The 72089-nt window shown below is 37.1% G+C and overlaps 1 protein-coding gene and 1 non-coding gene across 2 annotated transcripts; one reads left to right on the top strand and one right to left on the bottom strand.

Moving 5' to 3' along the window:
- The first annotated feature begins 27429 nt into the window (after window positions 1-27429).
- LOC110146367 (uncharacterized) lies at window positions 27430-45021 on the top strand. The gene is made up of 3 exons (XR_011485880.1): window positions 27430-27619; window positions 28974-29018; window positions 44981-45021. It is a non-coding gene; the product is annotated as an uncharacterized protein (transcript).
- Window positions 30516-58420, bottom strand: SLC6A14 (solute carrier family 6 member 14). Its single transcript, XM_020907185.2, has 14 exons — window positions 58087-58420; window positions 56774-56939; window positions 53668-53799; window positions 52105-52269; window positions 51138-51276; window positions 49570-49702; window positions 46483-46623; window positions 40913-41141; window positions 39029-39154; window positions 37322-37440; window positions 36702-36801; window positions 36332-36441; window positions 33010-33177; window positions 30516-31887 (listed from the first exon to the last, which is right to left on the bottom strand). Exons 1-14 carry the CDS (start codon window positions 58132-58134, stop codon window positions 31741-31743), a joined length of 1923 nt encoding a protein of 640 aa, XP_020762844.1. The 5' UTR covers window positions 58135-58420; the 3' UTR covers window positions 30516-31740.
- Between the last annotated feature and the right edge of the window lie 13669 nt (window positions 58421-72089).

The following is a 72089-nucleotide window of genomic DNA, read 5'->3' as shown; positions in this document are numbered from 1 at the left end:
TCGATTTTACTGGCAGTATGAAATCTAATTAAGCTTTTGAGCTTTTGTTTTTTCTCAGTCACATTTCTTTTTTGTTGTTATAAACCTCTGCCTCTGCATTAGGCTTTGGCTATTCTGTGGAGTTTTCCTTCCCCCCACCCCTTTTTTCTTGCTTCTTCTGCTTTTTTTTTTCTTCTTCTTTTCTCTTTTTTATAATTTTAATTTTTTTAAAAACCTATTTTTTTCTACATTTATTCCTTTGTTTGCCTTTCCTACTGTTCTTTTCCCCTTGCAGTTAATCTTTAATGTATATAAATCTTCATTTACCTCTATTTAACTTTGCATATCTATTCTTTCTTTCTTTCTTTCTTTCCTTTCCTCTCAACATATTTGTTAGTTTTGTTTTCATTGCTTTATTCCCCACTTGGCACCTTGTTTAGTTTTGTTTTCCAGCCTGTGCTTTAGTTAGTTTTGTTCTTAACTGGTAAATATAACTTTTTATTTCCTTTGTTTGCCAGGTCAATCTACTGTACTTTACTTTGTTGGACTGTTTTGACTTTGCTCATGGATGTATATGTATATGTGTATATTCCATTATTTTAATTATTATTTGCCTGATTTTGTAACTGCCATTTGTCTGGGGTTCATCTTTGGTTTCTCATTTTTGGATATTTGTTTTAATCTCACTTAATGCCATAACAAACCACTTGTGGAATCTTCGTTCCTGACCAGAGATCAAGCCCTGAGCCTTTGGAGTGGGAGCACTGACTCCAAGACCCTAGACTACCAGAGAACTAACCCTAGGGAGTATCAAATAGTGAGAACTCACACAAAGGAAACCACTTGAATACAAGACCCAGCATCACCCAACCACCAGTAGCACCCTGTGCAGGATGCCTCATCTAAACAACAAACAAAACAAAAATACAAACCCAATCATCAGCAGACAGGATTACCACCTCACTCAGCCTTGCCCATCAGAGGAAAAACAACAAACAAAAACTCAGCACAAATCTCACTCTATACGAAGCTTACACAAACCACTGGACCAAACTTAGGAGGGCAGAAACCAAAAGGAAGAAAGAATTCAACCTTGAAGCCTGGGAAAAGGAGACCTCAAACACAATAAGTTAAAAAAAATAATGAAAAGGCAGAGAAATACTACACAAATGAAGGAACAAACTAGAAACACAGAAGTCCAAATAAATGAAGAGGAAATAGGCAAACTACCTGAAAAAGAATTCAGAATAATGATAGTAAAGATGATCAAAAACTTTGAAAACAAAATGGAAAAATGCAAGAATCAATTAACAAAGACCTAGAAGAACTAAAGAATAAACATACAGAGACAAACAACATGATTACTGAAATTAAAAATACTCTAGAAGGAATCAATAGCAGAATATCTGAAGCAGAAGAACAAATCAGTGAGCTGGAAGATAAAATGGTGGAAATAACTTCTGAAGAGCAGAATAAAGTAAAAAGAATGAAAAGAACTGAGGATAGTCTCAGAGACCTCTGGGACAATATCAAATGCACCAACATTCGAATTATAGGGGTCCCAGAAGAAGAAGAGAAAAAGAAAGGGTATGAGAAAATTTTTGAAGAGATTATAGTTGAAAATTTCCCCAACATGGAAAAGGAAATAGTCAATCAAGTCCAAGAGGCACAAAGAGTCCCATACAGGATAAACCCAAGGAGAAACATGCCAAGACACATACTAATCAAACTAACAAAGACTAAACACAAAGAAGAACATTAAAAGCAGCAAGGGAGAAGCAGCAAGTAACATACAAGGGAAACCCCATTTGCTCATCTTTCAGCAGAAACTCTGCAGGCCAGAAGGGAATGGCAGGATATATTTAAAGTACTGAAAGGGAAAAATCTACAACCAAGATTACTGTACCTGGCAAGGATCTCATTCAAAATTGATGGAAAATAAAAAGCTTTTCAGACAAGCAAAAATTAAGAGAATTCAGTACCACCAAACCAGCTTTACAACAAATGTTAAAGGACTTATATAGTCAAGAAATACAAGAGAAGAAAAAGATCTACAAAATCAACCCCAAACAATTAAGAAAATGGCAATAGGAACATATATATCAATAATTACTTTAAATGTAAATGGATTAAATGCTCCAACCAAAAGACACAGACTGGCTGAATGGATACAAAAACAAGACCCATATATATGCTGTCTACAAGAAACCCACTTCAGATCTCAAGACGCATATAGACGCATATAGTGAGAGGATGGAAAAATATATTCCATGCAAATGGGAAGCAAAAGAAAGCTGGAATAGCAATCCTCATATCAGACAAAATAGACCTTAAAATAAAGAATATTACAAGAGATAAGGAAGGACACTACATAATGATCAAGGGATCAATCCAAGAGGAAGACATAACAATTGTAAATATCTATGCACCCAACATAGGAGCACCTCAATACATAAGACAAACACTAACAGACATAAAAGGAGAAATTGACAGTAACACAATAATAGTAGGAGACTTTAACACCCCACTCACACCAATGGACAGATCATCAAAACAGAAAATTAATAAGGAAACAAGTCTTAAATGATACATTAGATGAGATGGATCTCATTGATATCTTCAGGACATTCCATCCAAATGCAGAAGAATACACCTTCTTCTTTGCACATGGAACATTCTCCAGGATAGAACACATTTTGCATCACAAATCAAGCCTCAATAAATTTAAGAGACTTGAAATTGTATCAACCATCTTCTCTGACGACAATGCTATGAGACAAGATATCAATTACAAAAAAAAAAAAAAAACTAAAAAACACAAACACATGGAGATTAAACAATATGTTTCTAAATAACCAACAGGTTACTGAAGAAATCAAAAAGGAAATCAAAAAATTTCTAGAAACAAATGACAATGAAAACACGACAACTCCCAAATCTATGGGATGCAGCAAAAGCAGTTCTAAGAGGGAAGTTTATAGCAATACAATCCTACCTTAAGAAACAAGAAAAACATCAAATAGACAACCTAACTTTACACCTAAAACAACTAGAAAAAGAAGAACAAAAAAACCCAAAATTAGTAGAAGGAAAGAAATCATAAAGATCAAAGCAGAAATAAATGAAAAAGAAATGAAAAAAAATAGTAAAGATTAATAAAACTAAAAGCTGGTTCTTTGAAAAGATAAACAAAATTGACAAGCCTTTAGCCAGACTCATCAAGAAAAAAGAGAGAAGAATCAAATCAACAAAATTAGAAATGAAAAAGGAGAGGTTACAACAGACAATGCAGAAATACAAAGGATTATAAGAGACTATTATGAACAACTATATGGCAATAAAATGGATAACCTGGAAAAAATGGACAGATTCTTAGAAAAGTTCAATCTTCCAAGGCTGAACCAGGAAGTAATAGAAATTATGAATAATCGAATTACAAGCACTGAAGTTGAAGCTGTTATCAAAAACCTCCCCCAAAACAAAAGCCTAGGACCAGATGGCCACACAGGAGAATTCTATCAAACATTTAGAGAAGAGCTAATGCCTATCCTCCTAAAACTCTTTCAAAAAATTGCAGAAGGAACACTTCCAAACTCATTCTACAAAGCCACCATCACCCTGATACCAAAACCAGACAAAGACAACACACAAAAAGAAAACTACAGGCCAATATCACTGATGAACATAGATGCAAAAATCCTCAACAAAATTTTAGCAAACAGAATTCAGCAACACATCAAAAAGCTCATACACCATGATCAAGTTGGGTTTATTCCAGGGATGCAAGGATTCTTCAATATATGCAAATCAATCAATGTGATACACCATATTAACAAATTGAAAGATAAAAACCATATGATAATCTCAATAGATGCAGAAAAAGCCTTTGACAAAATTCAGCACCCATTTATGATTAAAACTCTTCAAAAAATGGGCATAGAAGGAACCTACCTCAACATAGTAAAGGCCATATATGATAAGCCTACAGCAAACATTATTTTTTTTTCCCATTTATTTTTATTAGTTGGAGGCTAATTACTTTACAACATTGCAGTGGTTTTTGTCATACATTGAAATGAATTAGCCATGGATTTACATGTATTCCCCATCCCGGTCCCCCCTCCCACCTCCCTCTCCACCCCATCCCTCTGGGTCTTCCCAGTGCACCAGGCCCGAGCACTTGTCTCATGTACCCAACCTGGGCTGGTGATCTGTTTCACCCTAGAAAATATACATGTTTCGATGCTGTTCTCTTGAAACATCCCACCCTCGCCTTCTCCCAGAGTCCACAAGTCTGTTCTGATACATCTGAGTCTCTTTTTCTGTTTTGCATATAGGGTTATTGTTACCATCTTTCTAAATTCCATATATATGTGTTAGTATACTGTATTGGTCTTTATCTTTCTGGCTTACTTCACTCTGCATAATGGGCTCCAGTTTCATCCATCTCATTAGAACTGATTCAAATGAATTCTTTTTAATGGCTGAGTAATATTCCATGGTGTATATGTACCACAGCTTCCTCATCCATTCGTCTGATAATGGGCATCTAGGTTACTTACATGTCCTGGCTATTATAAACAGTGCTGCGATGAACAATGGGGTGCACGTGTCTCTTTCAGATCTGGTTTCCTTGGTGTGTATGCCTAGAAGTGGGATTGCTGGGTCATATGGCAGTTGTTTCCAGCTTTTTAAGAAATCTCCACACTGTTTTCCATAGTGGCTGTACTAATTTGCATTCCCACCAACAGTGTAAGAGGGTTCCCTTTTCTCCACACCCTCTCCAGCATTTATTGCTTGTAGACTTTTGGATAGCAGCCATCCTGACTGGCGTGTAATGGTACCTCATTGTGGTTTTGATTTGCATTTCTCTGATAATGAGTGACGTTGAGCATCTTTTCATGTGTTTTTTTGCCATCTGTATGTCTTCCTTGGAGAAATGTCTGTTTAGTTCTTTGGCCCATTTTTTGATTGGGTCATTTATTTTTCTGGAGTTGAGCTGGAGGAGTTGCTTGTATATTTTTGAGATTAACCCTTTGTCTGTTGCTGCGTTTACTATTATTTTCTCCCAATCTGAGGGCTGTCTTTTCACCTTGCTTATAGTTTCCTTTGTTGTGCAAAAGCTTTTAAGTTTCATTAGGTCCCATTTGTTTATTTTTGCTTTTGTTTCTAAAATTCTGGGATGTGGGTCATAGAAAATCCTGCTGTGTTTTATGTCGGAGAGTGTTTTGCCTATGTTCTCCTCTAGGAGTTTGATAGTTTCTGGTCTTACATTTAGATCTTTAATCCATTTTGAGTTTATTTTTTGTGTATGGTGTTAGAAAGTGTTCTAGTTTCATTCTTTTACAGGTGGTTGACCAGTTTTCCCAGCACCACTTGTTAAAGAGGTTGTCTTTTTTCCATTGTATATCCTTGCCTCCTTTGTCGAAGATAAGGTGACCATAGGTTCGTGGATTTATCTCTGGGCTTTCTATTCTGTTCCATTGATCTATATTTCTGTCTTTGTGCCAGTACCATACTGTCTTGATGACTGTGGCTTTGGAGTATAGTCTGAAGTCAGGCAGGTTGATTTCTCCAGTTCCATTCTTCTTTCTCAAGGTTACTTTGGCTATTCGAGGTTTTTTGTATTTCCATACAAATTGTGAAATTATTTGTTCTAGTTCTGTGAAAAATACCGTTGGTAGTTTGATAGGGATTGCATTGAATCTATAGATTGCTTTGGGTAGTATAGCCATTTTGACAATACTGATTCTTCCAATCCATGAACACGGTATATTTCTCCATCTGTTTGTGTCCTCTTTGATTTCTTTCATCAGTGTTTTATAGTTTTCTATGTATAGGTCTTTTGTTTCTTTAGGTAGATATACTCCTAAGTATTTTATTCTTTTTGTTGCAATGGTGAATGGTATTGTTTCCTTAATTTCTCTTTCTGTTTTCTCATTGTTAGTGTATAGGAATGCAAGAGATTTCTGTGTGTTAATTTTATATCCTGCAACTTGACTGTATTCGTTGATTAGCTCTAGTAATTTTCTGGTAGAGTCTTTAGGGTTTTCTATGTAGAGGATCATGTCATCTGCAAACAGAGAGAGTTTCACTTCTTCTTTTCCTATCTGGATTCCTTTTACTTCTTTTTTTGCCCTGATTGCTGTGGCCAACACTTCCAAAACTATGTTGAATAGTAGTGGTGAGAGTGGGCACCCTTGTCTTGTTCCTGATTTCAGGGGAAATGCTTTCAATTTTTCACCATTGAGGGTGATGCTTGCTGTGGGCTTGTCATATATAGCTTTTATTATGTTGAGGTATGTTCCTTCTATTCCTGCTTTCTGGAGAGTTTTAATCATAACTGGATGTTGAATTTTGTCAAAGGCTTTTTCTGCATCTATTGAGATAATCATATGGTTTTTATCTTTCAATTTGTTAATGTGGTGTATTACATTGATTGATTTGCAGATATTAAAGAATCCTTGCATTCCTGGGATAAAGCCCACTTTGTCATGGTGTATGATTTTTTTAATATGTTGTTGAATTCTGTTTGCTAGAATTTTGTTAAGGATTTTTGCATCTATGTTCATCAGTGATATTGGCCTGTAGTTTTCTTTTTTTGTGGCATCTTTGTGTGGTTTTGGAATTAGGGTGATGGTGGCCTCATAGAATGAGTTTGGAAGTTTACCTTCTTCTGCAATTTTCTGGAAGAGTTTGAGTAAGATAGGTGTTAGCTCTTCTCTAAATTTTTGGTAGAATTCAGCTGTGAAGCCATCTGGTCCTGGGCTTTTGTTTGCTGGAAGATTTCTGATTACAGTTTCGATTTCCTTGCTTGTGATGGTTTTGTTAAGATCTTCTATTTCTTCCTGGTTCAGTTTTGGAAAGTTATACTTCTCTAAGAACTTGTCCAAAATGGTGGAATATTTTTAAGTGTTTGTTCCATTTGTGTCAAATTGTTAGTCATCTTGTCCTCCCTTCTAATGAGTTGTAATCTCAGTGGCTGAGAGATTGAATCTGAACTTGTTCTGGAGACAAGCTAAGAAGGCCTGCTGAGAGACTTCAGTTCTGTGTATCATTTAGATGTTTGAGGTATAATATCAAAATAAATTGCTTCCCAAAAGAAAAATATCAAATGCATACTAAAAAACTCTTGCCGCCTGCCTGCCATTCCCATCAAACTCGAAGCAATGCTGCAATAAAAGTGACTGATCTGTGTTCTCTCACATTATCTTGCTTATTCTCCCTCTCACTCAGACCATCTGTGGGTTTCTGCAGATAATACCCTGCCCAGTTACTGTTGGGGAAGGATCAATTATCAGTTTCTTTTTCTCTTTCAATTGAAGACGGGATTGCTCTGTTCCATTGAGGAAATCTTCCAGTGGACTATGTTGTAGCTTCCATTACATTCAACTTCAGTAAGATATAAGCTCAAACATCTCAGCTTTCCTCATTCAATTCTGTCCTCATTCCATTTGTTCCCCTTATATACTGCTGTGCAATACTTCTTCAGCATTGTAGGTGCTTTATTTCTTCTGTCTAGAAACACTAAACTATGAGTTAACATTTTATCACAAATTTCTATCTTTCCTTTCAAGCAATAACTACAAGAGATTCCTCCTCACCTCCGCCCACACATACCAAGCTCTGTCAGAGTTTTTAAGTACATGGGTGGTTAAGGAAGGTCTTAATGACATAGTACACTAACCCAACACTCTTTTTTTAAAAATTTAAATTATTTCTAATTGGAGGATAATTGCTTTATAATATTGCATTGGTTTCTGCCATCGTCAACATCAATCAGCCATAGGTATACATATATCCACTCCCTCTTGAACCTCCCTCCCACCTCCTACCCCATCTCATCCTTCTGGGTTGTCACAGAGCACTGGACTTGAGCTTACTGCATCATAGAGCAAATTTCCACCGGCTATCTGACAGAATCTTATATCGTGTTCTGAATGGTATTCTCTTTGTTCATGATGAGAATGAGTGCTTTGTTTTGTTTTGGCTTTTTTTTTTTTTGGCTGCACTGGGTCTTTGTGGCTGCACGTGGGCTTTTCTCTAGTTGCAGTGAGTGAGGGCTACTCTTCGTTGTAGTGCACAGGCTTTTCACTACTGTGGTTTCTCTTGTTGCAGAGCACCAGCTCTAGAGTGCGGGCTCAGTAGTTGCAGTGCATGGGCTTAGTTGCTCTGCAGCATGTGGGATCTTCCCAGACTAGGGATAGAACCTGTGTCCCCTGTTTTGGCAGGTAGATTCCTAACCTCTGGACACCAGAGAAGCCCCAAGAATGAGTGTTTAACCAACTTGGTTTATTAAATTCCAGCTGTGAGTCTGTGCCTGTGGACTGACCAGAGAAAATGGGTTCTCCAATGGCTGCCTTTGCTCTAGGGGCTGAATTTCAAGAGACAGTTCTACCCTGAACATTACAGCAGAGGGAAGAAATTGAATGACTGGGAAACTTGGAGATGGTCCTGATATTTTTTCAAAAGAAAGCTTGCTATTTCACAGCTAAATGTTTTTATCCCAGCCTGAACTGCTGCTCTCCAACTTGACTTTAAGAAGAAAGGAATCTATGCTTATGAGTATGAACTTTTCCTTTAGGATGATGAAGTTCTAGAAATATCAATAGACAGTAGTGATGGTTACACAACACTGTGACTGTACTAAATACCATTGAATTGCACACCTTGAAATGATGAATTTCATGTTGTATATTTCACAACATTAAGGAAAAAAAGAAAGGTATCTAGAAAAAAAGAACAGGACAAAAATCACAGAGAAGACCAAGTCATCTTTGGTTGACCCACAATTGTTCTTTCCAACTCATCTACCAACTTCCGGTCCACCTCTCCCTAATGTGTAGGGATTCTTGCTATGCTCTACCCAGAGCTACATTTTTCTGCCTCTTTTAAGTCTGGCTTCTCTGAGTCAGTGCTGCACATCATACTCAAATGATACCTACACTACCTCCTCAATCTTGCCAATAATCACATAAGTTCTCATTCTGTTTACAGTGTAGGAACATACCCACCCTTTGGATGAAAATGTTTCTGCTGAAATTGTTCTGTGTTTCCCAGAAAGATAACAGTTTAGAACACTGCAGTGGAAATAAGCAGAATTAGGGCACAGTATGTTAGAAAGAAGCACGGAGTTTAGATGAATGGATAAAGATAGATACATATATATCATATATATATACACATACATATATGCAAGTATGTATGACACATATATGTATGATATATATATATATACATACATATATATGTGCCTTTATATTTATAGAAAATAGGTCTTTCTAAGACCTGTACCACATGATTCACTTATATGTGGATTCTAAAAAACAAAACAGAATGAAAACAGACTCATAGATACAGAGAACAAAAAGGTAGTCACCAGAAAGGAGAGGGTAGGGGGGTAAAATAGGTGAAGGAGTTGAGAGGTACAAACCTCCAGTTATAAAATAAATAAGCTACAGGGATGTAATATACAGCATAAGGAATATGGTCAATAATATTGTAATAATTTTGTATAGGGACAAATTGTTACTAAATTTACTGTGGTCATCATTTCATAATGTGTGTAAATATCAAGTCACTATATAGTACACCTAAAACTAATGTTACATTGTATCAATACATCAACTATATTTCAAATATATTTTCAAGTATATATTCAAGTAAATTCAAGTGAATTTACAAAATTCACACAGAATCATATGCTATAATTTTGAATTATAAAAACAAGTCTATTGTACACATATTTTTCTTACAATAAGCAAACACTCAGAGAGATGGAACTTCTAAAATGCTTGGAATTTTTCTTGTTCAAGTAAGCATACATAACCTCATTTAGAGAGCCTTTCATCAAAACTGGTTTACTCAAGTTTTATACCACTAGCTGAGAGGAAATGCACAATTTTACCATTATATTTTATGAATTATTTGGGATAAAAATATGTTCAGTTACAATTAAATCTTTTTATGTAAATATTTTTGTACCAGTAATATATAGTACTAATGTTAATGAGTTACTGAAAAGTTCATTTTTCCTGTCTACTCAACCACTTATGTAGAAAAACTGAATCAACAAAAAAATGTACTGAGTTTTTATGATTTTCTGGGTATTGTGGTTCCTTGCCTTCATGGATTTAGTCGTCTAATAGGACACATAGATATTAATCAAATGCCATGCAGATTAACATAAAACTGCACTTTAAGATATACTAAAAGTAAAGGTACAAGGTGCTATGAAACTGTGCAATAGAACATTAGCATAAAGTCATGGGTGTCAGGAAATGCTTATTGTTAGCTTATCTCTTTATAGTGACCCATAGAAGAACTTTGCTTAATTTTTGATATTCTAAGTTGGATAAATGGCACGCCTGTCTATTCAGTCACCTAAACTTGAATTTCACAATCATCATTGCTCTAACCTTCTTTTTGGACTTCTTTTACCCTCATTCAGTTACTATATCCTATCCTTCTTCAGAGCAAATTCTCACACATATTGTTGCTGCCCACAGTTCTGGGCTATTGCCTCACAGCTGAACAATTACCTCTGTGTTCAATTTTTGATCCTACCTATGCCCTTTCCACTCTCCAATCCTTCCTAATCATTGAGGCCAGAGCAATCTTTCTTAAATTACCTCAGTATCTACCTTTGCAATATGTCTCTAATGCAGTGATATCCAAACAGTGGGCCTTGGATCACCTGGAAGACTTTTTCCAATAGAAAACTTTCTGGCATCCCCATCCCAGGCCTCTTGAATCAAACCTTAGGATGGGGTCCAGGAATTTGATATGACCAAAAGCTCTCCAGAATATTTTTATGTGTAGAGTGGTTTGAAAACCATCTTCTCAACACACCTTTCCAGCCCTGTCTTTCTCTGCTGCCCTGCACATAAGCAGGACTATAGCAATTCCTTCAATACAATCTGTTTTTCCTGTTTATTTATACTGTTTTCTCTGCTTAGAATGCCCTCATCTCACACGTCTGCCAATTACAACCCTTATTTTTGAAGGTTTCATTCCAAGGCCACTTCTTCCACTGAGCTTTGGGATTTCTCCTTAGCTGGAATCAATTTCTTACTCTCTTGTGAGCTCTTAGCTGTTATACATTGTATTAGGATGCCTTGTCTCCCCTACCAGACCATAATCATCTATTCTTTTTCTAAGACAATCTGTACCTACCATAATGTTTAGCTTAGTTCTTTGGGTAAAGTAAGTGATAGAGGATATATTTGCTGAAAAAATGAAACAAGCTTTACTCTTCTACAAAGAGCAAGATTTCCTGTGAATATACTGCTATCAGAACATCTCCTTAACTACAAAAGCTATTAAAGTATACTGCTGTTTTCCATAAATATAAATATAGCTTATGGGGATTAGAGGAGAAGAAGGGGTGACAGAGGATGAGATGGTTGGATGGCATCATCAACTCAGTGGACATGAGTTTGAGCAAACTCCAGGAGATAGTGAAGGACAGGGAAGCCTGGTGTGCTGCAGTCCATGGGTCGCAAAGAGTTGGACACAACTTAGTGATGGAATAACAACAAATAGGTGTTAGACATATGGATATATGAACTCATATGGTTTCAATATACAGGATTTTCATTAATAAAAAATCTCAACTCCTTTTTGTCATTCACTCAATTTTACTTCACACTCTGACTTCTAATTCATCCATTTTCACATAACAAACTAGATGATATGCCTTCTCCAGAAGCAATGCTGATGATGCCATGCTGTGAATCACTGAGAAAATAGCACTGGAGCAGCAAATTCTTGGCATTTCAAGTAGACTTTCCAGAGGTCACTTCCAAAGTTTGGTTATTTTAAACTTGTTCTCATACAATGAATCAGTTCACATTGTGGACCAAAATTCAAAAAAGAAAAAAAGAAGGCCCTGCTATACAATGCGTGAAATGATTATTAAAACCTCAGAAAGATTTACACAAAGATATATGTCTCATTGACTGGATGAAGTCAAGTCCCTTTACATAAGTGGGCTCAAAGTCAATAGCTTTTCAGGAATAAGGCTTTTAGAGTAGAATATGTCCTAGATTTGTTAACCAAAGTGATCAGGCATTTTATGCTTTGTCAGATGGACGTGAACTAACATGTAAATTTGCTCATGGTTCCAAGGCCTCTAGGATGTTTTACTAGCCTAGAAGAAATTGTTCTTTTTAATTGATAAAAGTTTTAAATAAAACTGAAACTTGCCCCTGTAGCACCAAAGCACTCTCTCTCTATTGTTCTCACTCTGTTTAGTTTTCTCTTTTTTCCTCCAGATTATCAATTTTCTTTGTCATCAAAGATGGGTGGCTCAGACCACACTGCACCCCGTCCTGGGGTGGAACCTGCAGTTCAGTTAGCCCAGAGACCTGCTGGTGGGGAGCGGGCAGGACCCCCCGAAAGGTCACAGACCTCAGGAAGGCAGGCCGTGGCGAGGTGGAGGCCCTGCCCCACTCCTCTGGCCGCATAGGCAGGGCCTGGCCCCAGGGACGTCTGCCTCTGGTTCTGATGCACCCCTCTCCTGCCCGCACCCCTCTTCTGCCCGGCGAATCCTCCCCACCCCTCTCCCGCCGATGCCTCATTGAGCGACCTCGGACTGAACTGAGCGCCTCTTAGCAATACAGGGGGAGGGTCCCAGGGCCTGCACAGCCGGGCTCCGGAGGCCGGTGCTGGCGGCCCTTGGCGTGGGTTGCGAGCTCTCGGGCCGAGAGCCTTATCTACTTAGTGCAAAAACTGTAAAAGTGTACAGACTCTCCACAGATTTTTATCTGAACTGCAAGTCTGATGATTTTTGTAAATGTTCTTGGTGTTTGACTGTAATGTAACTATTTCACCCAATGGTTGTACATAGTCCTTCAGTCCTGGTGCTGCCGAGGGCTGCCCGGGCCCGCTGCTCTCCGACGGTTTTTTATTTTATTTTTAATCTAGAGGACAGTATTGGGCAGGAGGCACAGGTCCGGGGTCTGGAGGTTGGGGTTTTGCAGCGTGCTGTCTGGGTGGCCAGGGAACGCGCGCCCCCTCCTGGGTCACCCTGAACCTGCATCCCCGAGGGAGGGGTGGGAGCGCGGGGGTCCTGAGCCCAGCCGCCCTGCCGCCAGAGAAGGCTCTCCCCCCGGCCCTCTCCTGCCAACAGAGAGGCCTGACTCTTTCCGCCTAAATTTGATGTTTAGGGTGAAGGAAACTGCCAAACTTCCTATAAGTGAAGACTCTTTCCAACCGCCCAGAATTGGGGTGGGGAACCCAGGACAGAGCTCCAGGCGTCCCCCCCACCCTGCAGAGCATTTGCCCCAGCGAACTCCTCCCACCCCCTCCCACCCCATCCGTCTGCGTAAGGCAGACCCCAGGGAAACAGCCCCTCTTTTTCTACACACTCCCCCAGTCCCCCAGCCCCACTACTCCACTTCCGCCCCGCCTTTTGTAAGTATGTGAAAAGGAAAAAAATGCAAACGTTGGAGTCTTGGCCAGAGCGCCTCCCTCCAGCTGCGACTCTAACTATGTAATAATGTACAGAGAAGGTTGTTGGTGTTCTAAGACTGTGTGGCTGTGCAATTTCTGTACATTTGCAATTAGAAATATTAAAGATTTATTTAGCTATTAAAAAAAAAGATATATTGCCCTAGGAGTTGGGAAATAGGCTGCATGTCCCTTCTGGAACCTTCTTTCTGCCCCCTCTCATTGATCTTTGTCTTCCTGCTATTATCTGAAAGTACACGCCCTCTACTGTAGTGATTCTCTTCTCTCCTGCCCAGACTTGAACTACTTTCCCATATTATTCAGATAAGTTCTTCTCAAACTTTAATGTGCATGTGACCCACCGGTCTCTGGTTAAAATGCTTATTCTCATACAGTAGGGCTGGGTTGGGGCCTGTATTTCTAATGAGCTCCTTGGTGACAACCACGTCTTCTACTTTGGAGACAGCACTCTGAATATTAAGGTTTTAGGGGACAGAAAAAACTTTTCATCAACTTATTACTACCAAATAATGGCATCAAAATTTTACCTTGTTCAGAAAAATGTGCATTCCTTCAATAACTCTTAAGCAAATACAATATGGGAATCTTAAATACTACAGCCATATCAATGGAAGAACTATTTAGGGATAATTATCATTGGATCCCTTAAATCATGTGACAAAGTATAAAGATGTTTTGCTTATAAAAATGGCCAGGCCTACTAATTGGAGGACTCTGTAGGCAAAAGTTAAAACTCCCCCACTTTATGGATGTGGAAATTGAGTTCTAGTGAAATCAAATAACTGTCCTGAGGTCATAAAAATTGGATTGGAGACAAAGAGGATTTAAAACAATTTTTCTGACTGGAAAAAAATCAGTGCTGTTTCTACAATGTAACTGTTCCCACCTGGTAACTAGAGAAATGTATAGTCACAAACAGGCTGAAAAATCCTTCAGGGGGCTTAAGATTTTTTAAATTTAACTATCAGGTCAATGCAACTAGATTCTAGGGGAAGGGAAAGGGGCATTTGTTATTTCATTTTGTAATAATGTATACACATGTGCACATAATATTACTAAAAGCAAAAACTTTAGATTACATATTCAAAGATATCTCCAAACCTTGGTAAAGTTGATTCAAAAAAGGTAACAACATTCAAAACTCATAGATGAATTTAAGCAATAACCTTCTTAAAAGGATAGTTTTGTTACTATCTTTGGAGGTTTATTGATTTTTGTCCAGCATTCAATCTCACCATATTTTCTTATCAATTTGTAGAATTTCATTCACTACTTCTTTAAAGCTTGACTACTCTTTTTTAGTACAATTTTAGTACACTTTCTACTGAATTATTGCAATATAATTTAAAGTCAGGGAACAATAATAACAGTAGGATTTCAAGTCCAACGTACTGTAGACTGATCTTAAAATAGTCTGGAATAATAGTTCTCTTTATCAGCTTCAGGACTGAAAGAAACCAAGAAATAAATAAGATGTAATGGGAAGGGAAAAAATCTAGTTCATTTCAAGGTGCAGTTCCTATTTCTTTGAATACAGTCAGCCACAGTTATTTCTTGAAGCTGAATAAATAAAGCAAAACATAACAACTAGCATCTAAAAACACACAAAATTTAGTAATAATCATAAGCAGGAATATTTTTTCAATTGAAATGACTTCAATTCAGTTGAAATAGTTTTTCTCCTAAGTCAGAAATACCCATATTTTAAAACAATTTTCAGTCAGTCTATCTTTCAATAGTTACCAGCCTAAGTTAATGTGGAGACTAGGGGACAGGAGTTCCTTTCAAATTTATGTAGCTCAGGTCAGGACCTTCACCGTTGGATCCACCTTAACCTCTTCCTTCCAGAGCAGGCTTTCATGGAAAAAATAGTTGTACCAATCCTATAGAATGTATATGTCTAAAGCATCATCTGACATTTTGTAGAGACTGCACTTTCCAGACAATAGAAACAGTGGGTTCTAAATTCCATATATATGTGTTAGTATGCTGTAATGTTCTTTATCTTTATGGCTTACTTCACTCTGTATAATGGGCTCCAGTTTCATCCATCTCATTAGAACTGATTCAAATGAATTCTTTTTAATGGCTCAGTAATATTCCATGGTGTATATGTACCACAGCTTCCTTATCCATTCGTCTGCTGATGGGCATTGAGAGGGAGGTGGGAGGGGGGATCGGGATGGGGAATACATGTAAATCCATGGTTGATTCATGTCAATGTATGGCAAAACCCACTGCAATATTGTGAAGTAATTAGCCTCCAACTAATAAAAATAAATGAAAAACAAAAAAGAAAGAGTGGGTTCTGCTCCTCATCTTGGAATCTAACTGTAAATCCATTGCTGATTCGTATCAATGTATGGCAAAAACCACTACAATATTATAAAGTTATTAGCCTCCATCTAATATAAATAAAAGAAAATAAATAAATAAAATTACTTGAATAAAAAAAAAAAAGAAGCTAACTGAAGATTGCTTGGGGCAGTTTTGGTTCCATCTCAGCCATAATTCCCAGTCTTTTGATGAGCTAATGACTTATAGTCAATCTTTTTTGTCTTCTGCTTGTGACCTGCTCTGGTCTTTCTTCCCAGTTTCTCCTTACATTTGCTCACTTTGATTTTTCTAACTTGCAAGTGTGCTTGGTATGACACATCAGTCATTTAGATTTCCAGGCTACTCAGTGGAGGTGAACATGTCAACCCAATCTCCTTCCCCCTTGGTGTCCAGACAATCATTCTCTACATCTGTGTCTCTTTCTGCTTTGCAAATAGGTTCATTTATACCATTTTTTCCAGATTCCATGTATACATACATGTGTTAATATATGATATTTGTTTTTCTCTTTCTGACTTACTTCACTCTGTATGACAGTCTCTAGGTCCATCCATGTCTCTGCAAATGTCTACTTGCTTTAATGATCATTATATTTAAAGATATGTTAGTTTTACATTTCTCACAGGAAAAAGAGCCTATTCTGACTCAGTCTCAAACATACAAACATATGGAGGCATGTTAAAATACAAAACTTTGGCTTTGGAGGATCATACTCATGCTACTATAGGGCATATTTGATTACAGTCCTCATATTATTTTTGCATAATGAATACATGTCACATAGCATGTGTATCTTTGGTTGAAATAACCTGTGATTTGCTTTGTATAATTTCCCAATTTGGGGTAATTTATTTTCCTTGTGTGGATGTTATTTAGTTAAAATTAGGTTTTTAACTAAAACGTTATGATTTCTGAGGTTGTTAATTTTAAAAACTGCTCCCCATGTGTGAAATCCCTGATGCCCTTACCGGAAACAAATGGAAAACTTATTTTTTAGATGTATCTTCAAAAAACCAGGATGCCTAGGATTCCCACAGAGGAATATGAATGCACACACTCAAACAATAAACATGCAATGCAAATCATACAAATTTGTGATCTATCCCTAAGAAGTTCTGCAGCTACAAGAAATGGTAATCCAGAAATAAAAGAACAATACCAACTCCCTCCCCCAAACCAAACCCTAAAGATATATATAATGTGATTTAGGACACTAAAGGGAATAGAAGTCACAAGAAGAAAAATAAAGAAAATGACTACAATAATCATAAAACTTCAAGAAATAAAAATAGGGTCACTAAATTTAAAAACTAAGTTGATTCAGAATTGAGATAGAAAATATTACAGAGTGATTAAGAGACATAGAAGTGTGAATGACACACCTGACAAGCATTCCAAAAGAAGAGAATAGAAAATATAAAGAAATAATATGAAAATAAGGAAGGATTTTCCAGAATTTAAGGAAGACATGAATACTCAGATTGAAAGAGTAAAGTGCCAATCAAGATAAACTGATGGGTGAAAACAAGATTAGTTGTTGTCCAATTAGCAATCAAAGAAATAAAAGTTAAAATGAGGTGTATATATTTAGTTAACATTTTAAAGCTACAAAACCACAATGATGATAATGTGGATACTCATTCTTCTTTATCCATTCATCCATCAGTGGGCTCTTAGGTTATTTTCCTATCTTGACTATTGTATACAATGCTGCAATAAACACTGAAACCATAATCACAGAAAACTAGCCAATCTAATCACATGGACCACAGTCTTGTCTAACTCAATGAAACTAAGCCATGCCATGTGGGGCCACCCAAGACAGTCGGGTCATGGTGGAGAGGTCTGACAGAATGTGGCCCACTGGAGAAGGGAATGGCAAACCACTTCAGTATTCTTGCCTTGAGAACCCCATGAACAGTATGAGAAGGCAAAATGATAGGATACTGAAAGAGGAACTCCCCAGGTCGGTAGGTGCCCAATATGCTACTGGAGATCAGTGGAGAAATAACTCCAGAAAGAATGAAGGGATGGAGCCAAAGCAAAAACAATACCAAGTGGTGGATGTGACTGGTGATAGAAGCAAGGTCCGATGCTGTAAAGAGCAATATTGCATAGGAACCTGGAATGTTAGATCCATGAATCAAGGCAAATTGGAAGTGGTCAAACAGGAGATGGCAAGAGTGAATGTCGACATTCTAGGAATCAGTGAACTAAAATGGACTGGAATGGGTGAATTTAATTCAGATGACCATTATATCTATTACTGTGGGCAGGAATCCCTTAGAAGAAATGGAGTAGCCATCATGGTCAACAAAAGAGTCCAAAATGCAGTACTTGGATGCAATCTCAAAAATGACAGAATGATCTCTGTTCGTTTCCAAGGCAAACCATTCAATATCATGGTAACCCAAGCCTATGCCCAACCAGTAATGCTGAATAAGCTGAAGTTGAATGGTTCTATGAAGAACTACAAAACCTTTTAGAACTAACACCACCCCCCAAAAAAAACACATCCTTTTCATTATAGGGGACTGGAACACAAAAGTAGGAAGTCAAGAAACATCTGGAGTGGGACTTCCCTGCTGGCCCAGTGGTTAAGACTCTGAGCTCCCAATGCAGGGGGCCCAGGTTCGATCCCTGGTCAGGGAACTAGATCCCACATGCTGCAACTAAGACCTGGTGCAGCCAAATAAATGAATAAATATTAAAAAAAAAAAAAAAAAAGAAACACCTGAAGTAACAGGCACGTTTGGCCTTGGAGTACGGAATGAAGCAGGGCAAAGGCTAATAGAGTTTTGCCAAGAGAACACACTGGTCATAGCAAACACCCTCTTCCAACAACACAAGAGAAGACTCTACACATGGACATCACCAGATGGTCAACACCAAAATCAGACTGATTATATTCTTTGCAGCCAAAGATGGAGAACCTCTATACAGGCAGCAAAAACAAGACCGGAGCTGACTGTGGCTCAGATCATGAACTCCTTATTGCCAAATTCAGACTTAAATTGAAGAAAGTAAGGAAAATCACTAGACCATTCAGGTATGACCTAAATCAAATCCCTTATGAATATACAGTGGAAGTGAGAAATAGATTTAAAGGACTAGATCTGATAGACAGAGTGCCTGATGAACTATGGACGGAGGTTTGTGACATTGTACAGGAGGCAGGGATCAAGACCATCCCCATGGAAAAGAAATGCAAAAAGACAAAATGGTTGTCTGAGGAGGCCTTACAAATAGCTGTGAAATGAAGAGAAGCGAAAAGCAAAGGAGAAAAGGAAAGATATTCCCATTTGAATGCAGAGTTCCAAAGAATAGCAAGGAGAGATAAGAAAGCCTTCCTCAGTGATCAATGCAAAGAAATAGAGGAAAACAACAGAATGGGAAAGACTAGAGATCTCTTCAAGAAAATTAGAGATATCAAGGGAACATTTCATGCAAAGATGGGTTTGATAAAGGACAGAAATGGTATGGACCTAACGGAAGCAGAAGATATTAAGAAGAGGTGGCAAGAATACACAGAAGAACTGTACAGAAAAGATCTTCATGACCCAGATAATCACGATGGTGTGATTACTCACCTAGAGCTAGACATCCTGGAATGTGAAGTCAAGTGGGCCTTAGAAAGCATCACTATGAACAAAGCTAGTGGATATGATGGAATTCCAGTTGAACTATTTGAAATCCTGAAAGATGATGCTGTGAAAGTACTGCACTCAATATGTCAGCAAATTTGGAAAACTCAGCAGTGGCCACAGGACTGGAAAAGGTCAGTTTTCATTCCAATCCCAAAGAAAGGCAATCCCAAAGAATGCTCAAACTACCACACAATTGCACTCATCTCACACACTAGTAAAGTAATGCTCAAAATTCTCCAAGCCAGGCTTCAGCAATACATGAACCATGAACTTCCAGATGTTCAAGCTGGTTTTAGAAAAGGCAGAGGAACCAGAGATCAAATTGCCAACATCCATTGGATCATCATCAACAAAAGCAAGAGAGTTCCAGAAAAACATCTATTTCTGCTTTATTGACTATGCCAAAGCCTTTGACTGTGTGGATCACAATAAACTGTGGAAAGTTCTTCAAGAGATGGGAATACCAGACCACCTGATCCATCTCTTGAGAAACCTGTATGCAGGCCAGGAAGCAACAGTTAGAACTGGACATGGAACAACAGACTGGTTCCAAATAGGAAAAGGAGTATGTCAAGACTGTATACTGTCACCCTGCTTATTTAACTTATATGCAGAGTACATCATGAGAAACGCTGGGCTGGAAGAAGCACAAGCTGGAATCAAGATTGCTGGGAGAAATATCAATAACCTCAGAGATGCAGATGACACCACCCTTATGGCAGAAAGTGAAGAGGAACTAAAAAGCCTCTTGATGAAAGTGAAAGAGGAGAGTGAAAAAGTTGGCTTAAAGCTCAACATTCAGAAAACTAAGATCATGGCATCTGGTCCCATCACTTCATGGCAAATAGATGGAGGAAACAGTGGAAGCAGTGTCAGACTTTATTTTTTTGGACTCCAAAATCACTGCAGATGGTGATTGCAGCCATGAAATTAAAAGACGCTTACTCCTTGGAAGGAAAGTTATGACCAACCTAGACAGCATATTAAAAAGCAGATTCTACTTTGCCAACAAAGGTCTGTCTGGTCAAGGCTATGGTTTTTCCAGTGGTCATGTATGGATGTGAGAGTTGGACTGTGAAGAAAGCTGAGCACCGAAAAATTGATGCTTTTGAACTGTGGTGTTGGAGAAGACTCTTGAGAGTCCCTTGGACTGCAAGGAGATCCAACCAGTCCATCCTAAAGGAGATCAGTCCTGGGTGTTCATTGGAAGGACTTATGCTGAAGCTGAAACTCCAATACTTTGGCCACCTCATGTGAAGAGTTGACTCATTGGAAAAGACCCTGATGCTGGGAGGGATTGGGGGCAGGAGGAGAAGGGGATGACAGAGGATGAGATAGCTGGATGGCATCACTGACTCGATGGACATGAGTTTGAGTAAACTCCGGGAGTTGGTGATGGACAGGGAGGCCTGGCGTGCTGCGATTCATGGGGTCGCAAAGAGTCAGACAGGACTGAGTGACTGAACTGAACTGAACTGTGCTGGGATAAGTTGCTTCAGTAGTGCTCAACTTTTTGCAACTCCATGGACCATAGTCTAACAGACTCCTCTGTCCATGGGGATTCTCCAGGCAACAGTATTGGAGTGGGCTGCCATGCCCTCCTCCAGGGGGTCTTCCTGACCCAGGGATCGAACCCATATCTCTTATGTCTCCTGCATTGGCAGGCGGGCTCTTTACCTGTAGTGCCACCATATTGCAAATCAAAAGTACAATGAGCTATCTCCTCACAGTTGTCAAAATGTCTATTATAAAAAAGACAACAAATAACAAATACTGGTGAGAATGTAGAGAAAAGGGAACCCTCAAGCACTGTTAATAAGAATGTAAATTGATGCAGACAGTATGGAAAAGTGTGATGGGTTCTCAAAAAAATTAAGAATAGATGTACTATATGATTCTTTTGGATACTTATTGACTATTCATATTCTTCCTCTGTGAATTTCTTGTCCATATTCTTTGACCATCTTTTATTGATAACAGTGAAAAAAAAATACAAAGGAGTTCTTTATGGATTCTTGACCCCTCAACTGGTTTTGGTTATACCTGTTGGCATTGTCTTCTCCCAGTCATATCTCCTAATTTTACCTTGTCTTTTGTCATATGGAAAGATTTAAATTGTTGCTTCTTGGAAGTGGAAGTCCCACTTTGTTTTTAAACTCCTCCAAAGTATTCATCATAGTATGAGTTTTAATAGCAATGCCTAATAAACTTTGGTCACACGTATGTCCACTTCTTTGCTCACCATCTTTTGCCTTTCCATGACTTCAAGATCCAGCCTCTTTCTCATTTCAGTATAATCTTTAGGAGAAAGAAATGGCAACCCATTCCAGTATTCTTGCCTGGAAAATTCCCATGGACAGAGGAGCCTGTGGGCTACAGTCCATGGAGTCACAAAGAATCAGACATGACTGAGTGACTGAGCACAGCCCACAGCATTATTATTATCATAATTTTTATCAATTGTTTTGCTTCATTTTGAATGTTCTTACCAATTTTCTACCAGAGCATTCATCTTTGTTCTGTTTTCCAATTTCTTTCCACATCCACATATTCCTGTTCTAACACCACATTGTTTTAAAAAGTGTTTCTTTAATGCATTTTTATATAAGCAAGTATTTTCTCTTTATTTTTTTCTTCAAAAATTTCTAGGCTGTCTCATATTTTAAAATTTCCAGATGAATGTTAAAATCACTTAAGTTTCAAAAATCCTCTTGGGATTTTGATCTAAATTACAGGTAAATTACATCTGAATTTTTGAAAACTTGGCATGTTTATATTGTTTAGTCTTCCTATCCAGGAACATGTTCTTCTTCTACATTTACATAAATCTTGTATCTTTCCTAGTGAAGTTTTGTAATTTTCTTCAGCCAATTTTTAGTTTTTTGTTTCTGGGTATTTTGTATATTATGTTGTCATTGTAAGTGGTCTCATTTTCCAGCTATGTTTTCTAACTAGCTATTATCAGTACAGGACTTACCTGGTGGCTCAGACTGTAAAGAATCTGCCTGCAATGTGGGAGACCCAGGTTCGATCCCTTGGTCGGGAAGATCCCCTGGAGGAAGAGAATGCTACCCACTCCAATATTCTTGCCTGGAAAATTCCATGGACAGAGGAGCCTGGAGGGCTACAGTCCATGGGGTCACAAAGAGTCAGACACGACTGAGCGACTAACACTTTCACTTTTTTCCCCACTTATTATAGGTATATAAGAAAGCTCTTTAATCTGTTCACTGACTTTGCTTCCTGGCACTTTACTAAAGTCATTAGTTCTAAGATTTTTTATTTAGAATCTTTTAGATTTTCTATGCAGATATTTCTTACTGCATTCACTAGAATTTCTATACCACTATTAAATAATTATAGTGATGCAACACACATGTCTTGTTCTTGATTTTGACTATGTCCCCAATATGTTGTTGTTACAGATGTTGGTTATTGTTTTCTTCTCGATATCATAATATTAAGGACCTATTTTTTCATGCCCAGGTTTTTAAAAAATTAACACTTAGTTTAATTAATCCAAAAATGGATGTTGAAATTTAGCAAATGCGTCTTTTGGACACCTGTTGAGATAGTCTTATATAATTTTCTTTTGACCTATGGAAATGATATACTAGAGATACCTGATGCTGTTCTCCTAATATTCTGAAACAAACTATATTTGATGATATTAGTTTTAAAATATTGTTCACATTTTATTTGCTTAGTGCTTTGTGTTAGGTTTTTTTCATTTTAAGAGTATCATTCTTTCAATCCTCTGTGTTACACTTGGAAAGATTTTATGTCAGGGTTACGTTAGCTTCAAAAACTGCATTTGCCATGATCTGACTTTTTCAATCACTGGCTGTTTAAATACTCTATGAAAATCTGAAAAGAAAAACCAACAAATAATCAGTGTGGGAATTTGAATACAGCTTCCCAATAGAATATAAGCTGCAAGGAGGATTTCTGTCTGTTTTGTTCACTACTGTATCCCTACTGTTCTAGAACAGTGCCTGGTATTCAGTAAATGTTTGTTGAATAAATGGAAGAAAGTAATGAATAGTCTCCCTGGACATTTAATAGAGTTGTTTGGAAGGTTTTTTTTTCTTCCTGATTTATCCTGTGTTTTGCTCTATAAAGCTCTTTCAGGGAATCACTTATGTGTGTGCTCACACACACACACACACAAACATACACACACCATTCCTCAAAAAAAACTGGTTTATTTTAAACAACTCAAGTATAAATATCACTAGAAAAAATTTGTATTGTACTTAAATTTCCCACTGACATTAATAACAATTATCAACATTTCCCATTATTACAAGTTATGAAAAGGCTGAAAATTATATTTTAATGCAATTTTCAGGTTGGCATTTCAAAGTTTCAGTGACAAACATAATGAATTGTTAAAGTCTCAATTTGAGATGGACATTGTAGCTCATTCTCTTAGTAAAAAAGCTAAAAGCAATTCTTATTCCAAGTCACTTAATACTTTCCAGAACAGATTAAAGATCTAAAGGTCACTTAAAATAAGCTCTAAATGTCACTTAAAGGAAAACAATGTCACTGAAAATAAAATACCAGATTTAAGCATCATCATTCAGATTATATACTCTTTTTATTTTGCCTCTATTACAACATCAGGGGTGATATGGCGATAGAGGAACAAAAAATCTCAGGTTAGGGTTGATCATAACTATATTATCTTTATTCTTTCTCTTTTTAAAGAAAAGAAATATGGTGTAGAAATTTTGACTCAATCTGATTAATTTTAAAGGGCATGTTCTCAGCAAAATTCTATGGCAATTTATATGTAGTGAAGTCTGAATTATGCTGTCAGTGATCAATGATTTGTAGTATATTTAACATATACAACATACCACTCATTTATTTGACCATGGATTGTATGATGTGATTCTAAATGAAAGGAAGCTATAATTGAAAAGTACAGAGCAACCAGAAAAAAAATGAAATGAAACAAACCTACCATGCCCTCTGTTGATGAAATGTGTGACTAGAGAATGTATGATTGGAAAGAAAAAATTCAACATATGTTTCTTCATTCTTTTTTTTAAGTTTCTCTAAATTATGTTCTAATTGAATTTCATAAAATAAGCATTTTATATTCTTCTGTTTTTATGGCATTCAGCACAAAATTATGTCAATTAAAAGGAAAAAGTATCCATGTATAAATGGTTAATGCAGTAGGCCCAGTCATATGGCCTTGAATAGGTGTGATCTACTTGGAACTCATTCTGGAAGAACAACAATTGGAAGGGAAGAACCATTTTTAGACAATTTCTACTAAGGCAAGGTGGAAAAGGTAGAAGGATGGAATTCTGAACAAGCCAGATTGCTGTCCTCCCTCTCCTTTTCCCTAATCTTCAAATATCAGCCAAGTCCTTATAAATGATGAAGTTCATGTGCATCTTATGGGTGCAAGGATGGGTTGTTATCCTGAGACAAAATCTAAATCTCCTTCTCTAGAAGGTATCAGAGAGATTGACAGACATCCTTCAATAACTCCTTACCTTCTCCTTCTCAGTAGCATAACCATAAATTTTGATTTGGCTCAGTACACAGAACAAAAACTATATTTCTTGGCCTCCTATGTAGCTAGATTTGACCACTTATCTACATTCTGGCCAGTAATGAAAGTGGTAGTATCATGTGCAACTTTGGGGAAATTCCTTAAAAGAGAGGAGGCTCATCCTTCTTCACATTTTCCACCAGCCTGGTAACAGAACAATTCAGTAACTATCTTGGACCATGAGGTGGAAGATGTATACTGAAGATGACAAAGCAAAAGAGTCTAACAAATCAGGGTTCCCAACACATTTATGAATCTCCCCTGCCAACACTGAATTGCTTCTCTTTTAATTAAGTCTATTTATTTAAGTTATTGTTACAATGAAATATCCTCCAGCTTTAAAAAGAAAAGAAATTCTGACAAGGGCTACAACATGGATGAAGCTTGAAGACATTATACTTATATTCTGTAAGCAAGTCACAAAACAACAAATATTGTGTAATTTCACTTATATGAGATACGTAGTATATTCAGATTCATAGAGACAGACAGTAGAATGGTAGTTTCCAGAAGATGTGTGTGTGTGGGGGGGTGAATAGGAACTTATGTTTAATGAGGACAGATTTTCAGTTGGAAAAGATGAAAAAGTTTTGGAGATGGATGGTTGCACAACAATGCAAATTTACTTACTGCCACAGAAGTGTACACTTAAAATTGGTTAAAATGATAAATTCTATGTTTTATATACTTTACCACAATAAAAAATGCAAAAATGTCAATGGTTAGCAACAATGTGTGTGATGAGAATATTTTCCGAAATCTCTGAAGTGCTCCCTTGGATACCAGTAGGATCAAAATTCAAAATTCTATTGTTGGAGACAATGTACTGGGCTTCACTCAATTTTATTTGATGAAACAAGAAATTAAGTGTTAACCACAATTACATGCCTACACTGACATGAGGGAATTTCTTACACATCTAGAGCTTCAATTGACATCTTCATGCAGATGCTTCATAAATGTATATCTTCAATTATTTCCCTGAGGTCAATTATTCCATGTTTCAAAGTGTTAGGTTGGAAGTTAGACATGAGCAACCAGAGGAGGCCTGGCTGTAAGGGATGGAAGCGTATCTCTGAATTCCATCCAAGAAACACCCAGGAGAGCTCACAGACATGCTACAAAATAACCACACTTTTCAACTCCTGCACGTGTATCCTATTCACACAGTGGATACAAAATGACCACAGGGGCTTCTCCAAGTAACTTTAGGCAGTTAGGAGCTCATTAAGGGCTCATGAATATTCTGCATCTAATTATGACAGAATTATGGGAAGACATAAATAATACAACTTGTTGTTATATAACTTGTAATTGTCAATTGGCCTTGAGCATATGCCCATTTGCAATCCCTTTCATTGATTGGTGGTGGGTGCAAGCCCTACTTTGAATCAGGCATAACCAAAAGGAGGAAACTGGAAGCATAAAAAGGGGAAGACAAGAGGGTTTGACAGGAAGGATGAGGGCAACTCTCTTGGGAGTGTTGGACTAAGAAAAGCTCTGTCTGCTTGAGTTGGATGTTCTACATCTTTTGGTCCATCACTCCAATTTTTTGTTGTGACAAAACAAGAACCAGGGAAGAGAAATAAACCAACCTGACAAAAACTATGTCAAACTCAACATGCCCAACACCAAATTCATGATCACCATCCCCATACCTGGCTATTTGCCATCCATCTGATTGAGTAAGCCATAAAGCCAGGACCTTTACCCTCCTTTACATCTCCCATCCTATCATATGCTTCTGTGCCATCATGTACCTCCTGTTATCAGTTATTTCATTAATACTTTTACATTATTTCTGTATTTGAATACTATTTATCTCTCACACTAGAGTGCACATTCTGGGTGAGCAGAGACTTTAGTTTTACTCAATTGTATTCCCAGAATACAGCACAGTGCCTGCCCTTTACATGGGTGTTTAATAAATACATGTTAAATAAATCTTTAAGGTTTGAACTCATAACTGGGAAAAAAGTTTGATATAAAAATGCATAAATGTAATTCCTCTCCTTCCTATCTTTATGAAGATGTGAGTTATTCCTCAAGCAGAGTTAGTGGGTTACAGTTTGACACTTATCTTGAGATTATCCTGGCTATTGCTTTAGTACTGACTTTTAGTTCAGTGTCATCTTGTACATTTACCTGAATTTCTTGAACACTTCTAACTTGTACAATGATTCCTCTATCTGTCCCTTCTCATGAACTAATCCAAATATACTGTTCCATTCCTTGGGTGGAGAATAGTAACTATTTGAGGCTCACAACTCTAGGTAGAGGTCCTGAGGTGGGGATGAGGATGAGGGAGTGGGAGTTTATCTCAGAACTCAAACTCTGTGGATTCAAGCTGTGCTTTTGCTACTAGTTTCAAATGAGTTTACTTAACATCTGAATCTGTTTCTGCATTTCCCGAAGCAGACACACCATTAAAGATACCTATAGAACAAAATTATTGTGAGAACTATATGGAGAAATGGACCTGGAATTACCTTTTAAACTGTACAGTGGCACAAACGTACATTATCCCTATGTGAATATGGTTGGAGTGAATCCTAAAATAGCAGCGGGGATGGAAAGGAGGTATTTGGCCACGACTCACATTATGTAGGTAACTACTTTTACAGTGTATTTCTACCTGCTTTTGAACTTGTTTTTGAAAGGAATAATGAAGTGGTTGCAGCAGAGAAAAAAATCTTAACAGGAAAAAGGTGGAGGGGGGGGGGGGAAGCACTTCTAAAATCTAGCATTTAGCCAGTCAATTTGGCGTCTTTACTTCTACCGCGTTTCAGTTTCCCGAAAATCCCAAACTTTCCCACCATCTCTAACTATCGTAACTGTGATCAGGTGTGCGGTATGTGCCGCCTGGTTTCCCCTCAAGCCGGTGTTACGTCATCAGATTATGACGTACCGCCCCCTGAGCGTGCTCAATTGTGAGGTCACACGCTCTCTCGGGTATATAAAGCTGGACGCTGCCTACTGTCCCACTTGCACCAGGCAGTGAGGGACGCTGAGTATCGTGGCCCTCGGCTTCCCGGGAGGCTAGCGGCCCCCTGCTTCCCAACTGCCAGCTGAGTCCCTCAGTGCCCGAGAAGAGGGAAGAGGTTTGAAGAGGCGCCATGAGTGTCCTGTTTCTACTAGTGAGCAGCATTCTGTTGGCCTTTATGTTTGTCTTCTGGAAAACCTGGTTTCAGGTAAGTGTGTAAGAGCGGTTGGAATTAGATGAAGCTCGACAAATACATGGCTTGGGGAGGGAGGTGTGTTTAAGAGAGTAGATAGATAGCAAAGTAAGAGTAAGGCGGGGGTCACCCCATTCCTTTTTCCCTTGAAAGCTCTCAGATGTTGACTTTACCTCACACTTCTCCCATGTTGACCAGTAGTTCCACAGCTGTACTGTGTTGTGAAAAGCCCCAAGTCACTAGGTGATGGGGTCAGTTTTCATCCACTCGAAAAGTACAGCAGCAAGTGTCCGTCTGCCCTCTCCCATTTTAAGAAACTGTACCTACCCTCTTCCTCTCTGGCTTTTACTATCCCCATGTGATTCTGTTTGCCTCTTCCTCCCTTGTATTTTCATTTTCAGTCATCTTTATGACAGCTTTGGGTGGGGGAGGGGACATCATAGATAATTAAGGTCAAAATGTGGGTTTCCTGGTGATGTTTAAAGTTCCAAGTGAAGTGTTTTTAGATAAGTATCAAACAGGGTCCAAGTATAGACCTACTGGAATGCCCAAGAAATGTAAGCCAAGGCTATGGTATTTTGGCATCAGAAGGCTACTTTCATTTTTCTCTCACTCTTTGGGAAGGGCATATTTCCAAATTAATGTATTCATTCAACAGATTTTTAATCTTGGGGGAGGTCAATCAGTTCATTTTGGTAAATCAAGACTAAGAATGTTATTATTTGGTGGTATTTGGACATTGCTAAAGTCAATAAACTACATATGTATAATTTCCTTCCCTTACAGAGAAACACTGGTGAAATGTCATCAAATTCAACTTCTCTTGCACTAGTAAGATCATCCTTTTCTACTCGGTCAACTAAGAGCAATACTGATAAGAGTCTTTCGGTCAACCGTCTCTCTCGGGATATCTTAATTAATTTCCCACACTCAGTAGCTATGCAGAAGCGAATAATGGTAAACCTCAGGATTGTGGAATACAAGCTGGCTGAACTGGAACAATTCCTAGTTACTAAGGGTTTAAATGGTGCATTAGTTAACCGGAAATCCACTGACAAGCCTACAAAATGTAATAACAATTGAGGCAATAATTAAAGGGACTTTGAGTGGATTCATTTGATTATATGTGTTTATACCAAATGAATTATTATTTAAAAGGGGAGGGGTGCCAAGTCAGATACAAAATCCACACATTTGTCAGTTTGCTTACATTTAGAGAGTTGATTATGTTGCTAACATATTTTACTGGAGAAGGAATGAAAGCACAATAGAGAAACAGTTTGAGTTTTCTTTTTAATTAGCTACAGTAAAGAGAATATAGTTGAGATACAATGATTTTAACTTCAATTGTGAAAGTTTTTTTTCTAATGGTTTACAATACTGTAAATGTCTCCAAGTTTGCATTAAAGTTAATGAGATTTGATGGAACTTTTTTCCATTATGCAGAATAGTCTAACACTATTGAATCTGTGTAATAATACTAAACTATCATTGAGCACCCTAAAATGTGCCAGGGACTCTGTTAAGATCTGTGCTTTACATACTTGTAAAGATAGTCACAGAAACTCTTAACTAGTCTTCATAGTCAGCTATTGAAGTAGACTACTTTTCCAGCACCACTTCTGCTAATAATTAGATATCTCATTAGAAGTGTGCCTAAACCTTCCCTGAATTGCAAGTCACCTGTAGAAAATTATATGCATTTTTTTATTTGGTGAAAAACCCACACCTCAAATAGCACTAAAATATAATAATGGTAGAATGTATGTAATGTGGCTTAAAATTAAAGTATTTATATGCTGCATTTAGCAATCTACTTTAAATATTTTATAAAATCTAGTAATCTGTTGACAGTCACTAACAGCATTTGACCTACCCTCAAAGAAAACCCTCAGAATATCTAACACAAGCTCATCTTATGTGTATGTTAGTTGCTCAGTCATTTGCAACCCTGTAGACTGTAGCCCACCAGGCTCCTCTGTCCATGGAATTCTCCAGGCAAGAATACTGGAGTGGGTAGCCATTCCCTTCTCCAGGGGATCTTCTTGACCCAGGGATTGAACCCAGGTCTCCTGCATTGCAGGCAGATTCTTTACCATCTGCAACTACCAGGGAAGCCTCAAAGAAAATCCTCAAAATATCTAACACAAATTCATCATATATATGCACATAATTCACTGAGATTGTTCAATTACAGGCCTACCTATCTACCTAACTTCATACGCCCTGCCCCCAAATAAGTTACCAGTATAAATTAAAGGAAAACCTTAATCCCTTACTCATTTAATCTTCAATCAAAAGGAAAAGGAATTTAAAATATATAAGAAATTAATGCTTAAATTTATTCTTTTATTCATCATTTGACAAGAACAAAAAGCCAGCGGTAGTGTATGTGGTTCTTAAACATATTTCAGAGTCACAGATTTCTTTTGATATTCTGATGAAAAATATGGACTATTGCAGTAGAAAAAATGCATATACACATACATGTAGAAAAATATTACATGTAATTTCAACCTCATACAGTCTCTGAAGCCAATGTTAAGAACCTTAAGAATAACTGAAAAGTTTCTTGCATAGTTAGGTAATCCTAGATTGTGATGTTAAACTAGTTGTAAATGATATATGATCAGTGTATAAATCTATTAGTGATATGATGTTTTCATTATCTTTTGTAAAGAAATTGGCACATAGGACTTTCTAGCTTGGCTGGCCTCATTCTTGACAAGTTTCACAAGTTTATCTCCCATAAGTATGTAAATAAGTTATCACCTGTAAATAGTAACTCATTCAAGTAAAACAATCATTCTACTTATCTATTAACTATATATTATAATCATAAGATCTTAGATTTGATTGAAGCCATTTCCTCATTAGTATTTTGTTCCATGTTCTATTTGAAATTAGACTTCAGGGTGTATAATGAACTACTTTAAATTTTGTGAAACACAGTAGAAATTAGATGAGTCATGTTTTTCTTCCACCCATAACCTACAGAACACATTTTATGGGGAAAGAAATAATCAAAGCTTCTAGATTCCATTTTCTAGATTTATCACTTACTGGCCATAGTTTTCTGTCTTATTTCACTATTTGTAAATAAAGATTATAACTATTAAGTTCACCTTAAAATAGTGAACTATGAAGGCATGAAGTTTTTAGACATGAATCAAAGATATTAAGCAATAGTCTTCATATACATAGTTCATTTTTTCCATATATATATATATGTATGGCATTTCTAATTTTCAATTTTACCACTTTCTTTTAAATATATTTATTTTCCCCAGCTTTATGGAAAAGAAACATTGTGTACTAAGAAATATAAGCAAATAGTATTTAAAAACTTTTATAATAGAAAATATAACTATTTTCTAAATAACCAGCTCAAAATAAAGCCTTCAGTATATTAGAAAACATTGTAGTGATACAAAATTTTTATTGTGAAATAGAGGCAGCTATGTATGTGTTAACAGATAAATTACATTGCTAAACATTAGTAGATTCACATTTTTGTATTACATTCCTGTTGAAATTGGAAAGCTCATAGATCTCATTCTGGTTTTCTACTGTCACTAATATTAGGTATTTCATGGTTAGTCTCTTTTTTAGAATCTAACATGTTTCCATATCTTTCCCCACGATATTTTTCCAGATATGGCCCCCAGTTAGCAGCTGGTCTGCAGCAGGTTGCAATGCGCTGAGAAGCAAAAAAAAAAAAAAAAAAAAAAAAAATTTATTATAGAGTGTTATGTCTTCTTGCTAACCAAAATGAAATAAGTACATAGAAAAGTAAGAAAGTGATCATCTAAATTCTTGTCTACAGAAAAAAAAGATACTCAAATTTAACCAATTGTTAATAGAACTGTATTAACTACAAAGTCAAAATAACTGAGTATGTAAATGAGCTCAAAAGGAAGTGTGTGAACCCATTCAAGCAACAGTATCACTTCACATACTTTGATTGAATTTCTCTCCTGGCTTTAGAGTAAGGGTTAGGTTAGGATCTAAACCAGTGTATGACTGGGAAGTTTCAAGAATCAAAGGGTAAAGCCATTCATCTAGATCCACTAAACAATGACCTAAATCTTGAATCCAGTCTGACTTCTGAGCCTACCTAGACATTGTCCTACTGAGATATCATAATCAACTCCATTCCCTTAGGCCTCCATGAAAGAGGGATAACTCAGGGTCTAGATTGGGTTCAAGGTCATTTACCAGACTTTTTTCCATTTCCAATGTGCTATTATAGTATGTATTATAACCAGATGAAGTTTTAAAGGTGAAAATTATAAAGGAAAAAGGTCAGTTGCTTTGTGTCATCTCAGTTCAGTCCAGTTGCTCAGTCATGTCCAACTCTTTTGCAACCCTATGGACTGTAGCCCGCCAGGCTCCTCTGTCCATAGGATTCTCCAGGCAAGAATACTGGAGTGGGTTGCCGCTTCCTTCTCCAGGGGATCTTCCTGACCCAGGGATAAAACCCATGCTTCATGTCTCCTGCGTTAGCAGGCGGGTTCTTTACCCCTAGCACCAAGATACCATAACTTTTATGTGCTAAGCATTTTAATAGGGCTTGAGGATATGATATCAATCAAGACAAGACCCCTTCTTAAGCTTATAGTCTAGTACATAGAGACACAAAAATATACATCCAGTATAATACAATGTTATGCACATAGTAATAGATAAATTGTATCAGGTATAAAAGCTACCTGAGGGGAATAGTGATTAATTTGATCTCATGTTCAAAATCTCATATTAACCTTCATTTTGATCGTAAGTACTTTATATTATAAAGTATAAATAATATTAACATGCTTACTTGGAAGATGTTTCCTTTAGCTTGAATTATGTTTATGATAGCCATGATTGGAATCCAGATAATGCAGAAAGTAATCATACACCAGCCTAGAGCAACTCCCCAGTTAGGGTATGGAATTTGACCATACTTAGGTCTACGAAACTGTATCACTGACCAGATCAAGATTGACTGTGAAAGTAAAATATGAAAAGAAAATGGTAAAGATTAGACTTTATTGCATTAATGGTTTCAGTTGTACTAATTATTAGCAGTTGTATTCCATTTCTTAGAAATAACTTATCAAAAACAATTAAGATGAAAATACATTCAAGGTGAGATAATCAGGTAACTAGCCAGAAAATCAAATTCTAAATGAATCAATCTAAATAACTTGTATTTGTCTTACAAAAATTAGCATTGATACAGATATTTGTACAACACATTTCAGTAAAATACTTCACCATAAAATATATCTGTTGAAAGTAAAATAGTATCTGAAATTTATATTATTAAACTTTTAACTTTTACTTATAATAGCATGATTTTATTCTGTGCTATCTGGAGGAGGAAATGGGCAACCCACTCCAGTATTCTTGCTTGGAGAATTCCATGGACAGAGGAGCCTGGTGGGCTATAGTCCATGGGGTTGCAAAGAGTTGGACATGACTGAAGTGACTTAGCATTCTGTCCTGTAAGCTAGCCAGCATATCAGTTAGTTCAATGAGAATATAAAATACATTTTAGTGAACATGCCTTGCGCCTTGCTTATCAGTAGTTTCTATTTATTTCCCACTACACAGAGTACCCCTTACTCCGCACCCAAAATGTACAGGCATTCACACATGGGTACATAGTTACCAAAGCACTTTCTTATTGAAAAAAAAAAAAAAAACATGTTTGGGTAACACAGTGAATCTTAAAGATAAAAACATTTTAAGGCCAAGTTTTTTAAAAAGTGTTTTTAAAAAAACCCTACTAGACTGTTGCAGCATTAAAACTAATTATATAGAAATCTGTAAAGCAAACAAAATGAACAAAAACCAAAAATTCCTTTAATTTCATTACACTAAGTTTATTTCACAATTACCATAATTTCATATAATTACAAGAGAATGGATGAGGGATAGTGGAGTCTAATATGTATGACTTTATACAAAATAGATGATAATGTATATCATTTAACATTTAATACCTTTGCATTTTAAAGTAAATCGAGTTGTCAAACCTAGAAATCAATGAAATTAGCTGGCTAAAATGTCTAGTTAGATCTTCTAAGTTGATAAAGGGCTTATTTTATTATGGAAACTTGTCAAATGAGGAAAACAATATTTAGTAGCACTGTCAAAGCCAAATATTAAAAACACCCTCTAAAATAAAGTGTAGATCAAATTACATAATACCCTTTCCTAGGAAAATCGTTGAAGCATGGAGGCAATGAGAACCAAAACTCATCCTCAATAAAGTTTCCCCCTGCCCCACCCCCACCATTATCTCTAGTGCATAGTAATTTTCTATCCTATAAAGTGTTTACTTGGCATTTAGCCTTTTACTGTCCTGAACTATTATTTAAAGTTACTTTTTGCTTTCCTTCAGCTCCTGCTGCTGCTGCTGCTCCTAAGTCGTTCCAGTCGTTTCCGACTCTGAGCGACCCCATAGACGGCAGCCCATCAGCTCCTCTGTCCCTGGGATTCTCCAGGCAAGAACACTGGAGTGGGTTGCCATTTCCTTCTCCAGTGCATGCATGCATGCTAAGTCGCTTCAGTTGTGTCCGACTCTGTGCGACCCTATGGACAGCAGCCCATGTCCAGGCTCCTCTGTCCATGGGATTCTCTAGGCAAGAATACTGGAGTGGGTTGCCATGTCCTTCTTCTTTCAGCTCCTAAATCACACTAATTTTTAACATAAACTATTGTCTCTGTTGACACACGTGAGTTTTCGTAATTTCAGATACTAATTCCCATAAAAAATATGAATTAATAACTGAGTGTTGTTTCTTAGCAATTAGTATATTTAGATTGAATTCCTTGAAGGCAGAGACTGGGTCTTAAACAGAGAGGTTAAGAACATTGTAGGTGGCTCAGCATATTTTTTAGGGAATGAGCAAATGACTCATTTTTAAAAATTATTGTATTGAAAATTTTTAAGTATCTTGTCCTAGATACTTTTTAGGATACCTTTAAGTCTCAAATGGTAAATGTTTAAGCCTATGGCCTCAGAAATAATGCAACAAAGAAAGGCACTGTAGACTTTTGGATAGCAGCCCTCCTGACTGGCATGTAATGGTACCTCATTGTGGTTTTGATTTGCATTTCTCTGATAATGAGTGATGTTGAGCATCTTTTCATGTGTTTGTTAGCCATCTGTATGTCTTCTTTGGAGAAATGTCTGTTTAGTTCTTTGGCCCATTTTTTGATTGGGTCATTTATTTTTCTGGGATTGAGCTGCAGGAGCTGCTTGTATATTTTTGAGATTAATCCTTTGTCTGTTGCTTCATTTGCTATTATTTTCTCCCATTCTGAGGGCTGTCTTTTCACCTTGCTTATAGTTTCCTTTGTTGTGCAAAAGCTTTTAAGTTTCATTAGGTCCCATTTGTTTATTTTTGCTTTTATTTCCAATATTCTGGGAGGTGGGTCCTAGAGGATCCTGCTGTGATTCATGTCGGAGAGTGTTTTGCCTATGTTCTCCTCTAGGAGTTTTATAGTTTCTGGTCTTACATTTAGATCTTTAATCCATTTTGAGTTTATTTCTGTGTATGTTGTTAGAAAGTGTTCTAGTTTCAATACAGTATACTAATGCATATATATGGAATTTAGAAAGATGGTAATGATAACCCTATATGCAAAACAGAAAAAGAGACACAAATGTACAGAACAGAATTTTGGAGTCTGTGGGAGAAGGCTAGGGTGGGATGTTTCGAGAGAACAGCATGGAAACATGTATATTATCTAGGGTGAAACAGATCACCAGCCCAGGTTGGGTGCATGAGACAAGTGCTCGGGCCTGGTGCACTGGGAAGACCCAGAGGAATCGGGTGGAGAGGGAGGTGGGAGGGGGGATCGGGATGGGGAATATATGTAACTCCATGGCTGATTCATGTCAATGTATGACAAAACCCACTACAATATTGTAAAATAATTAGCCTCCAACTAATAAAAATAAATGAAAGAAAAAAAAGAAAGGCACTGTAATTTCGGCCATTTGGAGGCCGAAAAGTTGAAAATCATTGATTTTAAAATGATATTAATTTGCTTTATTGTATTTAATGTAAATAAGTCAAGTTTATCTTATAAGTGTTTAAATATATATATTATTGATACCAGATTCATAGCATGTTAATACTTACCATTAAAAGGATAGGTGTAATGACAAACCAGCAAGTTCTCCACCATAGCCAGAATATCCACCTTTTTGCTCCAATCATCATTTCTATATCATCAATAAACCTGTTCCCTCCTAAAAACAGCAATAAAGAGTGCATTCAGCCCTTACTCATACTTTCATTCATTAATCATTCTGATTCTAAGTTATCCTTCTATGTCTAAACATTCTCCTGTACTATAGCAATGAAGCATATAATGCCTTTAACTACATTTTATTCATAAGAAATTTTTGCCCAGTATATTATACTAAGTTATTATAGTAAACATAATGAAAAGGAATAAAACTAAGTCATTTTAATAAAATGTGTAGATAATTCTGTAGTCACTATTTACCATAAATCCAGATGACTCCTATTATTTCCAGTATAGCTGCAATCAAAATGCCCCATCCAGCACAGAAGTGGTCAATCAGATTAACCCAGTATATTCCAGCCTACCAAAAAAAAAGTCAGTTACTTTTAAATATAGTTTTAATTACTTTTATGATTGATGAGGTACTCAGATTGAATCCACTAATTTGATTTTAACATATGCTCCTTGGTTTCACCTCTGTATACAGGGGGAATGTTTCAAATGTAAACACAAATTGGGCTTTAAATATCTCAAACAGGCTGTACCTTTTATTCTACACTGAGTCCCTATTAAAAAAATAAGCATTTAGAATAGTTAATTATGAAATTGAAAGGTAGTGTGCTCTTTTGTAGCTGCCAAGAAATACAGCCTATGTTCAAAGTCTGTAACTATTGTAATTGGGGAAATTGTCCACTATTGGGCTCCCCCTGCCAAACTATACATGCTATTGAAATTGTGTTATGATGGGAAAAGAATCTGGGTTAAAACTCAGAAAATCTTGAAGTCTGTACTAAACACACTCTTAAACCGTGGCTTCCTCATTTAGATTATAAAGTACATTCCAACTAATATTTTGTCTATGAAAAAATACTGTAGTATACCTGAGTCACACAGATGAGGCCAAGGAAAAACAAAACCAAGCAGCAACCCAAAGTTATGGGAGCCCTCATTTTCTTCATCACTTTGGGAAATAAATCTTGAATTGTTGTGGTAATCGTCTCTTCAGAAGGAAAAAAAATGACATGTAAACTCATTTGCCAATAATTTTAATCATAGAAATCAATTACTATTAACAAAATTTACAAATATATGTTGAGAATATACTCTGGGCCCAACTTCTTGCTTTTAAAAATCCATAGGGTCCTTTCTCTTGGCAGTCTCCACTTATCAGTTCTGATTAAAAAAATCAAATACAGCTCTATTTGTTGTTTTTGGTCTGTTTTGTAAGGTTTTTCATTGGTAGCAATTATAAGGTAATAGTTTCCCGAGGGCTGAAGAAGTTTGAAAGAGGGTTATAGGGAAGAAGAATTTTAGTAGAACTTTTAAATAAGGTGAATTCATATGGAGACAGAAAGGCCTTCTAGGTTTAAGAAGTAAATATGTTCATGAAACAGGGTACTGGCTAAAAGTAGAAGGATATATGAGTAAAGGATTAAGAAACATGTTTGAAATTTTTGGAGGGCTTTGAAAGTCAACTGGAGGAGGCTGGACTTTATCCTATAAATTATTAAAATGTTTTATGTAACAGTGTGATATGACAAACACTGTTTCAGAATTTTTAGTTGTGTACCCTAGGGCAGGAGGAGAAGGGGATGACAGAGGATGAGATGGTTGGATGGCATCACTGACCCAATGGACGTGTGTTTGGGTGGACTCTGGGAATTGGTGATAGACAGGGAGGCCTGGCGTGCTGCAGTTCATGGGGTCGCAAAGAGTTGGACACGGCTGAGCGACTGAACTGAACTGAACCCTAGGGAAAATTCCTATGTGTAAAGAGAACCATATATAAGAATAATTACTGCAGCAGTGCGTGTAACCACTACAATATTGTAATTAGCCTCCAATTAAAATAATTTTAAAAAATTGGAAATAATCCAATGCCCATAATTATGGTAACAGATTGTGAATTAACTTGGTGACTCAGATGGTAAAGAATTTGCCTGCAATGCAGGAGACTCAGGTTCAATCCCTGGGTTGGGAAGATCCCCTGGAGAAGGGAATGGCTACCCACTCCAGTATTCTTGCCTGGAGAATTCTATGGACAGAGGAGCCTGGCAGGCTAAGTCCATGCACAAAGTGTAGCAAAGAGTCAGACATGACTGAGCAACTAACACATGTCTGTGTATCAACATGGATTCATAATACATATAAAGAGCAACTGTCAGAATGGTATGTATGCTATGAAACTTCACATTTATGTGAAATTTTAAAATTCTATCTTATTTATGGATATATATAAAATGTACACAAATAATATATATAATCCATGGTGACAGTTGCTTTCTAGGAAAGAAGAAATGTGAATTGTATTAGGCAGAGAAACATAAAGGACTTCAAATTTATCTGTAACAGTTAATTTTTCTAAAAAAAATGTCTGAAGCAAACAAAATATTAATGTCTGTTCCTTTTGAGTATCTGATACATGAATATGTTGTATTTTTCCATATTTAAAATTTAAGTTAAAAAGAATTTTCAAAAAGATCATTCTGAGAGTAAAAACTAGATGGGGGCAACAAGGGTAAGAAAATAATGTTTTGAAGTAGAGTAAAATATGAGAGGGATATGTTAACATTGGGAGTATTACTTACCAATGGAAGCGAACTGAGAGTCAAGACCCAAAGTCAAAAGCATGAAAAAAAATAATACGGACCAAAATGGCCCACCTGGGAGTTGAGCTAAAGCTTCTGGATAGGCAATGAATGCCAAATCAAAACCTAGGAAAAAAGTAATGGAATTTTAATTTAAGTTAAAGAAAATTAAAGAAATTCACATATTTGAACATTTTTCAATGTAAGATACTAGAAAAATCTCAATTTGGCAACTCAATGGATAATATACATTCTTTAGCAACTGTTTCACTAGCACTTTTTAAAAGTGTTTATGTAGGTTGTTCTATAATATAATGTAAACATGTTGTAAATTAAGCTAGTGAGATAAATTTTGTAAATGGTACATTTCTCACATAAGAAATATTAACTGTATCACTGATGTTTAGCTGATTTTTATTTTTTTTAATTAATGAAGAGCAACTGTCTTAAACTCCAGTCAACTCTTTCCAATGTTTACCCAATATCACAATATGTAGTGTCATTTATTTTTTTCACTGTACATTTCACAGCTGTGTAGTGCCAACTTATTTTTTATTGAAGTATAATTGATTTACAATATTCTCTTAGTTTTGGTATACAACATAGTGATTCTGTATTTTTGCACATTATACTCCATTATAGGTTAATACAAGATAACAGGTATAATTTTAGTGCCATTTAAATTATTATATGGACACCTGCAAGATTGTATGTAATAAAACTATAAATTGAATCTTATTTTCTATTTGATGTATGTTGCCTTTAAAGACACTTGTTAACATTTTTTAAATCATATTATATGATACTTAGTTTAAGTATTTTAAGTGTCTCCAGCCTCCCAGGGGACTGACCTAGGCTTCAGGAGAATTTGCTTCTAGCCTAGGCTCTATCACTTTCTAATTATTTGATCTTCTGCAAGACATAACATTTCTATGCTCAGTCCCATCCTCTGTAAATGAGGAGCTGGACACTACATGATCTTCAAAGTCCTTCCTAGTCCCAACATTCTATTCTCATTCATCAATCTCTCCACCAAATGATACTAACAACAAACAGAAATTTAGTAAGAAAAACCGACTTAAAAGAACCCTAAACTTCTGTTCCTAAGAGTCTTCAAAAGTGAAAGTGTTAGTTGTGTCTTTGCGACCCCATGGACTGTAGCTTGCTAGCCTCCTCTATCCATAGAATTCTCTGGGCAAGAATACTGGGTAGCCATTCCCTTCTCCAGAGGATCTTCCCCACCCAGGGATCGAACCTGGGTCTCTTGCATTGCAGGCAGATTCTTTACCATCTGAGCCACCAAGCCAGATAATTAAAGCATCTCTAGTTAATGTCTTTAAAGTTAAGACGTTCATTAATCAGATTCCTTTAAAGCTGAACACAGCTATATACTCAAAGTCAGTTGGGTTTCAATATATATGACATTTGTGCATTTTAAAAATTAAAAAAATTCAGATCTAACAGTGTAATTGTACATAGATTAATTTTCATATATAGTTTCACATATTCATATATATATTAATACACACATGTATATATATGTATGTGCCTTTATATACATGCATGCAAATGAAGATAATGAATGTAAAGTGCATAGCGTGATGCCTAATACTTGCAATTGTGCAGTAAGTAGTTCACATTAACAGTAAGTAGTTCATATTAAACACTAAACAAAATTTGGAAAAAGCTTTAAACAATTGTTCTGTAATGTAGTCTTGTTTCTCAGATCATCTAAGAATTATTATATGATTGAAACAACCAAGTTATTTAAGATGAAATGAGAAAGAAAACTCCATACCCTAAATCTTGAGTGCTTTAATTGCTATAAAGTATATCAGTGTTTCTTAAATGAGCTATATAGGAGCTATATATAGCATTACATACCTGATTTTACAACTTGTGTGACTTCCTTTCCAGATATATGAGCCATGTGTCCCAATATAGAAAAAATAGCAAATCCAGCGAACACACTAGTAAGGCAGTTTGTCACACAAACTACAATGGCATCTGAGTAGCAGTTGTTCTTGAACTTATTGTAAGATGATAAGGCAACCAGACCACCCCAGGCAACTGACAGAGAATAAAATATCTGTGTGGCAGCATCTTTCCAAACCTATAAAAGAAAATAATATTTAAAAACACACTCTTAATTTTTCATTTGTATAAAATATTTCATATATACAGGTGAATAACTTATAAAAGCAAAACAAACACCTAAATACCCACTACTGAGCTTAACTACTGTAATGATGTAAAGTAATTAGCCTCCAACTAATAAAAATAAATGGAAAAAAAAATTAAAAAAAAACTGTATAAAAAAAAAAAAAGAAAAGAAATAAACTGTTGCTAGGCTATTAAAGCCTCCCTGTGCTCCTTCCTGATCATATCACACTTCCAACTTCAGTGGTAACTGCTATCCTGACTTCTGTGTTTATCATTTTTCTGGTTTTCTTCATATTTTTACTATCCTAAACAATATGGCATTTAGCCTTGCATGTTTTTGAGTTTATAGAAAAGTTATCTTAATGCATGTAAACTAATACAACCTGCTTTTTCCATTCAGTAGTATATGAGATTTATCCATTATCAATTTGAACCATATGAAATTTCAATTCAACTAAATATTGCCAAATTATTCTCCGAAGTGGTTGTATCAGTTTGCACTCCCACCAGATGGTATGAGAGTTCTCACTCCCCCACATCCTTGCCAACATCAATCAGAATTTTGAATGCTGTCCAAACTAATGGCTGTGAAATGAGAGTGTTGATAACCTTAAATAATTTATAAGGCTTAACATGTTTTTATTTGTTTATATTCTATAGTTTTTTTTTTTCTGTGAAATTCCTGTTCACATATTTTGCCAATGTTTTGTTTGGGTTATTTGTCTTATTTGATCTCTAGGAATTCTTTATGTAGTCAGATTCTAATCCTTTATCTGTTATACATCTTAATTTTTTCTCCCAATTTGTGGCTTTTTCCCCCCTCTTAACATTGTGTCCTTTGATGAACCAAAGATTTTGTTTTAATGTAGCTGAAGGTATCTATCTTTGATTTTTACGAATTGTCCTTGATCTCTCTGACTGAAAAAAAGAATCCTTAGCCCAAGGTCATAAAGCTACTATCCTATATTTTCTTCTAAAAGACTTAGTTTTGCTTATTATCCTTAAGTTTAATTCACCTGAAATTGAATTTAATGCATGTTAAATTAGAAATCCAAATACATTGTTTTCTAAATGAAATATCAATTGAAGATAATTGATATTATCTGTTGTATTATTTGGATATCAATTGTATCAATTGGATAGTCCATCCCTTTTCCATTGATCTGTATCCCCACCTCTGCCGCATATCAAGTTCCATGTGTTCACAAATCTTTTTTTGAGATTACTGTTCTGTTCCATGGGTCTGTATGTCTATACCTATGCAAAAACATTATTTTAGCATTAGCATTATAATACCATTTCACACCTGGTAGGACAAGTCTTCCTCATTTCTTAAGAAACGCCTTGCTTTGTTGCATAAATTTTAGAATAAATTTTCAGGTTCTATGGAAACTGTGCTGGGAATTTGATTGGAATTCTGTTTATTCCACATATCAACTTGGGGACAATAAAAACGTATTCTTAACAAGGATAATACTAGGGAGTTTTTAAAGACTTATGATACATTTAGATATCCCTTCAATCATCCAGTTCTCTCATTCCATGTTTTGATTAGAGCCCCATGTAGCCTTATCTCTTTAAGCAGTGCTCACAATCTTCATCTAATTCAACCCCTTTATCATTCCCCCTTTCATGATTTACCCCTCCTGTGTCTTTGCTAAAGGGCAATAATTAGTCTTAGAAACTAACCTAGGTAAATCCATCTTAATAGTGAAATTCTATAGATATAACATTACTCTGAAGAAAAATCTAATTATGGAGACTTCAAATAATAGGACTGGCATATATGTAGGCAAAAGTGTATTTTTAGTCCATCTGAAAATATGATTGGTCAGTGGAAGGCAGGCCATGTTAACATGTGACTTAACAGTTCTAGCTCTGGAATCGAAAAGAATGAAGTCTAAATCCAATACCTCTCACTTTCATTAAATTTGATTCATTTAACATCTTCAAGGCTGTTTCATCATCTGTAAAATGGAGATGATGATAATAATAATAGTAGTAATAACTATGTGTCCTAAGAATGCTGTGAGAATTAAATGAGATAACATATACAAAGTAATTAATAGGATATTCAGTGATAGCTATTATGTTTTTATGGAAAAGAAATATAAACTGATACTCAGTTTCATTTGTGGAAATTAAAAACAATAATTTTCTACTTGAAAGTTATGTAATCTATTTCCAATATCAATAGAAATAAAGTTGTTAGGAGTAAATAAATATTTACTAGGTCTTCAGCTTGATATTAGATGATTATTATACTATAATTGCTTTTATAATGGCAGGAAGCCAGTAGAAAGTAAAATGGATGGATAAATAGATGGGTAGATAGATAGATACATGGATAGACAGCTAGATCATGGTTATTTCATTTATACATTTAACAATTGGTTATATTTAAGTGGTGACTCAGCAGTAAAGAATCTGCCTGCCAGTGCAGGAGATGCAAGAGACTCAGGTTCAATCCCTGGGTCGGGAAGATCCCCTGGAGAAGGAAATGGCAACCCACTCCAGTATTCTTGCCTGGGAAATCCCATGGACAGAAGAGCCTGGAGGCTACAGTCCATGGGGTCACAAAGAGTCAGACATGACTTAGTAACTAAACAACAACAAGACAAGAAAATCATGTGAAAAATAAGATGCACTCATTTCTTAGGCAGTTGTACATATCAGGTTGGCCAACCCAAATGAACTTTTTGGCCAACCCAATATTAAGAGATGAACATGCTTATGTTAGTCTCTCAGCTGCTTTGACTTGATACATATACATGCATATGTGAGTGGGGTGAAGGGTTCTAGAGGTGGTGTGGCAGGTCTCAGTTGTGTAAGAATGCTATGCATACCATGAATGATGTAACTAGGCTGCCTAGTTCCAAACATACTTATCATCTCTATACCTACCCATCTCATGGCTCTATAGAAGACTATTAGTTTAGGGATTGCTGCTGCTGCTAAGTCACTTCAGTCGTGTCTGACTCTGTGCAACCCCATAGACAGCAGCCCACCAGGCTTCTCTGTCCCTGGGATTCTCCAGGCAAGAATACTGGAGTGGGTTGCCATTTCCTTCTCCAAGTTTAGGGACTAGGAAATCTTAATTCAAGATGCACAAACAGGTGATGTAAATTTAACTAAATGTGAATCTTCCTGGGTCTCAACTTTTATCACTGTAGAATGAGGAAGTTAGTAAAACAATCACTGGAGACCCCTCTAGCTATCAATTTGTATGGTTCTCTACTCTCCTAGAGATATCAATCGAGTTCAAATATTTAAAGAAAAGAAAAAATACATACTTGTGATTGCATGCTTAGAATATAGATTGGAGAGGAATAAAAAACATCTAAGAAAAAATGTTCATTGCCAGCAAACCCAAAGAAGGGGTGAGGGTAGTGTTTGTGTTGGGGTGGGGAGGTAGGAGAATTAAATTGTATGTTTTATACAGAACTTTAGGCTTAGCTCTGATGTTCTAAAGATAATAGAGACACCAAGACACAGACCAGTATAAACTAGTCACATAAAAATTTCAGAATAGTCGCATGGAGCTATAAAGTCTAGGTTTCTGAGGCTTTAAAAGCCACTTAGAGGAATATCAAAGGAGCTTTTCCACTGTGCTCAAAGTTATGAGGTTTAAAGAAAATGAAGGGTCCATTTCTTAGGAAAAATGCTGCATTCTACAATTATTTAGTATTATATAACAGCAATAATTAAAATACTTGTATGCTCATTTATATAACAGTTTACCATTTCAAAGTATATTAACATATTTTATCTTGTTTAATAACCTAACAGGGAGAAGATGATGAATCCCAACTTCCATTTTATTTGTTTCTTATCCATCATGAGAAATGGTCATCTACTTGGGAAGAGATTAACAAACAAGGTTAAAAAACGTGAGGCCCAAGAAAAATGAAGAAACAAGCAGTGGCCTTTGGATACACCAAAGCATGTTAATCTCCAACACATAAACAATAAAAGTTCATAGTTCTAAAATGATTTAGAGTGATCAATTTAGATCAACGATTTAGAGTGATTTTTTTGTGATTACTACTGAGTGAAAATGATTTGGACACACAGAAGGTAACCAAAGGCTGGAGACTGACCTCTCAATTTTCAAAAAGGTAAAGGATGGATTTCCATGACTAAAAATTGATAAATTTGACTTGGTTATCAGAAACATTCTACAAAAAATAATTAAATATCCATATTGTGAGTATTTAGAACATAGCAACTGCTGAAAGGTAGCATGAGTTCCACAGAGTACCATAGCAAGCTAAAACTAATATCCATTTTGACTAATAATGCTAATATGATATTATAGTGTTTCTTGATTTTAATATAATATTGTGGGATTTTGCCTGACCAGAAGCTTAATGTGTTCTAAGAATGTGACATGACTACTAAAAAAGTGAAAGTGTTATTAGGCTGTATCAATAGAAGGAAAGTCGATAGAGTACACTTACTGGCAATTCCCTCTGCAGTTAAAATTGTAAAAGATTTTATGTACATATGATACACATAGCCATTATCTGAAGACAGACTAATATTAAAAGGGGTTACCAATTCATATTCATGGCACATATTTATGTGTCTTGTATACAAGTAACAGTTTTGTTTATGGAATTCTTCATTTAAACTTTATGTTTTAACTTCAGAATATTAACTTTTGAAGACAAAGCTTATATTAGACCATTAAACCATGAACTGTAATCGTTAAATCTACTATGCGTTTATCTGATAAGTCACATGCATGCTAAGTCACTTCAGTTGTGTCTGACTCTTTGCAACCTCATGGACTGTAGCCCACCAGGCTCCTCTGTCCATGGGATTCTTCAGGCAAGAATACTGGAGTGGGTTGCCATGCCCTTCTCCAGGGGATCTTCCCAACCCAGGGATCGAACTCACGTCTCTTATGTCTCCTGCATTGCAGGCAGGTTCTTTACCACTAGTGCCACCTGGGAAGCCCTGGTCATCAATTTGTGGGTATTTCATGCATGAAATATGCTTTTTCAAATTAATAAGCCCCACATCCTTTTGGTCAAATAGGGTCAGTTTGAATAAAATGACTTTGAAAATCCTGTTGCTAAAAATGACTGTCTCACTTCCAATAAGACAGCATTAGTGTCATGTTAAACACTTAAAATCAGGCATCCTAGTGGACAGAAACATTAATAACTTTAACTCCATATTCTTTTATAAGCTATTACATTGCAACACTCTAGGTAATCAAAGATTTTCAGTATTGACTTTTAAGGTTTACCTCCTTAGATAATGTGAGATCCGAATTGTCTTACCTCAGCATCCTTAAGTTTTGCAAAATCTGACTGTGCTCCAATATAGTATGAAATGCCTTTTGCTGCACCTTCCAGAGTTGCCCCTCGAATCACCAGGATGAGTAGGACAACATAGGGGAAAAGAGCTGTAAAATACACCACCTACCAAGAACAACCAAAAGTTATTATTTTTAAAACTCATGGTATATAATTGTATACAAACAAAGTTACTAGCCAGTTGAAATGTTTAGCTTATTAATGTCTGATAATACTAATACCAAAGTTGGCATAATTTCCTCTTTCTGTTTTTACCACTCTTCGAATGATCCACTTTCAAAACACTCTGATGTATGTGGCAATGTTTCCCAGGTTTATGTTGTAAATAAACACTATATCAGCAGTGGTTATTTGAAATCCAGATGGAGTGCTTTCCTAAATGTATCCTGGTAAATGTTGGTGATTTCTTCTCTGGTTCTTCTGCCTTTTCCAAATCCAGCTTGTACATCTAGAAGTTCAAACTACTATACAATTGTGTTCATTTCACATACTAGCAAGGTAATGTTCAAAATCCTTCAAGCTATCCTTCAACAGTACATGAACCAAGAACTTCCAGATGTACAAGCTGGATTTAGAAAAGGCAGAGGAACCAGAAAAAAATTGCCAACATCTATTACATAATAGTAAAAGCAAGGGATTTCAAGAAAAAAATATCTGCTTCACTGGCTACACTAAAGCCTTTGACTGTGTGGATCACAACAAATTGTGGAAAATTCTTAAAGAGATGGAATACCAGACCACCTTACCTGCCTCCTGAGAAACCTGTATGCAGGTCAAGAAGCAACAGTTAGAACCAGACATGGAACAACAGACTGGTTCAAAATTGGGAAAGGAGTACATCAAGGCTGTATATTGTCACTCTGCTTATTTAACTTCTATGCAGAGTACATCATGCAAAATGCCAGGCTGGATGAATCACAAGCTGGAATCAAGATTGCCAGGAGAAATATCAACAACCTCAGATATGCAGATGATACCACTCTAATGGCAGAAAGTGAAGAGGAACTGAAGAGCCTCTTGATGAAAGTGAAAGAGGAGAGTGAAAAAGCTGGCTTAAAACTCAACATTCAAAAAATGAAGATCATGGCATCCGGTCCCATCACTTCATGGCAAATAGATGGAAGAAAAGTGAAAACAGTGGCAGATTTTATTTTCTTGGGCTCCAAAATCACTGTGGATGGTGACTGCAGCCATGAAATTAAAAGATGTTTGCTCCTTGGAAGAAAAGCTATGACAAACCTAGACAGCATATTCAAAAGCAGAGATATCACTTTGCCGACAAAGGTCTGTATAGTCAAAGCTATGGTTTTTTTCAGTAGTCATGTATGGATGTGAGAGTTCAACCATAAAGAAGGCTGAGCACTGAAGAATTGATGCTTTTGAATTGTGGTGCTAGAGAAGACTCTTGAGAGTCCCTTGGACAGCAAGGAGATCAAACCAGTCAATCCTAAAGGAAATCAACCCTGAATATTCATTGGAAGGACTGATGCTGAAGCTGAAGCTCCAATACTTTGGTCACCTGATGCAAAGAGCCAACTCATTGGAAAAGACCCTGATGCTGGGAAAGATTGAGGGCAGGAGGAGAAGGGGTGACAGAGGATAAGATGGTAGATGGCATCACTGACTCAATGGACATGAGTTTGAACAAACTCTGGGAGATAGTGAAAAACAGGGAAACCTGGCATGCTGAAGTCCATGGGGTTGCAAAAAGTCAGACGCAACTTGGTGACTAAACAACAAATGTCTGATAGGAGTGAAAATCACCTCTTGGTAAATTAGTGCATTAAGGTGGGAAAGAAAATGATTTTAAAGTAGTTTTAAAAGTAAACTTTTAACTGAAGTAGTTAGTCTATGCTCAATCCCAGAGAAGAAAGAAAATCTAGTAGTTGCCCAACTCCTGTGAAAGTTTTTAAAGTGAGTACTGGACACTTGACATTATTATCCTTAAAGCTACCATTTAGAGTGTTTGAGAGCACACATATATACATGTGAACTGCTTGTATCCTAGATAACACATGGTTCCAGATGAGCAGACTGCCTTTGAGGCTGGCTTTTCATTAATGTGGATAGTTTCTTTGCTCTATATATGTCTTATGTTTGGTAATATGCCCAAGGAGACGATTTAAACAAACCATCCTGAGACCAGTAAAAATTAATTGCCAGGGTAAATGGATTTTCATGGATTTTTCAATATTAACATCAAAAAGGAACCAAGGGTTTCAAAAATGTACAATCGCAACATTGTTTTGGAAAATTTCCACTGACTTTGTGATGTTCCCAGTATTTTTGTGATCTATCAGTATGTCTTATTACAATGTAGCAGTAACTGTGCTAGATATTGTATCAGGAACACAAAGATAGTATCCACAGTTATTCTTGTTCTCTGTCCTTATGGAAATTTTAGTCTGGTAGTTACAAACACACACATGTTTATTTTTCTGGGTATTGTACAGCTAGTCACAGAGAAAATTTCATGTTGTCCGCTGATATTGCCACAGTGCTCTCTGAAAGTTTAAAAATAAAACAGTGACATGGGAAATGTTTTTCAGAAGAAGCTTTCTGCTGAAAGAGGGTTCTGAGTCAATTTTTGCAAGCTTTAAGAGAATACTTGTATAGCTTTATTTTTTTCCTTCTCTCTCCAACAATGGAATAATGGGAATACTGACACTATTACCCTATATAACATATATAACAGGGATCTAGACTTTCCAAACCAAAAATTGTAACATATAATGTCACTCAAGATGCTTCTTTATTATAATAGGATGGAAATTTTAAAAATATACTCCCAAGCCTCAGAATGCTGTATCAGCTAGAAGGGTCCAAGTTTAGAGAAATTACACATCTAGTACTAATTTTTGCTAGTTTTATTTTTAATAATAGCAGTGTTCTTATGTATTTTCTTAGAGTGAGGCTGCCTACTTAGAAAACTTTTCACACATTCAAAACATCTCATGATAGAAAAAAACATGCATTTGATACTACTTGGCAATGAACTACAATGAAATTGGAAAACAGTAACATCACTGTCTAAGGTGTTTTCTAAATTACCTTTCCAGAAGACTTTATTCCTTTACATAGTGCTGCTCCAACTATGAGCCAAGCCAGAAGAAGACAAAGTGCTAAATACCAAACAATGACTCCAGTCTCATCCAGTCCACTTGACCGTTGGAGTGCCACTTTACTGAAAACACATATGTCCTTTGATTAACACACAATCATTCATCTTAATACATTGAATTTTATAATATCTTTCATACAGGGGAAGCTTCATGAGTATTTTACTAATACTCATACTAATTCATATTTATTAATATTAATACAACATATTAATACTAATATTAATTAGTATTTATTAATGTTAATATGACATCAATGTCATATGAGGCTTTTACTGATACAGTTGTATGGAGGGGCAAAAATAATTCATTGAAAAGTCAGACTCAGAACCTTCTGGTCAACTGCAGCCAATCCACAATTTCAAATCATGGAATACAAGATCTAGTCATTCCTTTAGCTCCGATTTTCCCCTAATATTTCAAAACTCCTCTATGGAAAAAATTAACCTTACATCAGATTATTTTACTCATTATGATATTTTTCCCTCAAGTTAAAATGACAGAGAAGACATTTTAAATTGTATTAAATATTTTCGTATTCATCATAGTGTTAGTCACTCAGTCATGTCTGACTCTTTGCAACCCCATGGACTGTAGCCCACCAGGCTCCTCTGTCCATGGGATTTTCCAGGCAAGAATACTGGAGTGGGTTGCCATTCTCCCTTCTCCAGGGGATCTTCCTGACCCAGGGATTGAAACCCAGGGATCGAACCCAAGTCTCCTGCATTGCAGGCAGATTTTTTACCACCTGAGCCAGGGAAGCTCTAATTCATCATACTTGCTGTTATTATCAAAGCTAAATGGTCCCATTTTTATACTTTTTTCAAAGGCTTTCTGTAAAATTCCATGATTTCTACTAGGGACATATATAGATATAGGATTTTACTTCTTAGCTTGATGTTTAGAACATTTCAGGGGCCAAATTTTAAAAGGGTCACACAGAGCAGTAACATGGAGATGAGGAAGACTTCATTACAGCAATAGTCAAAGAAGTTATATAAGAATAAAGAGCAGGTATACAGTAAGGAGATTAAAGGCATCATTTAAAATTAATAAAAGCAAATATAACCCCAAACATCTATTTTGTCATATAATGACAACTATAAACAAAATGAATAATGAAGAATTTCAGCCTTAAATAGCAATTCTGCCCCTAGTATTATTCATCACCCAACTGTTTATCATTAGAACTTGCTCATTATAGTCTAAAAATTGCATATTTTTCTTTAAAGCAATGCCCTAACTTATAGATAATAAGCACTATATAAATCATCACTGATGACCTTGTGCCCATTTAATAACTAACTTATGAATGACAATCTATTAGCTATGGGCTAATTTTGCAGGCTACTACTATTCACACAGGATAAACATTTGAGTCAAATGAAGTATAATTTGCTCTTATATGAGTTAAGAAAAGAGCTGATCAATATTTTATTGTTATTTATAAAAAAATTTTACTAACATCTGCTTAGGATGTAGATAGTATACTGTACTCACTTCCAATACTGTTCACTGGGAAGCTGCCCTGTCTGATAAACTTCACTTCCATTGATGCAGGTAAGATTGTTGGCGTCTACCCAGCTTTTATTTGCTTGGAAGATTTCATTTATTCTTATACTCACATTACAATGTGTCACTAAAAATTAGAAAAAAAGAATACACACAGACTTGTACTTAGTTTTAGAAGAGTGCTTTCCTGGAAATAAAGTTTAAATGGTGAAATACTTAAGGTACTGTCTAAATTGTTATTTATTGAATGTGGAGTAGAAATCTCACAAATGGAATAAGCCATGCACACTCAGCAACTTAAATCTTCTCTACTACTAAGCTGAGGGTGAGTATGAAAATATCTGCCCTTTTAAACAGTATGTATTTTTATATTTACAGTATATTTTTATATTTACAGTATATTATATTTACAGTAACAACAGCTGTAGAGGAATAGTCATTTCAATTGGGATTCAGTACTCTAGGGAAATTTTCATATGTGAATTTATTTAACCTATATAGATAAATGACACCTTTAAATTCCTAAGAAGTGTTAAATCTGTATTAATTTATTCTCCAATATACACAGCCAATCCCAGTGGTAATAGTCTACAATATCGATGCTACATTATTCCAAAGACTAGCAATACTCACCATCTCTTGAACATTACTATGTATCATAAACAGTGATTTTCTCTCTTACCACTTTCCCATTTTTTCCCTTGTGCCACCCGCAACCTAGGTCTGCAAGAAGTACTCCAAGTAGTGGTTTAGCTTTACTGGCTGCCCTCAGAAATTAACATATTGCATTAATCAACTTTCAGGTTATACATGATTTATTCTGATCTCATCAGTAACCTGTGGCTCACTTAAAGTTGAACCTAAATTTGTTAGGAAATGATTTAGGCCTTTAATCTTGTTAGAAAATATAAAAGAATGAATGATTCAGAGTTAACAATAAATAAATGAATTTTACCAAAAGGTGATCTGCTACAGTTTCCATCAGCCCAACTGACGGAACATTTTGACCATGGTAGTTCACGTTGAAAAGAAGCAAACAGGTAGTAAAGACTATAGGCAATTATGACATTATAATAGATTGTCACAAAAAGGGATATCAGGACCATTGTAATCCCCACACCTGGAAAAGAGAACAATTAAAAAAATAAGTGAAATTTCTTTTGCTAATTCATACAGCTGCATTCTCAATTTCCACAAAATCTATTTTAAACTGAGAAAACTGTTTCAATGTTTTCTGTTTATTGGAGGGGTGGAAGATAGTACTGCTGTCTGAATAGCTTCTCAAAATTATTTTGATGATTGATTTTTTGAGACATTTTGAGTTGATCAGGAAAAGGTGCTAAGATTAAAGATCTATATTAAGCCACTGAATTCACAGAAAGAAAAACCATGTTCATTACTCATTAAGTCTGTAAATTCTTGTCAGAGTGGGTACTATTTAAAAAAAAAACTATTCAAGCTCATATCCTATTCACTGACCAATACTCCCATATTCATCTATAAACCAACATTTTGACAAATAGAAGATAAAGCCTCTGAATGAATGTCCTAAGGGGAAAATGTATAGCATTTCTACAAGTATATTTAAAGAAAATTCAGTAAATTGGTAAGTATCTGAATTTAAACTTCTGAAATTTCTTTAACTCTCTAGTTTCAAAACGCAGCTTAGCATACTGAATATAACTCCTATATTAAAACTAACTTTTGAGGTAGCTTCCTTAATATTCCAGCATGATAGTCTCTTCACCTCACTATAAATGTATTTTTGATGCTACATTGAAACTTTTACAAGTAGCTTTCAGCAGCTAGCATGTACCAAAAATGATATATAATCTTCAAACAGAAAGGTTGTTTGATATTTAATAACAATCAAAGCATTTTCAAAGAAAAAAACGTTCCCAGTGTCCTATTCCATTAGGATCATCCAAGAGAAAAATAGTGACCTGCCCTTCAACTTTTCTGAATGAGGCATTGTGAAAGATATGCAAAAGCAGGAAGACAGATCCGCATACAAAGTAGAAGAAAAGCCAGAGCCATAAAGTTAACGCACAAGACAGTTTGCCAAGAGAATTCAAGAGGTGAAAATAGGAAAATAATAACAACTTCCTCATATCCTTCTTGACCCCGACCATATCTGCAGCCCAAGATAAAAAGAAATACATATTAACATTTGATTTCTAAATTTGATGGTGACAAATAGAAAAACAATGTATGTCTCTGCCTTTGAAAGTTAGTTGCTCAACTGTGTCCAATTCTTTGCTGCCCCATGGACTGTATAGCCCAGGAGGCTCCTTGGTCCATGGATTTCCCAGGCAAGAATACTGGAGTGGGTGTCATTTCCTCCTCCAGGGGATTTTCCTGACCCAGGGATCAAACCTGCATTTCCTGCATTGCAGGCAGATTCTTTACCACCTGGGCCATCATGTCCAAATGCTAAATGCTTTCATCCACACAGTGAGGACAGCTATATGCAGGAACAAACCAAAAACCACAATAAGGAAAACATTTTAATACCAACCTTGAAACAATGGAAGAATCCTCCAAACTGAAACTGGACCCAAGCTAGAAAATTGTCCCATGGAGCACTCTAAGAAGAACAAAGGTAAACCAGCCAGGGCTAACATAATCACATATGGTATCAAGAAGGCACCTAGAAAAGGCAAAAAAAAAAAAAAAAAGAACCAAAGTACTATTATATGCTCAACTCTTGATGGCACTTTGACAGCCAACACAACATTTTGAAAGCACTCTGATATAGTAGAGTTAGAGAGAACTTAGTCTGGGCTTCAAATCTGTGAGAAAGTAGTTGATTCTCTAAACCTTGGATTCCTCATCCGTGAAATGGGGATGCTGGTATTACCTAGTGAGGTTGTTGTGATTATTAAAAACAATAACCTATAAAAAGCAATTCAAAGAAGTTGAATGATCATAGGCTTTGGAGACTGATAGACCTAGGTTTATATTCTGGCTTCATCATGTACTAGTTATGTGACCTGGGGCAGTTTATCTAACCTCTCAATCTTGGGTTCCTCATAAATGGGAAGAGTGATGCCAACTCATCAGTTTGTGGTAACAGTTTAATCACAGAGCCTATGTGAAAACACTTCACAAAATGGGCAGGCAGATAGTATATGTTCAAAGCTAGTTTTCCTCCTCTCTCCTTAAAAAAAAAAAACAATCTGCTTTTAAGACTTAGAGTTTAAATGTTAAGTGTGGTTCAAAGTAGAAGCTATTGCAGTTAAGTTCATTATTCTCCACATAGTCATGTGTTAATAGGAAACATTATTTTTGGTAGAAGGATCTTGAACCCTTGAGATGCATTCAGAATTAACATTCAATTTCATAACGACCAATTCTCCTACATTTAGATTATTCAGTCCCATTTTTGTTTTTTTGTTAAACCTTTTATTATTTTACATCTATTCTGTCTACTTTTAGGGCATACAATTCATTTAAACTTAGACCAGATTTTTGGTATAAGAATATTAAATTTATTGTTTAAGTATTCTAGAAGTCTTAAATGAACACTGTTCAATAAGAAAATGTGGAGATAAGTGAATAAAATAGACTTTGGGTTGGATTATGTACATTTTTTCTTCATATAGTTTTCCCATTATGATACTGTAATGTCATACCTGGAGATTACATTTTTTTTCTAACCCTACAAATATATTTTACTAAAAATAAGAAGACAATAAAGTACTTGTTACATCCAAGTCACTAGTCACCAGAACATAGGGACAAATATGTTTTTACAGATGTTGCAATGTACATACCATCATTACTATGACTAATAGAAGTTTAATTCCTACCAATGGTAAATATGAAGAAAAAGTAATACACAATATCTGTTTGAAAAACAATATGCAATGTTTTGCTAGCCCAGTGTAAACAGGTTTTTAGACACATACAAAAAACAATTTTCCTCACTCTTATGGTGAGGAATATATAATGGCTTTTCACCCATTATATTATTATTATTAATAAAAACCATAACTGGTAGATTATCAATTGGTCAAGTTATCATTGATTATCAATGGTCAAATTGTTAACACTACCGACCTAGACCCTAAGGTAGTCTGATATTTCTCTTTCTTATAGTGTTAAAAAGCACCTAAAGATAAAAATGATTCCAGATTTTAGCAACAGTCTTTTAAGCCTGACCATAAGTTTAAATATAATCTATTAACATTTGACAAATTTGAATTTCATGTTCCTGTTCTACCCTTGGGCAAAAAAGAGAAAGAAGCAATTGAGAGAGACTAGATCATCCACTACTCAAATGATGTGATCTTTAAAAAATGAGAGCCAATATGATATGCTAATTTTTAGAGGAAACAGTGAGAGAGGTAATAGCATACAATAAAATAATGCCATTTTGTTTCAGCTAAGTTTAAAAATTCTATATTAAACGTAGTTTGATATAGTTCCTAGAAATCTATAGTAAGTACTAGCCCTTTATGACATCAACTCCCAGGGTATTTCTTAATTTAAACCTGAACATAAGGGGCTGAAAAGGAACCTGAATGCTTTTCTCTACTACACTGACCTTAGGACATATGATTCCTGACTCATCTTCCAGCTCAAATGTATACTAAACTCTTGATTAAACAATGTTGGCTCTAGATAGGGTAATTTATGGCACCAACACTTCAAGTGTTTGATAAACAGAGCTCCTTTCTTAAATCTCTGAAGGGCAACATGAATGTTTTAATATAACCAATTAATAAGGAATGTAAGATTGAAATATCACCACACAAAATCCTATTGTACCAAGAAAAATAATTACAGTGGCATAGTTTCACTGGTATCCAATTTTGAAATATAAGGGAATGTCACCTCTACACTTCTAATAGGACTTGTAATTACAAGTAAATAAATATGGTGTAAGTGAAAAGTTGTTTCAACATTACTAGAGGATTGTGCAATTCATTCTGTTTCCTTTTGGGTGTCACTTCAGAGTTATTTTTTTCTCCTTGTTCTAATCGAGTCTTCTTTAGTGATCTATGAGGTATAAACCATATTGTTTTACAGAAATTAAACACCTAGCCTTGAATTAAATTCTATTGCATTTTAGAAGGATCTTCTGCCTGGTCAATCCAATTTGGAGTATATGTAACTTATATTGCAGCTTAAAGTACAAAACCTTTAATTAATTTTTAATCAGTTCTTTCCACACTTAAGTTTCCAAAATGTAATGCCTTATTTTATTTAAGCAAATGATTTATTTGAATTTCTCATTAGAATGAGAATTCCCTGCCTTTTGCTTAGATTCAGCAATAAATTAGGCAAAACACAACTTGAGTCAGAACACATTATCATAGGAACATGTATAAATTAAGAAGAGTAAGTCATATGAAGATTGCATGGGATTTCAAATGAGAAGTCAGAAGTGCTAAATATTGCAACTTTTATCAAGTTTATATCTGAAGATCTTATGAAACCAGCTTTCTAACTTGAGCTAGAAAACCATGGTCTAATAGTAAAATGCAGTATGCTAGTTTCCCATCCTCCCACTAACCCATATTATCATATACCTTTCCTTAGATCTTAAAATATCATCAGAGGCCATAGAGCACCTCCCTTAAAACTGAAGGGGAAATAAATTGGGGGGTGGGTAGTACCTCCGCCATTGTTGTAGGTCAAATAGGGGAATCGCCACACGTTCCCCAGTCCCACTGCATATCCAACCATAGATAAAAGATAATCTGATTTTTTGGACCAGTTACCACGCTCCTGGTTCTCATCATTTTCATTAACATGAAGATTCTCGGGTGCAACCTCAGCATTCTAGAAAAAGAAAAACATCAACAGCTTATTTTTCTATTAAAAATTAAACAGAAGCATAATTTCAAAAATTCATAGAGTGACCGTGAGAGACAGAAAGACATACAGAGACAGGCAGACAGAGACAGAGAGAAACGAACCCTGAAAAACATAGCCAAAGAGAACGTTTTCCAAAGCTAGTGACACCTCTGTGCATGGCTGCTTTTAAAATGAAAAAAAAAAAAACTCTGTAGGTGGATATTTTCACTAGTTCTTTGAGTTATATCATCCAAATTTTAGTGAAAAGGTTACATGTGGCACCCAGTATAAAAGGCAAATGAAGATGGGCAAATAAAATTTCAAGTACAAAAGTCTTAAAGATGAATTAGGTAAAATCAACACTCTTGAAATTGGAGGAACTCTTTGAAAAAAGTTTCAAATATAGTTTCCGCTTTTAAAAAAAAATCATAGACTCTTTCATACTGGCTGATAGTCTTTTTTTTTTTGAAATGTATAAATATTTTATTTTATTTATTTTTCTTATTTTTATTTATTTATTTTTCATTTATTTTTATTAGTTGGAGGCTAATTACTTTACAATATTGTAGTGGTTTTTGTCATACATTGACATGAATCAGCCGTGGATTTACATGTATTCCCCATCCCGATCCCCCCTCCCACCTCCCTCTCCACCCAATTCCTCTGGCTGATAGTTTTGATGTTTGGAACTGTCAGGGAAGTTTGAGTTCCTCTCCATATCTTGGAGAGTAAGATCAGTGCTTTTCTGAAAGCCACAAAATAATATTCAGACAAATTTTCATGTCTCATCAGGTGGAACAGCACTCTCTCCACTTCAGAGAAGAGGGAAGCATTCCCTCAGGTCAGGTCATTTTCTTATTTCCCTTCAACCTATGGACACAGTCCAGATAGGGACAGAACACAGATGGTGGTGGGCACACCCAAGGCAGATGATGAGGCGACCGTAAGTCTTCTAGCTACCAGAGTAAGAGCCGTCCTGTTTCCTCTCCTATATGGGGATACCTCAGCCACACTTGAAAGCATTTGAACAGAAATGTAAACAGAATAGCCGAAGAGAGCAAAAACTGAGATTTGCCTCTTTAAGTTTTCCCTTCCCAAGCCCTCCACAGGTCCGCAGCTCACAGACTCCTACCTCCTTCCTTCTGCACTTGAAGAAGCTCAGACACTTCAACTTGTCCATGGTTCACTGGCTCCCTGGGCTGCTCCTCCTGTCTCTCAGTCTGGCCGAGCTTGACTGGTGACGGATACACACTCCCCGGTCACTAGCTGCCAGAGTGAGCCACCTTGCCCAGGGGAGGGACCATTTATGGAGGGAAGCTCCCTCCTCCCCCGCCTGGTTGCCCTGTCATGTCAATTACCGGAAGGGACTAAAGTGAGGCTCCGGTTTTTCCCCAGGTAAACTGGCATGTAGCAATCCCCTGCCCCGGCCCCGGGAAAGGGCTGGGCTGTGAGACAGCGGAGCAGTCGGAGCCGAGATGACTGACAGCCTTTGACTCAGAGCCTGGCAGCTGCCTTTGCAGTCTCTCCTCCTGTCCCGGGTTCCCTGCTTCCTTGTCACCTCTCAGTCTGGTCTCTGTCCTGGGGCCAAGTGCTGATCTCTCCCAGTGCCTGAGGCAAAGAAGGACATGGTCTGTGGGGTTCATTCTGTTCCCCAAGATTCTCCTGAACAGGCTGTACTGTCCGGGGCTCTGGGACTTCCCAAAGTTTTGCCCTTCACTAGAAAGTACTTGATCCCCTGAGGCAAACACTGCTCCCAGAGGGGAAAGCTCGTGAATTGGGCACCTTGAAAAGCAGCCAGTTGAGATAAGATTACTCAGCTGGCTCTGCCTGAAAAGAGCAACTTTGAGCCTGTGTCTCAAGCGCCTTTCTCAGCCTTCAGGACAGTGTTGCCCTTTACAGGGAATGCTTTGTGCAAATTTCAAAGAGGCCAAACAAAAACAAATTATTGAGCAGGTTTATGGGAAATTCTAACCCTAACAAAGGACTCGACTCTGCAAGAAAGGCGAGGCCTAGAAAGTAAACTATGAGGAAGCATCCTGGTTGGGCCAGGGAGGAAAGTACTATTATAATGCTGTTTACCAAGGTAACATCTTTTGTTCAGAAAACTCAAAGGATTTAAACTTCGTCATACCATGCAAAAGATGGTGTCAGTTATATGAGGCGCAGTACAGATCGCTGCACACGGATGAACCAGCCATGAGCCAAGTCCTGGGTATTCTACGTCCAGCTCCTCTGTTCTCCACTGACTGACAAGAATCTTCCATTTGCAATAGAAATATGCCCTGGTGAATCTGAGCAGGTAAGGCAGAAGAAAGTTCATGAGGGAAGTGGGAAGGTAGTCAGGAGAAAATATCAGTAAGTTTCTTCTAATTTTGTCTTGAATATAGCACAGGTTGGTGTGTATGTCTGTGTGTGTTTGTGTCTGTGTGCACATGCACATGCACGTGTATGTGGACCTATTAATGTTATATGCTACTGGTGTGACCTAAAGGCTAAAATGAAGGAATTATATTAGCCCGTTGCAGACATAGAAGAGAGGAGGGGAAGGAAGACTTATAAACCTCTTTATGAAAGAATGAGCTGAAAAGCAAACCTAACAATGTTTACCAAACTATCAAAGTAACGTATCAAAGTTCTGTTTACATGGAGAACTGAAAATAGATAGTAACCAAAATCACTGCAGATGGTGCCTGCAGCCATGAAATTAAAAGAAGAAAAGCTATGACCAACCTAGACAACATATTAAAAAGCAGAGACATCACTTTGCCGACAAAGGTCCATCCAGTCAAAGCTATGGTTTTTCCAGTAGTCATGTGTGGATGTGAGAGTTGGACTATTAAAGAAAGCTGAGTGCCAAAGAATTGATGCCTTTGAAATGTGGTGTTGGAGAAGACTCTTGAGAATCCCTTGGACTGCAAGGAGATCCAACCAGTCCATCCTAAAGGAGATCAGTCCTGAATATTCATTGGAAGGACTGATGCTGAAGCTGAAACTCCAATACTTTGGCCACCTGATGTGAAGAACTGACTCATTAGAAAAGACCCTGATGCTGGGAAAGATTGAAGGTGGGAGGAGAAGGGGATGACAGAGGATGAGATGGTTGGATGGCATCACCGACTTGATGGACATGAGTTTGAGCAAGCTCTGGTAGTTGGTGATGGACAGGGAAGCCTGCCGTGCTGCAGTCCATGGGGTCGCAAAAGTCAGACATGACTGAGTGACTGAACTGAACTGATGGGAATAGTGATGACCTAGAAGGATGGGGGAGTCTCCCTGATGGCTCAGTGGGTAAAGAATCTGCTTGCAATGCAGGAGACACAGGAGATGCAGGTTCGATCCCTGGGTTGAGAAGATCCTCTGGAGAAGGAAATAGCAACCCACTCCAGTATTCTTGCCTGGAGAATCCCATGGACAGAGGAGACTGGTGGGCTACAGTTCATAGGGTCGCAAAGAGTCAGACATGACTTAGTGACTAAACAGCAGCAAAAGAGGGGTGGGATGGGGGGTGGGAGGGAGGCTCAAGAGGGAGGGGATGTATGTATACATATAGCTGATTCACTTTGTTATACAGCAGAAACTAACACAATATTGTAAAGCAACTATACTCCAATAATAAAATTTAAAAAAAAATTTTTAAAGAGACTAGGAATCTTTCTATTCCAGGGATAAATGGTAAGCAGAGGAAACAATCAGCAATTTTCCCTGCCTGTTATACAGTAGAGAAGCTCCTAACAACTTGGAAAGTTTGAAAGTGAAAGTGTTAGTTACTCAGTCATGTCCGGCTGTGTGACCATGGCTTTGAAGGCATTTCGTCCAATGTGCTAGGAATGCTCATTCCCAGGTCTGGCGAATATTACGTTGATAGGACTAGGATTTATTAGCAGTGCCAAAAATCTCTGGACCCCTTGTCTTACTAGTTTCTTATGGTCCAGGAAAGTAAGTATTCCCTCTTGTTGCTTATTCCCATATCTAGAGTTACACTATTACAATAATTTATCTCATATGGGACTATATGTCATCATTTTATCAGAGGCTCAGTCACACATTTGATAATGCAAGAAACAATTTTGTAAAACAGCCATTCACAGGTGGGTTAGGTCAGAATGTTCCTTGTGAACTGAACAGAGATACTTTTGTTTAACATTTAAGCATGGGAGAGAGTTCTCTGAGATGGCTCATCATGTATACTTTAAAAGATAGGCAATGTCCCTTAAGTGATCAACTGGTAGCAAAAGCAATAGAATACAAAGGATAAAGTAAAAGAAACAGATCCAATATGGAGTTAGATTTGTTATTGCCTATTACAATTCCCCACTGTCAATATCCATTCTACAGTCTGTGGGAAAGGGATAGCTCTGGTTACTTTCTGCTGAGCAGGGTGGTAAAAGGTGATTGTAGAAAGGAATTGACCAGCCTTGGGCAGCGAATATTCCTTAGAATCTTTAGTAAATAGCACAATTCTCTTTCCTTCTTTACCTACAATTATTTGAACTGGATGAAACCTCCTAGACTTAACTACTACCTAATTTGTAATTGAACTTATACATTTTTGCTTCCAGTTCCCATGATGTGCTTGTGAGTGCGTGCTTAGTCATGTCCAACTCTTTGCGACCCTATGGACTATAGCCCACCAGGTTGCTCTGTCTATGGGATTTCCCAGGCATGAATACTGGAGTGGGTTGCCACTGCCTCCTCCAGGGAATTTTCTTGCCTTAGAGATCAAACATGCGTCTCTTGAGTCTCCTGCATTGGCAGGCGGATTCTTTACCACTGTGTCAGCTGGGAATCCAGTTCCCATACCTATTTATTAATTTTAACTTTCTGTGTCATAACTATACCTAGAGGGGAGGATTTCCTTACATCTGGAAAAACATAGATTAAAAGCCAGTAATGTTTCAGGCAAAACCAAAAAATTATAACCATATTCATCAGTTTACTCAGTTGTATATAATTAATCTTTTTTTACTGACAGTTTTATGAAATCAGTTTCCATTAGATTTTTAAAATATCTTATCTAGCTTAGCACTATGATTTAAAAGTTATCAGAAACTCGTTTTTTGTTAAAACATCCTTTTTATGACTTTTCTTGAAGATGTGGCAGTTTTGCAAAGCATCAACTTAGCTGCTTATAAATGACAAAAGTCTTAAAAAGTTTTGAGGTTTTTTAAATGTTATTACCACATCCCTTTTTCCTTTAGTTCCAAGCAACACAGATGATTAGATAAGTTCCAGAGACCCCAGATAGGTCATTTATATCTCACAGGCACAGAAAGAGAAATGTAAATTCCTCCTCTAACTACATGTACAAAACCCAGCCATTTTGGGCTGTTTTCAGGGAACTTTCTTTTTTTCCAGTTCCCAAATATCCACTTTAGTTTAAACGAACAAATAACAGTAATAGACAGTAACACATATCACCTGCTCACATTCTCATGCCTCATTTTCAGCAAAATCAGGATGAAAAAGGTGGATTTGGACTCAGTACTGAGATACTCGTTCACATATAAACACACACACCCAATAGCACCGACAGCAATACCAAAAGACCCACTTTGATATAATAACCGAGCCATAAGGGGCCTTTGTTCTCCAGATCTTAGAGAGTACTGAGGCATTCTCTTTCATTTAGGGAGCATAGTTAAAGATCTCCTTATTTTACAAAAATACCCCAGAGAACTATAGAACCCCAGAGCTCTGATCATCTATACTTAATTATCCATGGCCAGGAGAAGGCAATGGCAACCCACTCCAGTACTCTCGCCTGGAAAATCCCAGGGACGGGGGAGCCTGGTGGGCTGCTGTCTATGGGGTCGCACAGAGTCGGACACAACTGAAGCGACTTAGCAGCAGCAGCAGCAGCAGCAGCAGTGTTATCAACTATCAAGCAAACAATTCAAACCAGTTTCTCAGGGTCACAGTTCCCTAGCCCCCCCCAAAAAGATTCCTATCCAATGCCTGATCAGTCCAAAAGAGGAGAACTCTAACCAATGCATCATCAGAAATGAAGTTGAATGAATGACTGTGTGCATGTGTGCTTAGTCATTAAGTCATGTCCAACTCTTTGCGACCCCATGAACTATAGCCCTCCAGGCTCCTCTGTCCATGGGATTTTCCAGGCAAGAATACTGGAGCAGGTTGCCATTTCCTACTCCAGGGGATCTTCCTGACCCAGGAATTGAACCCACGTCTCTTGCATCTCCTGCATTGGCAGGCAGATTCTTTACCACTTCACCACCTGGGAAGCCTTGTATGAACGACCAAGGCTAGTTCAAAAGGGAAAATCCCAACCAACATTCTACCACAGGTGAAACCAACGCCATAGAGAAGGATATCCTGGTAACCCATTAATCACCAAAGCCCCATTAATCACCAAAGATGTCTCAACTGGTCAATGCAAACTCTAACAAACAAGAAACATATGGTCCCACAAACAAGAGATCAGATGAGCCATATTCCAGAAATTCCACTTCCATTCCCAAGTGGAGGCTGCAGAGCTGCCTGGCTCCCGGAAGAGAATGGATCATGAGTGACTCACCCCAAAATGATACACACAAAAACACAAACAACAACTAAGCTACGTTCACACAGAAAATCAAGTCTAAAATTCCACTTCCACTCTCAGATGGAGGTCTCCAAACAGATGGGTCCAGCTTTTGAAAGAGAGCAGACACAGTGGTTCTCTTTCCACAAGGGAAGCAGCCCAGATGGAGTGGAGACAATTCCGAGCCAGAGCAAACTGGAGTGACTCACTCAACAACACTGAATGTGGACTGTAGCTCTGGATGTTTCTCAGCTCCAAACAGCATTGTGCCATGGATGACAGTCCCTCTGACATCTCTGAAGCAAAATGGGCTCTGGCAGCTGCTGGGGGTTCAGGGAAGGGGCTGACCCAGGCCAGGGTTGACCTTCCCTGGGAACAGATTCCTAGTTGTTAGTGAAAGTTCATGTGTCCAATGCACAGTGAGTTCAAACAAAGTGTCAAGAGTTTGGAGCAGAGAAAGATTTATTTCAAGGCCAAGCAAGGAGGCGGGTGGCTCATGCCCTAAAAAGTCCTGAGCTCCCCAAAGGTTTTTGGCAAAGCCTTTTTAAAAGCCAGGTTGGGTTGTGGGGGGCATCGCAGGGAGATCCACTCATACACAATTCTCTGATTGACTGATGACAAGGAAACAGGGTGGTGTCACAGGGGTTAACATTATGACTCCTTAGGCTATGTGCTCATGTTGCTGCTAAGTTGCTCTAGCCATGTCCAACTCTTTGTGACCCCATGGACTATAGCCAGCCAGGCTCCTCTGTCCATGGGATTCTCCAGGCAAGAATACTGGAGTGGGCTGCCATTTTCCTCCTCCAGGGGATCTTCCTGACCTAGGGATCGAACCTGTGTCTCCTGCAGTTCCTGCACTGCAGGCAGATTCTCTACCACTGTGCCACCTGGGAAGCCCCATGTGCTGACGTTTGTCAGGTGGTTAGCATCTTCCATTTGAGTGGAGGGGTAGAGTTCACATCTGTAACATAACTCAGGAAATGTGCATCAAACACTATCATCTAGGTACTTCAGAGAGGAGTTAAAACTGAGGACATGGGAGAAGGGCTGTCCTGGGAAGAGCCCATAGGGTCCTGCTTGGTTACAGGCGCAAGAGAGAGGGAACTATATAAACTGAGTCATACGGTAGGGATGAGCAGAGTATGGGAGAACATAAGACAACTCTGTTTGTGGGGGCAAGAAATAAAGCTGGAGAGAGAAAGCATGGCCATGCATGTGCCTGAAATCCAGGCCTAAACCATGGTCTAGTAAGCAGTAGTAAAGTAATTGTAAACTTGGGAATCACACATAGCACATTCTATTTTTGTTGTGCAAAAACAGCTCAAAATTATGACGAAGGACCTTCAAGCATCAAATTGTACAATGCTGGACTTTATGCACCTTCTCCTCCAGGGTATGCACACCTCAGCCATGAATCTGCTTAGCTTAAAAAAAAGACATCATTTTAGAGATTTATTTAGAAATAAGTCATTGGCAACTAAAAAACCAACTCCTAATTTTGATTTTGTCAAGGAAAAGAAACATTAAAATAAAAACTGATACAATAGTTATGGCCCACATTCTTTCTGCTTCTTACTGAGATTAAATTTATGTCACTATTCATGGAGGTCCCTTCCATCTTATTTTGAGTCATTAAATATAAAAGAGAATCATTATCTAAGGCTTTCTTCTAGCTATTTGGATGTGAAAATTTTGCACAAATCAGAAGGCAGTTGAACAATCTCACAAACTCAATTCTTACTGAGTAACCCCACTGTTTTCTAGACCTCTTCTGAAAGAAGCCTCTTAAACTTCACCAGATGAAAGTGTAAGAGAAGGAATGCTACTAGTCTACCTACAGGAGAAAGAAATTAATATATTTTTGGAAAAAGTCATAGTACATGTGTGTATATGAATTATCTCCTTAAAGTTTATAGTTTCAGACAAACATTTTATTAAAAGAATCTGACTCCATCCATAGTCAAAATATTAAAAAATCATTTCTAAAATTTTCCTTCAATCCTAGGAAGTAAAATATACTTAGGAAAGACAATCACATAGATTTCCTTGCTGCTAGGCAAAGAGATAATGATTCCTTAGCTATGTCAACTAGTGAAGGACAAAGAAAACACATACTAGTTTCCTACAGAATACTAAAGGATAGCATGCCAGAGACCCTTGAAAGAAAATGAAAGCACCTTATGCATAATGTCATACTGGTTCTTTCTAAACAGGAAAAATAAATCTGCTAATTTTCATGATTTTTTAAACATTTGCTGTAGCATACTATACAGCTTTTCTTAAATATTATGTGTACAAATCATAGGTGTACAACTTGAGTTTTCACAAGTATAACAATCCCATGCACCAAGTTCAAGAAACAACCGTGCCAGAACCCCAGAAGGTCCCTCCTTACCGTCCTCCAGTTTAACTGCTATCTTGAATTTTAACACCATAAATTGGTTTTGCCAGTTTCTGAACTTTTCATAAGTGGAGTATTATGGCATGTACACTCTATGTTTGACTTCTTTTGGCTCAGCGTTTAAATGTTTTGGAGACTCAGCTGTACCGTAACACAGATCTGTAGTTCCTCTATTGTCATTCTGTATAGCATTCCAATGTATGAATATACTATAATTTATCTATTTTATTGATGGACATTTTGGGCTGTTTCCAGATTGGGGCTGTTTTGAAGAGTGCAGCTATGAACTTTCCTGCAACATGTCTTCTATATGTGTTTCTATTAGGTATAGATCCAGATACCTTCTGGATCACAAGGTATACCCTATTCAGCTACAGTGGCTGTTGCCAGTTTTCCAAAGTAATTTTTTGATTTACATTCCCACCAGCACTACTCATAGATTTTTAAATGCCACACTGAATAGAATGGACTGTGGAAGGAATGGAAGGAAGATGGAAGGAAGAGGATGCCTGGTGGAAGAGAAGAAATAATTATTTACTGAGTGAGACACTGTGTTAAGTGATCTACACTTATGTCCTATTTAATTCTTATAGAACTCCTTTGAGGTAGAAACTAGTATAAGCCCCATTTTACAAATGAAGAAACAGAGGCTTAAGAAGTTATGTGACTATTTCCTTCTCCAGGGGATCTTCCCAACCCAGGAATTGAACCCGGGTCCCCTGCATTGCAGGCAGATTCTTTACTCACTGAGCTACAAGGCATGCTGCGATTCATGGTGTTGCAAAGAGTCGGACACAACTGAGTGACTAAAATGAACTGAACTGAACTGAGTGACTGACACTAGCACTTCTATGTATAAGATGTGTAACTTACACATTAGAGGGAAGAAGAAAAATCATACCTGAGAGCAGTCAAGTTCTAGTTATGTTCTGGGACACAACACATTTTCTATCAATGTGAAGAGTCAGTCGTGCTGGGTACAATCAGGGAAGGAAGCTAATAAACTGCACAGTGAGCTGTGATGACTAGTTAAAAAAAAAAAAAAGAAGTTATGTGACTGGCTCAGAGTTACACAACTAGTGAATGACAAGATATTTGAACCCAAACTATGTGATGCTAAAAATGGTGATATGGAATAATTAGGCATTATTTGACCCCCCATATCCAGTAGAATAGTACACATAGGTGAAACTTTGTATAATTTCATCTTCAGGGAGATAGAATAAGCTTATCTTTATTCCCTCCTTGAAGGAGAAGCCACAACTGAGACAACATCTGTGCTTCCTCCCTAGTGGAGTCTCACATTGTCAATTTGCAAGGGTCATCATTGGGGCATTCAGATTCAGCTGACTCACAGTGAGGATGATTGATACTGGGTTCAGGGTGAGGGCTGGATTTCAGTAGTGAGAACTTTGAAACAGAGACACAAATTTTTCTCTAAGGTGCAACAAACACATAGGATTTAAAGCCTATGAAACACTTCAGTTCAGTTCAGTCGCTCAGTCATGTACGACTCTTTGCGACCCCATGAATCGCAGCACTTAGGTGCTCACTAACCTTCCTATACAATGCAATTTTTCTTTAAAATTTACCAAAGCACTTGAACCATACTAGACAATGGATCTAACATGGATTTAAAAAAATAAAATGAGAATGTTCTCTCCTAGGACAGAGAGTATCTTTCTTCAGTATCAGTTCAGTTAAGTTCAGCCCCTCAGTCGTGTCCAACTCTTTGCGACCCCATGAACCGCAGCACGCCAGGTCTCCCTGTCCATCACCAACTCCCGGAGTCCACCCAAACCCATGTCCATCGAGTTGGTGATGCCATCCAACCATCTCATCCTCTGTCATCCCCTTCTCCTCCTGCCCTCAATCTTTCCCAGCATCAGGGTCTTTTCAAATGAGTCAATTCTTCGCATCAAGTGGCCAAAGTATTGGAGTTTCAGCTTTAACATCAGTCCTTTCAATGAACACCCAGGACTGATCTCCTTTAGGATGGACTGGTTGGATCTCCTTGCAGTCCAAGGGACTCTCAAGAGTCTTCTCCAACACCACAGTTCAAAAGCATCAATTCTTCGGTGCTCAGCTTTCTTTATAGTCCAGCTCTCACATCCATACATGACCACTGGAAAAACCATAGCCTTGACTAGACGGACTTTTGTTGACAAAGTAATATCTCTGCTTTTTAATATGCTGTCTAGGTTGGTCATAACTTTCCTTCCAAGGAGTAAGCGTCTTTTAATTTCATGGCTGCAATCACCATCTGCAGTGATTTTGGAGCCCAGAAAAATAGTCAGCCACTGTTTCCACTGTTTCCCCATCTATTTGCCATGAAGTGATGGGACCAGATGCCATGATCTTAGTTTTCTGAATGTTGAGCTTTAAGCCAACTTTTTCATTCTCCTCTTTCACTTTCATCAAGAGGCTCTTTAGTTCTTCTTCACTTTCTGCCATAAGGGTGGTGTCATCTGCATATCTGAGGTTATTGATATTGCTCCTGGCAATCTTGATTCCAGCTTGTGCTTCATCAGCCCAGCATTTCTCGTGATGTACTCTGTATATAAGTTAAATAAGCAGGGTGACAATATACAGCCTTTATGTACTCCTTTTCCTATTTGGAACCAGTCTGTTCCATTCTTCAGTATGCCAATATTCATTTTTTCTATCACCGTGAAATTTTGGTTAGGTACCCACCAGAGGTACTCTTTAAATTGTTAGTAATAATAAACATGTTAATTTGACCTAGTTATCTGATACTATTATAATGATGCTTTAAAGGGGAGAAATATTTAGTCTTCACTCTTGATACACTGGTACCTCTCCTTTCAAAAACATTGCTGTAAAGCATGCTTACTGCTAGTTTGCATTTACAGTAATAAATTGCATCAAAACTATATGCTGCAGCACTTAAATATTGAGTCATTTAGAAATCCAGGTGTCTAATCTTTTGCTTTCCCACCTAAGGAAATCATTCACTTCCCATGAACCACAGAATAATTGATCTTGTGAACTTCTTAAATAAAAGCAAGCATTAAAAAAAATAATTTCAGTATGAAACCTAACTGAAATTCACCTACTAGGGGCCTTTAAGAAGATGAAATCAACTAAAGAATAGTTACATTAATACTATCTATGTTGATGTTCAGGAATTCTCAATCTTTTATTCTAATTAAGAAAGATCAAATTGGGAGTTGCTATTACTACATATTCCAGAGAACTGGAAAAGGAAGGACTATGAACAAAACTGATCATGTGTATAAAGTGTAGGATTTATTTTTTCTTGCTTGGCTGAAGTCTAATGTAAAAGTGATGTGCAGTAGAATGTCTAATATGTAAACAACATAATACAATTCATTCTTCCTTCACCAGGCACAGCAATGCTCTAGCTTTGTTTGCTAAAACTGACATCTGGAGGGCTATCTGAGGCCTCCTTCATCTATGCACTTTTGTTTATTGCTGAATCTCATGATAACTGATTTGTTTGTGTTTTTATACAGTCCAGCTCCATAATCAGTGCTCTTACAGTTATTAACATCAGTGGGGTGCAGCAACCAGTCACTGGTGGTCAGGATTTCAGGCTGCCCATGATCCTGTGTTATTGGGATACTGTTGTTTTCAGGCTTAGGAGTGATGATACACCTGTCTTGTAATTACACAACACCAGCTAATGCCTCAGTGTGGGTTTAGACTGACTCATTTGTTTAGATCTTTTGTGTCTAACTGAAATAAGTCAAGCAAAGAAAGACAAATACAACATAATATCACTTATATGGGGAATTTAAAACAAAAACAGACAAAACAAGCTCATGAATACAGAGAAGAAATTGATGGTTTTCAGGGGCATGGGTTGGGAAAGGTGGGCAAAATAGGTGGTCAAAAGTTATAAATGTTCAGCTATAACATGATTAAGTTCTGGGGATGTGATGTACAACATGGTGGCTATAATTAATAATGCTGTATTGTACATTTGAAAGTTGCCAAGAGAGTAGATCTTAGAAGTACTCATCACAAGAAAAAAAAATTTAACTATGCCAGGTGACAGATGTTAGCTACACTTACTGTGGCGATCATTTTGCAATGTATACAAATATGGATCATTATGTTGTACACCTGAAACTAATATAATGTTTATTAATTATACTTCAATTTTTAAAAAAATAAAGGACACATGAGGAAAAAGAAAAACCAGTGCCTCAGGTATATCCCATAGTTCTGGGGTCACTTTTAGGTATTAAAAGTCCAACCTAGTCCAACCCATTTTAAAATTTCAATTCATTATCTATTTACTTTTCATTTTCTTTCTTCCTCTAGTAATAGCCAGACTTCAGCTCAAGAGACTTGGAGTGGTGAGGAAAGACTACTGGCTCTTTTATTTTTTTCTTCTCTTTTTAGATTCCCTTTCTCAGATGGGAAGTACTCCCGGGAAACATGTTCAGTTGTCACTGCTTCCCTGACTATGAATGACCAGTCATCAGTGACCTGTGCAAGGTACATATTCAAATTATGGGTGCATGTGAAGTCGTCCAGAACCATGTGGACGTGTGACTGATCTTTGCCCTAGTTTGTGACATCCAGTTGCAAACCCTGCCAAGCTGGCCTTGGTAGTACACCCCAGAGCCTCTGGCTGTTGGGAATACCTTCATCAACAGGCTGTCTTCTTGGGTAGCATCCTAGCAAGAACACTCAACACTGGCTATCTTTGGTGGCATCCATTTGACCAATGGGAAACCCATACATAATTTCTATGCCACACTGGAAGTTCAAGCTGTTCCACTGACAAATCTTCTTTTTGCCCTGCCATCTCTCTTCTATTAATTTCTCCTGTTGCTCAGAGTCATAAGGGACAGACCAGATGGTCGACTAGATAAGCAGAGGTGAAAACAAAAAATGACATGCCAGCACCCTCGTTTTATCAAGTCTTGCAGTTTCTGGCAAGCAGTTATCTTGGAGTCCTTTCCACCTTCACTTGGTATTGGAGTACCCATCCTCTTCTCCTTTAAGAAGAAAGAGCACTTATTGTGCTGATAATTTTGCAATATATACAAATATTAAATCATTGTGTTGCACACCTGAAACTAACATAATGTTATATATCAGCTATATCTCAAAAATAAAATTTAAAAAGAGAAAAATAAACACTCCATATGTATGAAGTGAAGTAAAGTGAAAGTCGCTCAGTCATGTCTGACTTTTTGCAACCCCATGGACTGTACAGTTCATGGAATTCTCCAAGCCAGAATACTGGAGTGGGTAGTCATTCCCTTCTCCAGGGGATCTTCCCAACCCGAGGATCAAACCCAGGTTTCCCACATTGCAGGCAGATTCTTTACCAGCTGAGCCACAAGGGAAGCCCCTCCACGTGTATAACTTTTTACATATAACTTCACTTACCATCTTCCCAATAACACTATGAAATAGGTAGCAAATGTATCATTGACCTATTTTACAAAAGAATCGAAAACACAAAAGAGTATATGATTGTCCCAAAATGTTGTGTTTTCAAAGGCCCCCTGTGTGAGTGGCAGAGCCAGTAATGAACTCTGGTTCCCTGCTTCCCAGGCCTGTGCTCTTTGCTGGAGCCCCACTCTAAGCCTCACTGCAGGCACTGTGCTTTATCCTTGCAACTAAACTGACATGAAAATCTTTGGGACTTAAGTAATGACATCTTGGGCAGGTTGTTGCAAGAGAGAGAAGCCTTATTCACAGTTTCATCATAATATATTAAAGCAATGTTCTGGTAAAGAAAGGGCCATTTTGTATATACACATTACTAGGTGCTTTGGAAGCTGTGGTTAAGTCTTCCTCAGGAAGATGTTAGAGTTCAAGAAGACAATGAACAATCATGTGCTAAATGAGTACGGATCTAAGTACTTGGATAATTGGGTTAGCCAGGGGGAGTATCACAGGAGGTGTAGGATAAGCCTTGACTGAAAGGCTTAGAGTTTATGGGACAAGATAACTAATCAGGCAGCAATGAGCATAAAGCAGCATGATACAGGTCTGACTAAAGCAAACAATTTTGTGTGAGGGAGGGGGAGTAGACGAAATGTTTGGCTCAAAGTAGTGGGATTACCATACTGCAAGGGTCAAAAAGAAAGGACCTTGTCTTGTTCACCACTGGATCCCTGGTGCCTTGAAGAAGGCTTGGAGAATAGCAGGCTCAATAAATATTTGTTGCTTGCTGAGCCTAAGA

Source organism: Odocoileus virginianus, unplaced genomic scaffold (genome assembly GCF_023699985.2).
Source record: "Odocoileus virginianus isolate 20LAN1187 ecotype Illinois unplaced genomic scaffold, Ovbor_1.2 Unplaced_Scaffold_1, whole genome shotgun sequence".
NCBI classification, from domain to species: Eukaryota; Metazoa; Chordata; class Mammalia; order Artiodactyla; family Cervidae; genus Odocoileus; species Odocoileus virginianus.
The sequence above is the reverse complement of the archived record's forward strand: the minus strand, read 5'-3'. Positions and strand labels throughout refer to the sequence as shown.

What these genes read in the sequence shown, in the direction of transcription:
- SLC6A14 (XM_020907185.2), bottom strand. Translation starts at nt 58,134, where the DNA reads ATGGACAAGTTGAAGTGTCTGAGCTTCTTCAAGTGCAGAAGGAAGGAG. An exon ending in GACCTACAACAATGGCGGAG is followed by an intron (nt 53,800 to 56,773) that starts GTACTACCCACC and finishes TGCCTTTTCTAG; the next exon opens with GTGCCTTCTTGATACCATAT. An exon ending in AGGAGTCATCTGGATTTATG is followed by an intron (nt 36,442 to 36,701) that starts GTAAATAGTGAC and finishes TGCTGTTTTTAG; the next exon opens with GAGGGAACAGGTTTATTGAT.